Source organism: Papio anubis, chromosome 14 (genome assembly GCF_008728515.1).
Source record: "Papio anubis isolate 15944 chromosome 14, Panubis1.0, whole genome shotgun sequence".
Taxonomy (NCBI): domain Eukaryota; kingdom Metazoa; phylum Chordata; class Mammalia; order Primates; family Cercopithecidae; genus Papio; species Papio anubis.
The window spans coordinates 78,231,806-78,303,894 of record NC_044989.1 but is presented as its reverse complement, the minus strand read 5'-3'; the positions used below and the strand labels follow the sequence as shown (position 1 = coordinate 78,303,894).

Below are 72,089 nucleotides of genomic sequence, written 5' to 3'. Positions count from 1 at the left end.
TCCAGCCTGGGTGACAGAATGAGAGATCCTGTCAAAAGAAAAAAAAAAAAAGACATGATTGAATAAAACGATGGAAAAATTCTGCTGTATCTAATACTGAAGATTGACAGGAGCTTCATTCTCTAAAGCTAGGTTTGATATCTAGAGCCTAGAGTAACTGACAAAGGTGGCAGTATTTTAAAGGAATTAGCTTATATGGATTTCAGTTGTTTTTCACAGGAAACCAGTAAACAAGTTATTGTTTTCTTGAAATAATAGTAATAAGCAATAATAGAAGTCTTCAAGCCAGAACAGGAATAGTAATGATACTTTCACAGTTTATGCTTCAATGGTTTCTATGGCATAAACTGAAAAAAATTCCTATCTCTGGATTTACTATGGTACCTTCAAATGACAACCACAGTTAAAATTATCTATAATAAGAAAATATATAATGCGTATATGAATTCTGTTTCTCTCCCCGCTTTCCCTCTCTCCCTCCCCACTCTATGTATAGAAAACACTCTCATACACCCACACAAATATGTAATTTCATTGTTTCAAAATTGAGAAAATATTTCCTCTGCACCAAGAAATCATTAGAAAGAATTATTGTATCTCAAAATTGTTTTGTTTTCTAAATCATATCTTCAAAAACTCATAAAATTATTTTAAAATGTGTCATATATTATATTGCATATTTCAATCTATGTCAAAAAGGACAATTAATACTATAAATTTATGATATAATATTATGTCCTACAAAGTATAGATACTATGATATGATTTCTTAATACCCAGTAAGAGAAAAAGCCTGCTGTATTAAATTTCCAAATGAAATAAAACAATGATTTGGATTTTTGCAATTCTCATATTTTCCTAATTTGGGTCTATGTCTAAACTACCAATTCTTCAGGAGTGAAGAAATTCTTCCATGAATTTTTCACTTCTTCCATATTACAAATCTAGTCTGGTGTTATCAGTAAAATGAATTTTCATCCTGGGATTAAAAAAAACTTAAAACCAGAACTATCCTGTTTAAGATGTCTACCTGATCATTGTATTCTAGAATGATTATTGCCCATACTGCTTTTCCCATTCCATCATAAATTTGTATATAATAATAAAACAAATACTTAGCTGTTATTGAGTTTCTCTAATTTACATTAATTATTTATAGTTGTTAATATGTAAAAAGAATAGTTTGGACAAATTATTAGAAGTTTATTTTCCCATTCAGTATTACAATTATATGATTTTTTAATTAGCTTGTTATAGACATCAAAATATATAAAATTTCTAAGTAGACATTATGAATATCTAAGCTACAGTCATGTTAGGAAATATATTAATTAGATTCTATGAACTCTGTAAGTGAGAAAAAAATCCCTACGCCCCTAAAGTGACACTAAGGGAAAAATAAAAATTCAGCTGATAAATTTTTATAAAGCAAGAACGGTCTGAGATATTAATCCATGAGTTTCTGTAAATCTTAATCTTCTTAATCTATTATACTGTTAAGTAATATCATCTTATTAATAATGATACCATAAGATATAGGCATATTTAATTGTGTAAAAGTAAGAAAAGAAAGATAAAATAGGATTAATAATTCAACATTATTTTTAATAAGGTTTTTATTGAGATAAAATTTACATAACATAAAAATTACCATTTTAAAGTGAAAAATGCAGTGTAATTTAGTACAATAGTGTTACACATCCACCACCATTATCTAGTTCTCAAATGTTTTTATAGCCCCCAAAAGAAACCCTATACTCATTAAGCAGTTGCTTCCCATCCTCCCTCTTCTGAACCACTGGCAAATACCAATAGGCTATCTTTATTAATCTACCTAATCTGGACATTCTATATAAATGAAGTCATACAATATGTGACCTTTTATATCTGGCTTCTCTCATTTAGTGTAATATTTTTGAGGCTTATCTGCATTGTACCATGTATAAGTACTTCATTTCTTTTTATGGATGAATATGGTCTCTTATATATACCATTTTTTGTTTATTTATCTGTTGATGAACATTTGCATTGTTTCTATCTTTTAGCTGCTGTGAATATTCTATGAGCATCCATGTGTAAGCATTTATTTGAGTATCCGTTTCAATTAATTAAATATATATATCTCTCTCTAAATATGTAATTTCTGGTTCATACGACAGTACTGTTTGAGGTTTTGAGGAATTGTCCAAATGCGTTCCACAGTAGCTGCACTATTTTACATTCCCACAAGCAAAATAAGAGTTTCCAATTTCCCTACACCCTTATCAACATTTGTTACTTTCTGTTTTGCTTTTTAAAGTATTATTATAGCCATCCTAGGAGGTAGGTTTGAAGTGATATTATTTGTATTTGATTTTTATCTCCCTAGTCCTAGTTACTAACACTGTTGAGTATATTTTCATGTGCTTGTTAGACACTGTATATCTTTGAAGAAATGCCCAATCAAGTCGTTTGCCTATTTTTAAATTAGTAGTTTGTAGTTGCAATATGAGTTCTTTATACATTATGCATATTAGATCCTTGTGAGATCTGTAATTTACAAGTATTTCCTTTCATTCTGTAGGCGTTCATTTTCTTGATAATATTTTTAGATGCCCAGAGGTTTTTCATTTTGATGAAATGTAACTTTTTTTTTGTTGTATCATTGCCTATATTTTTGTTTTTATGTCTAAGAATTAACTTCCAAATCCAAATCTATGAAGATTTACACCTATCTCTTTTTCTAAGACTTATATGGATTTAGCTCTTACATTTAGGTCGTTGATCCATTTTGAGTTAACTTTTTAGAAAGGTGTGAATGGGGATCCAATTTCATTTCTTTATATGTAAATATCAATGTGTCCCAGCAATAATTGTTCTAGAGACTTTATTTTTTTATTGATAACCTTGGCATTCTTGTCAAAAATCAATTGACCACCTAGATGTGAGCATTTATTTCTGGACTCTCAAGTCTATTCTATTGGTTTATCATTATGCTAGTACCACACTGTTTTGATTACTATAAATTTGTAGGAAAATTTGAAATCAAGAAGTGTGTCATTCAACAATGTTGTTTTTCGAGATTGACTTGGCGATTTGGGAAAAATTACAAATCTATATAAATTTAATAATTGTTTTTTTCCATTTTGTAAAAAAAAAAAAAAAAGGCCATTCATTTTGACAGGGATTGCAATGAAACTATAGACAGCTTTGAATAATACTGCAGTCTGAATAATAGGTCATATAATCCACGAACACAGGGCGTTGTTCCCATTCTTTAGTCCTTCCTTAATTTCTTTTAGCAATGCTTTATAGTTTTTAGTACACAAATTTTGCACCTCATTTGTTAAATTTATACTTAGCTATTTTATTCTTTTGAATGTTCTTTTAAAATGGAATTTTTTTTTTTTTTTTTTTTTTTTACTTTAAGTTCCAGGATACATGTGCAGAACGTGCAAGTTTTTACATAGGAATATGTGTGCCATGGTGATTTGCTGCAAATATCAATCCATCACCTAGGTTTCAGCCCGGCATGCATTAGCTATTTGTCTTGATGTTCCCCCTCCCCTCATTACCCTCCCTCTTCAACAGGCCCTGCTGTGTGTTGTTCCCCTCCCTGTGTCCATGTGTTCTCATTGTTTAACTCCCACTTATGAATGAAAACATCCAGGGTTTGGTTTTCTGTTCCTGTGTTATTTTGCTGAGGATGATGGCTTCCAGCTTCATCTGTCCCTACAAAGGACATGATCTCATCCCTTTTCTGTGGCTGCATAGTATTCCATAGTGTATATATACCACATTTTCTTTGTCTGGTCTATCACTGATGGACATTTGGGTTGGTTCCATGTCTTTGCTATTGTGAATAGTGCTGCATAAACATACACGTATGTGTATCTTTATAATAGAATGAGGTATATTCCTTTGGATATATACTCAGTAATGGGATTGCTAAGTCTAATGGTATTTTTGGTTCTGGATCCCTGAGGAATCACAACACTGTCTTCCACAGTGGTTGAACTAATTTACATTCCCACCAACTATGTAAAACCATTCCTAGTTCTCCACAGCCTCACCAGCATCTGTTGTTTCTTGACTTTTCAATAATCACCATTCTGACTGGCATGAGATTATTGTGACTTTGATTTGCACTCCTCTAATGATCAGCGATGATGAGGTTTTTTTTTTCATGTTTGTTGCCTGCATAAATGTCTTCTATTGAGAATCATCTGTTCATATCCTTTGCCCACTTTTTGATGGATTTGTTTGTTTGTTTCTTGTACATTTGTTTATGTTCCTTGTAAATTCTGGATATTAGACCTTTGTCAGATGGGTAGATTGGAAAAATGTTCTCCCATTCTGTAGGTTGCCAGTTCACTCTGATGATAGTTTCTTTTGCTGTGCAGAAGCTCTTTAGTTTAATTAGATCCTATTTGTCAGTTTTTGCTTTCGTTGCAATTGCTTTTGGTGATTTTGTCATAAAATCTTTGCCCATGCTCATTTCAGGAATAGTATTGCCTAGGTTTTCTTCTATGGTGTTTATGGTTTTGGGTTTTACATTTAAGTTTTTAATCCATCTTGAGTTAATTTTTGTATAATGTGTAAGGAAGGGGTCTAGTTTCAGTCTGCATATGACTAGCCAGTTTTCCCAGCACCATTTATGAAATAAGGAATTCTTTCCTTATTGCTTGTTTTTGTCAGGTTTGTTGAAGATTAGATGGTTGTAGATGTGTGGTCTTATTTCTGAGATATCTATTGGGTTCCATTGGTCTCTGGGTCTTTTTTGGTACCAGTACCATGCTGCTTTGGTTACTATAGCCATGTAGTATAGTTTGAAATTGGGTAGCATGAAGCCTCTAGCTTTGTTCTTTTTACTTTGGGCTGTCTTAGTTATACAGGCTCTTTTTTGATTTCATATGAATTTTAAAGTAATTTTTCCTAGTTTTGTGAAGAATGTGAAGGTTAGTTTGATGGGAATAGCATTGAATCTATACATTACTTTGGGCAGTATGGTCATAGTATTGGAAGTTCTGGCCAGGGCAATCAAGCAACAGAAAGAAAAAAGCATATTCAAATAGCAAGAGAGGAAGTCAAATTGTCTCTGCTTGCAGATGACATAATCCTATATTTAGAAAACCCCATCGTCTCACCCCAAAACTCCTTGAGCTGATAAGCAACTTCAGCAAAGTCTCAGGATACAAAATCAATGTGTGAAAATCACAAGCATTCCTAATACCAACAATAGACAATCAGAAAGCCAAATCATAAATGAACTCCCATTCACTATTGCTACAAACAGAATAAAATACCTAGGAATACAGCTAACAAAGGGTGTGAAGGACCTCTTCCAAGAGAACTACAAACAACTGCTCAAGGAAATAAGAGAGGACACAAACAAATGGAAAAACATTCCATCCTCTTGAATAGGAAGAATAAATATTATTTTTTTGCATCATGCAATTTTGTATAGAAGCACAGGTAATTTTAGTGTGTTAATCTTATGTCCTACAACTTTGCTGAATTTGATTTTTAGCTGTAATAGTTTGTGTGTGTGTATGTGTGAATTCTTTTGGAATATTTGTATATAAGATCATGTCATCTGTGGATATATATAGTTTTAGTTCTTCTTTTTCATTTTTGATGTGTTTTATTTATTTTTCTTGCCTAATTGTTCTGGCTAAAATGTAAGGTACAATGTAAATATCAGTGGTGATTTCAGGTCTCCTTTTTTACCTAAAGAGTAATTTTTTGTTGTTGTTTTTCACCACTGAGTTTATTATTAGCTGTGACTTTTTTAACCAATGCCTTTCGTCATGCTGAAAAAGTTCTTTTCTATTATATATTTTTTTCTGATTTTTTTTTTTTTTTTTTTTTTTTGACATGGAGTCTTGCTCTGTCGCCCAGGCTGGAGTCCAGTGGCAGGATCTCGACTCACTGGAAGCTCCGCCTCCCGGGTTCATGCCTCCTGCCTCAGCCTCCTGAGTTGCTGGGACTACAGGTGCCTGCTACCACGCCCAGCTAATCTTTTTTTTTTTTTTTTTTTTTTTTTTTTTTTTTTTAGTAGAGGCGGGGTTTCACCATGTTAGCCAGAATGGTCTCCATCTCCCGACCTTGTGATCTGCCCACCTCGGCCTCCCAAAGTGCTGGGATTACAGGCATGAGCCACTACGCCCGGCTTCTGACTGTTTTTTTTTTTTTTTTTTTATCATGAAAGGAGATTGGATTTTTACCAAATGTTTTTACTATGTTGGTTGGGTGATCATGGTTTTGTTTTCGTTTTCATTTGTTCTGTTAATGTGGTGCATTGGATACACTGATTTTCTCATATTATGTTCTTAGAATAAATGCTCCTGGTGTAGAATCCTTTCCATATAATATTGAAGTTAGTTTACTAGAATTTTGTTTAGGATTGTCTAATCTAGATGCGTAAGAAATAGTGGTATATAGTTTATTTTCTTGTGATGCTTTTATATGGTTAGTATAAGGGTTATTTTGGACTGATAGAATAAGATTTAAAAAAATGGTCCCTCTTCATTTTTGGAAGACTTTGAGAAGGATTGGTGTTAATTAATTTTTAAATGTTTAGTGGAATTTACCAGTGAAACCATCTGGCCCTGGGCTTTCCTTTATTGGGAGGTTCATAAATACTAATTAATAATAACTAATATTATGAATTTATATTCACAAATTACTTACATATTATTTCACAAATATTTAATTAATATATAATGTGTTATATAACTGTTTAGATTTCCTGTTATTTATTGGCTCAGTTTTGTTATTTGGGGAGTTTCTAGGGAGTTTTTATATCACTGATGTTATCTAACTTACTGGCATACAGTTGTTCCTTTTATAATCTTTTTTTCAAATTTTTGTAAAGTCGGTGGTAATATTCTAGTCACTTCTCGGACTTTGGTTATTTGCATGTTCTCTCTTTGTTTCTTTGTCAGACTAAAGTTTTATATTATTGATTTTTTAAGTAAACAGCTTTTGTTTCATTGATTCTATTGTTTTTCTATTTTTTATTTCATTTATCTCCACTTTAATCTTCTTTCTTTCCTTTTTTTCCTTCCTTCTGTTATATTTGAATTTAATTTGCTTTTCTTTTTCTAGTTCCTTGATGTGTTAAGTTAGGTTATGAATTTGAGTTTTTTTGGTTTAAGTGGAGATATTTAAAACTGTAATTTTTTTCTCTGAACATTGCCTTTGCTGCATTCTAGAAATTTTCGTATGCTGTCTTTTTGTTTTGTCTCAAAATAATTTCTAATTTTGCTGTGATTGTTTGATTCATTGATTTTTAAAGCTGTATTCTTTAATTTTCATAAATCTGTGTATTTCCTAGCTTACCTTGTGTTACTTATTTCTAGCTTCATTCTGATCAGAGAAAATACTTTGTATACCTTCATTATTTTTAAATAAGGAATGTATTTAGAGTTATTTTGTTGTGTAATACAGTGGTCCCCAACCCCTACTCTGCAGACAGGTATCGGTCCATGGGCTCTTAGAAACTGGGCCGCACAGTCGGAGGTGAGCAGTAGGCAAGAGAGTATTACTGCCTCCACTCCATCTCCTGTCATATCAGCAGCAGCATTAGATTCTTATAGGAGTGTGGCCCCGATTCTGAAGAGCACAGGTGAGGGATGGAGGTTGTGCATTCCTTATGAGACTCTAGCTAATGCCTGATGATCTGAGGCTGAACATTTTCATCCCAAAACCTCCCCACTTGCCAAGTCTGGAAAAAATTGTCTTCCATGAAACTGGTCCCTGCAGAATTTTCTACAAGCATTTGAGAATAATATGTAATAACAATATTGAGAATAATTATTCTGTCATTGGCTTGAATATTCTGTATGTGTGTGTTAGATCTAGTTGGTCATCTAGTTAAGTCTAGATAATCAGTATCATCTCAATAGATACAGAAAAAACATATGTCAAAATTCAAAACCTTTCATGATCAAAAGCACTCAGCAAACTAAGACCTGAATGAAACTACCTAAACACAAGAAGACCATAAAAGAATAAAACACAGCTAGCATCAAACTAAATGGCAAAAGACTGAAAGCTTTTCCTCTTATGATCAGGAACAAGCCAAGGAAGTCTGCTTTTGCCACTTCTTTTCCACATAATATTGGAAGTTTTAGTCACAGCAATAAGCAAGAAAAAGAAATAAACAATAAAACTATCTCTATTCACAGATAATATGATCTTATATGCAGAAAATGCTGAAGATGCCATATGTAAAAAAATTAAAACTAATAAATCGATTCATGAAATTTCAGGGTACAAAATCAACACAAAATAATTCATTGTGTTTCTGTTCACTAATAATTCAAAAAGGAACTTAAGAAAATAATTCAATTTATAATTGCATCAAATTAAATGAAATAGAGATTATATAAACAAGAGATGTCAAAGATTTGTACACTGAAAATGACAAAACATTGCTGAAGAAAATTAAAGACATTAATAAATACAAAGGCATTCTGTGTTCATGGTTGAAAAACTTAATATTGTCTGGATGTCAGTACTGCCCAGAGTGATCTATAGGTTCAGTGCAAGCCCTATCAAAAGCCAGTGATGTTTTTGCAGAAATAGAAAAGCCCATCCTAAAATTCATATGAGATCTCAAGGGGTTTCACATAGCCAAAACAATTTCGACAAAGACGAGCAAAGTCGGAGTTTTCACATTTCCTAATTTCAATATGTACTGCAAAGCTACAGTTATCAAAACAGTGTGATATTTATATAAAAACAGACATATAGACCATGAAATAGAAAAGAGATTCCAGAAATAAATTCTTGCATAGGTGGTCAAATTATTTTCAACAAGGATGCCAAAACCACTCAATGGGGGAAAGATCAGTCTTTTAAAACAATACTGAAAGAAACATCAAATATTTACATGCAAAGGAATAAAGTTGGACCCTTATCTAAAACTGTATACACAAATTAGCTCAACTTCTGCACAGCAAAAGAAACTATCAAAAGAGTGAACAGACAACCTATAGAATGAAAGGAAATATTTACAAACTATGCATTTGACAAAGTCTAATATCCAGAATCTATAAGGAATTTTAACAATTGAACAAGCAATAAACAAACAGTCACATTAAAAAATTATCAAAAGACATGAATAGACACTTCTTAATATAACACATACAAGCAGCCAAAAACACAAAAAAATGCTCAATATCACTAATCATCAATGAAATGCAAATCAAAACGAGATAGAATCTCATACCAGTCAGAATGGTTATTATTAAAAAGTCAAAAAGCAGCAGATGTTGATGAGGCTGTGGAAAAATACTTATACACTGTTGCTGGAAAGTAGGGACTAGTTTGGCTACTGTGGAAAGCAGTTTGGAATTTCTAAAAGAACTTAAAACAGACTGAGCACAGTGGCTCATGCCTATAATCCCAGCACTTTGGGAGGCTGAGGTGGGTGGATCTTGAACCAAGGAGTTCGAGACTAGCCTGGGCAACATGGTGAAACCTCATCTTTACAAAAAATATAAAAATTAACCAGATATGGTGGCATGTACCTGTATCCCCAGTTACTCAGAGCCTGATATGAGAGGATTGATTGAGCCTGGGAGGCTAAGGCTGCAGTGAGTCATGATTACTCCACTGCACTCCAGCCTGGATGACAGAGAGAGAGAGAGAGAGAGACCCTATCTCAAAAAAAAAAAAAAAAAAAAATAGAACTACCATTTGACCCAGCAATTCCATTACTAGGTATATAGCCAAAAGAAAATAAATCCTTTTACCAAAAGACATGCACACATGTGTTGATTGCAGCACCATTCACAATAGAGAAGGCATGGAATCAACAAGGTGCCCATCAATAAAGATAATGTGGTACATATATACTATGGGACACTACATAGCTATATAAAAGAATAAAATTATGTCCTTTGGAAAAACCTGTATGGAGCTGGAGGCCATTATTGTAATTGTTTTGTGTTGCCATGAACAGAGACCATATAAAATGATGAACTGAATTGATAAATGTCTGTGTTCTGACTTCTCCATGGAACAGCTGTATTCCCATTGTGTTAGTCCATTTTCATACTGCTTTATAAAGAACTGCCTGAGACTGGGTAATTTATAAGGGTAAGAGGTTTAATTGACTCACAGTCCAGCATGTCTGGGGACACACCTCAGGAAACTTACAATCATGGCAGAAGGCAAAGGGGAAGCAAGACACTTTCTTCACAAGGCAGCAGGAAGAAGAAATGCTGAGCAAAGAGGGGAAGAGCCCCTTATAAAACCATCAGATTTTATGAGAACTCACTCAGTATCATGAAAACAATATGGAGGAAACACCCCCACTATTCAGTTACCTTCAGCGGGTCTGTCTCTTGACATGTGGAGATTATGGGGATTACAGGTATTGCAATTCAAGAGGAGGTTTGTGATTTGGGTGGGGACACAAAGCTTAACCATATCATCCATCCTTATCTCTTTCCTCAGGATTCCATATTCCCTAAGACACAAGAGTATTGAAATCATGGCAATTAATAACCCTACAGTGACCTCTAAGTGTTCAAATGGAAGAAAGAATCTCATTTATCTGACTAAACCTAAAGTTAGAAATAATTAAGCTTAGTGAGGAAGGCATGGCTAAAGTTGAGATAGGCTGCAAGGGAAGCCTCTTGCACCAAACAGCCAGCTTGTCAATGCACAGTAAGAGTCCTTGAAGAAATTCAAAAGAGCTACTCCAGAGAACACATGAATGATAAGAAAGTCAAACAAACTTATTGCTGATTGGGGGCAAGTTTTAGTGGGACTGCATAGAGCCACAATAGTCTCTCAAGCCAAAGCCTAATCCAGAGCAAGCCCCTAACTCTCTTCAACTCTATAAAGGCGGAGACAGGTAAAGAAGCTACAGAAGAAACAATTGAAGCTGGCAGAGGTTGGTTCATGAGGTTTAAGAAAAGAAGCTGTCTCCATAATATAAAAGTGCAAGGTGAAGCAGCAAGTGCTGATGCAGAAGCTGTAGCAAGTTATCCAGAAGATCTAGCCAAGATAATTGATGAAGATGGCTATACTAAACAACAGATTTTCAATGTAGATGAAATAGCCTTATATTGATATTGGAAGAAGATGCCATCTAAGAATTTCATAGCTTTAGAGAAAATGTCAGTGTTTGGCTTCAATGCTTCAAAAGACAAGCTGACTCTAGTTAGGGACTAATATAGCTGGTGACTTTCAGTGTGAGCAACTGTTCATTTACTATTTCAAAAATGTTAGGGTCCTTAATAATTAGTCTAAATTCCATCTGCCAATGCTTTATCAATAAAACAACAATGTTTCAATGAATGACAATGGATTCAATTTTTCAATGAATTCAACAATGTTTCCTTAAAGATAGCACGTCTGTTTACAACATGGTTTACTGAATATTTCAGGCCCACTATTAGGATCCACTGCTCAAAAAAAAAAAAAAAAAAAAAAAAAAAAAAAATTCTTTCAAAATATTTCTACTAATTGACAATGCAATTGGTCACCCAAGACCTCTGACAGAGATTTACAAGGAGATTAATTTGTTTTCATGCCTGCTAATATAACATCAACTTGGTAGCCCATGGATCAAGAAGTAATTTTGCCTTTCAAGTCTTGTTAGTTAAGAAATATATTTTATAAGGCTATAATTGTTGTCAGTAGTGATTTCTCTGATGATCTGAGCAAAGTAAATTGAAAACATTCTGGAAAGAATTCAGCATTCTAGATGACATTAAGAACATTTGTGTTTCATGGGAGGTCAAAATATCAACATTAACAGGGGTTCGAAGAAGGTGATTCTCATGAAGGACTTTGAGGAATTCAAGACTTCAAGGGAGAAAGTAACTAAAGTTTTGGCAGAAATAGTAAAAAAACAAGAATTAAAAGTGGAGCCTGGAGATGTGACTGAACTGCTGTAATCTCATAATAAAACTTTCAAAAATGAGGACTTGTTTCTAATGGATGAGCAAAGAAAATGATTTTTGAGATGAAATCTAATCCTTGTAAAGAAATGACAACACAGATTGGTCCATAAAGTTGATAAAGCAGTAGTAGACTTTAAAAAGATTGACTCTAATTTTGAGAAAAGTTCTACTGTGGATAAAATGCTGTCAAGTAGCATCACATGCTACAGGCATGTCTTCCATGAAAGAAAGAGTAAATCAATGAAGCAAACTTCATTGTTGTCTTATTTAAGAAATTGGCACAGCTTCCCCAACTTTCAGCAACCACCACCCTGGTCAACCAATAGCCATCAACACTGAAGCAAGAACCTCCAAAAGATTACGACTCGCTGAAGACTTAGTAGATCATTAGCGTTATTTTAGCAATAAAGTATTTTAAAATTAAGATATATACATTGTTTCTTAGACACAATGTTATTGCACAATTAATAAACTACAGTGTATTGTAAACACAACCTTTATATGTATTGGGAAATAATAAAAGTATTGTTTATTTTATTGCAATAGTTTAGAACCAAACCTACAATATACCTGAGGCATTCCTGTAATTATAAAGAGATTAATTTTTTAAGAAGATACATTAATCTTGAAAGTGTAAGCATCTAACAATAGTGAGTCACAACCAATGAGATGAAAAAATGATAAATCTGGGAACACAGAAATTCAGTATCATAGTTGCTGACTTCAATACCCTTTTGTCAGTAATTAATAGTTCAAGTTGGCAGGAAACTAGTAAAGATATAGATTAAACAGCACTATCACTCTAATTAGTGAATTAAATTTATAGAACAATCCTTTCAACAACAGTGAAGACACATTCTTCTTTACCTCCCTTATAGAACTTCCACCAAGATAAACCATATTCTGGGTTGCAAAATACAGCTTAACAAATTTAAAGGGTAGATCATACATACATAGTATGTAATATGGTCTGGCTCTATGTTTTCACCCAAATCTCATTTTGAATTGTAATATGGATTGTAAACCCCATGTGGTGGGGGAGGGACCTTGTAGGAAGTGATTAGATCATGGGGGCAGTTTCCCCGTGTGCTGTCATGATAATTGGTGAGTTCTCATGAGATCTGATGGTTTTATAAGGGGCTTCCCCCTTTGCTCAGCACTCGTTCTCCCTCCCACTACCCTGTGAAGAGGTGCCTTCCACCATGACTGTAAATTTCCTGAGGCCTCCCCAGTCATAAGGATCTGTGAGTTAATTAAACCTCTTTTCTTTATAAATTACCCAGCCTCAGATATTTCTTCATAGCAGCATGAGAACAGACTAATACCGTGTGTTTCCATACCACAATGGAATTAAACTTGAACTCAGTAACAGAATGGTCATTGAAAAAATTCGCAAAATATCTTGAGATTTAACAACATACATCTAAATATCACGAACCAAAAAATCTTAAGAGAAGCTGAAAACATATTTTTAACAATATAAAAATAAAAATATGACTTAAGAAGAATTGAGAAATGCGGCAAAAACAGTGCCTAGTGGAAAATTTATTGCATTAAATATATGTATTGGAAAAGAGTATCTAAAATAAAAAACCTGAGCTTCCAATTTAGAAAAGTAGATGAAGAATGGCAATGTAAACCTAGAGTAAGCAGAAGAAAAAAATAACAAAAATTAGAGCAATAATTGATAAAATTGAAAACAGAAAAAAATAGGGAAAATCAATGAAAAAAACTTATTCTGTTAAAAGATAAATAAAATTGATAAATGCTTAGGCAGATTTCATTTAGCCAGAGATATAAAAAAATAAGACACAAATTACTTATATTTGTAAGTCAATGAAATGAAATAAAAAAGATGTAGAAATGAAGGAGGAGCTATCACTACTAATCCCACAGCTATTAAAATGTTAATGATGTTAATGAAGGAATACTATGAATGACTGTTCTCACCATTTTGATAACCTGAAATGAAATTAATCAAATCCTTATAAAACATAAGCTACCAAATTTCAACAAGAAAATATAAGTAATGTGAATAGGCCTGTGTCTATTAGAAAATAATAAATAAATAAATAATAGCCTTCCAAAAAAGAAAACAAAAACGGCCAAGATGGGTTTACTGGTGAATTCTACCAAACATTTAAGTCAAATCTTACTGGTTATGATCATGCTTTTTTGTTTGTTTGTTTTGAGACAGTCTTGCTCTGTTGCTCAGGCTGGAGTGCAGTGGTCCGATCTCGGCTCACTGCAAGCTCTGCCTCCCAGGTTCGCACCATTCTCCTGCCTCAGCCTCCCGTGTAGCTGGGACTACAGGCGTCTGCCACCACATCTGGCTAATCTTTTGTATTTTTAGTAGAGATGGGGTTTCACCGTGTTAGCCAGGATGGTCTTGATCTCCTGACTTTGGCCTTCCAAGATAATGTTATTATGACTAGTTTATTTATAATAAACTAATAAATGTAACTTAAGTGCTTATTTGAGTTCTGTGAGCTGATAATAAGTAAATCCATGGTCTTTATTTTTGGTTCTTGGCACAAAACTTTTAAAAAGACTGTAATTTTCTGAATGTTAAATTGAAAAGAACATTTATTGTTATGTATAATAAGCCCCTTTATGCCATACCTGAGTTGATGCTAATGACCTGACTCTTGATGGGTCCCTAGATAACTTCTGGATGAAAGCTGGTTGCCAGAGAAACCAATCAGCGATAAAAGAATTGGGACTTTCAGCTTCACCTTCCCTACCTCTGGGGAGGAAAGAAAGGGTAGATACTGAGCTCAATCTCCAATGGCTATTGGTTTAATCAATAACGCTTACGTAATGAAGCCTCCTTAACAACCTTAAATGATGGAGTTCAGAAAACCCCAGGTTCACCAAAATGATGAAGACGTTCATGTGTCTAGAGAGTAGCCCACCCTAACTCAGTGGGACAGAAGCTTCTGTGCTCAGAACCCTTCTGTGTCTTGCCTATGCACCCCTTCTTCTGACTGTCTATTTGTGTCCTTTATAATGAACTAATAAATGTAACTTAAGTGCTTATTTGGGTTCTGGGAGTTGTTCTAGCAAATCATCAAACCTCGAGAGAGGATTGTGGAAATCCAATTTATAGCTGGTTAGTTAAAAATGTGAGTGGCTTAGACTTTCTATTGGTATCAGAAATGAGGGCACTCTTGTGGGACTGAGCCCTTAACCTGTGGGGTCTGATCTAAGTTCAGATAGTTAGTGTCAGAATTGAATTGAATTGTAGGACACCCAGTTGGTGCCTGGAAAGTTGGAGAATAGGTTGGTGTGGGGGAAATGGCCTTAGAATCATTCTGAATATAAATAGATCGTAGTATCTATTCTCTACAATTTTTGAAAAAATAACAAAGGCTTTCAGTGGAGAAATAATAGACTTTTCAACAAATGTTACTAGAAAAATTAAGTTCATGTACAAAAAAAGAATGTAGACGGACTTTACAATTTTACAGAAATTGAAATGCATTGTAGACCTAACGTTAAAATGTTTAAAAATTTAAAAATATTTAGAAGAAAACTTCGGATAAAACTCCATGTGACATTGGGCTTGGTAATGAGTTTCTAGATACAGCATCAAAAGCATGACATAAGAAATTTAAAAAATGATAAATCAGGTTTTGCTGAAATTAAAAAAACTTTTGCTCAGGGAAAGACAGTTTAGAGAATAAAAAGAGAAGCCATAGACTCGAAGAAAGCATTTGCAAAAAAAGCATATCTCATAAGGAACTTATATCCAAAATAAAAAACAGCTTTTATGCTTAACAATAAGGAAACAACCCCCAAACTGGCAAATGATCTGAACAGATGCCTCAGCAAACAAGATATACAGATGGCCAATAAGCATAGGAAAAGATATTCAACATCATTTATCATTAGGGACTTGTACATTGAAACAACAAAATGCATTACAACTAATTAGAATGACTAAAATCCAAAAATAAAGAAAAATAAAACCAAAGCCCAATAAAGAACAGCTATTCCACTTGCTGATGAGGATGAGAAGCAACAGGAATTCTTACTCTTTGATGGTGGGAATGCAAACTGTACAGCTACAAAATGGCGCAGCTCCTTTGGAAGACAGTTTGGCCGTTTCTTACAAAGCTAAACATAAATGTAGCACACGATCCAGCAATCCTGTTTCTAGATATTCACTGACTAATTTCAAAACTTATGTTCACACACCACACACACAAAAAGGGTCCTGCATATGTTTATAGTAGCTTTACTTATAATTTTCAAAAATGGAAACAACCAAAGCCTTCTGTAAAGGATGACTGGATCAACTGTGGTATGTCAATAAAATAAAATAATAAAAAGAAATGCACTATCAAGTCCCCATAAAACATAATTAAATGTAAATGAATACTACTGAGTGTAAAAGCCAGTCTGAAAAGGCTACTTTCTGTATGATTCCCTTTATATAACATTCTGGAAAATGTAAAAGAAGAGAAACGTTTTAAGTAAGTAAAGCCCAGTAGATATTTTTTAATGCAGTGAAACTATTCTATTTGTTGATGTAATGAAGACTACATGGCAATATGCATTTATAAAGCACATAGAAATTTACAGCACAAAGAGTGAATATTAATGCATATAAAAATTTTAAAAAGCATTTAGAGTATCAAGAGATCCCAGAAGGTAATGCAGAATGTGAGAAAACTATATTATAAATGCATGAAACCTCACTGAATGGGGTGGGTGTAAAGAGTGCTGACCTAAGTAATTTTGGAAACAAGTGGGTTCCATAAGACTAAAGGCAAAGAAACTGTATAAGTACTGTGTTCCAACTGATGAAATATTGGCTATGAGGATATGGTTTAAAAATTCTGATTCAACTATATGCATATTCTGGAACTAAAAAATTAAGTAAATGGATGACAGATGGCAGGAGCCCGATTTCTCACTGTTGTAGTGGAAAGTTACAGATGAGCAAAGAGAAGTTGCTAGAAAAGTCCATGTGGTAATAGACTGGAATTGGAGATATCAATGTGAACTCATTTTTACACTATTATAGATGTTGATGACATATAGAAATATTTATATGTATATACATAGACTGATAAACACACATATATGTCCTTCTTTGTCAGCTGAGTAGGCCTAGAAGAAATGATATCCAGAACAACAAGTGTACACCTAGCACTAACATCTCAGTTTCTAATACCATCCTCCAACAAAAAGAAACAAACTTATGAGAAAATGACTGAGTTTGGCCAGGCACAGTGGCTCACACCTGTAATCCCAGCACTTTGGGAGGCCGAGGAGAGGCAGATCACCTGAGGTTGGGAGTTCGAGACCAGCCTGACCAACATGGAGAAACCCTGTCTCTACTAAAAATAGAAAATTAGCCAGGCATGGTGGGACATGCCTGTAATCCCAGCTACTTGGGAGGCTGAGGCAGGAGAATCACTTGAAGCCCGGAGGTGGAGGTTGTAGTGAGCAGAGATCACACCATTGCACTCCAGCCTGGGCAACAAGAGTGAAACTCCATAAAAAAGAAAGAAAGAAAGAGAGAAAGAGAGAAAGAGAGGGGGAGAGAGAGGGAGAGAGGGAGGGAGGGAGGGAGGGAGGAAGGAAGGAAGGAAGGAAGGAAGGAAGGAAGGAAGGAAGGATGGAAGGAAGGAAGGAAAATGAGTTTAAGATCAGAATATAGACAAGATAAGCCTAGTGCATCTTTTAGTGTAAACACATGCACACAAAATGATGAGGTTATATAAAGTGACACAGAAGCCCACAGAAAGAGCTGACAATGGCCAAAGATAGAACAATTTGAACAACAAAATTATAAAGTATTCAATATTTTATTTTACAAAGTTCACAGAAATTTACCCCACAAAGAGTGAACATTAATATATACAAATTTTTTTAAAAAATTTAGAGTATCAGGTGATCCCAGGATGTCATGCAAAATGTGATGGTATAAAATAAACTATGAATCACTATGGATACAGATAAAAGCAATGAAAGTCAAAGAAAGTGTCATAGCCAAATGAAATCTAGGAGCAAGATTTGGACTACATTAAAATGTAGCATTGAAGTACAGGGGCATTTATTAGTGTCATTGTTACATTTTGCTATGTTTATTCAAACACAAGTTTAGATTCTGGGCTGCAATCTTTGAGGGTAGTACCACGTAGATAAAATAATCAATGTAAGCAAAGAGAAGGTCAGGAAAATAAAGCATGCTAGATAAGATGTTGGAAAAAGAATTATGCATTATTCCTGCCTGTGTTATGAACATTTAGAAGGCAGAGTTTTGATACCCACCTATACACCATCATTCTAGATAATAAAAATATATTATGTACTTTTAATTCCAAAGAGAAATATGTTTCCCTTTCCTCACCTTCTTTGAGTTAGTTCAGTAGGCTATACTGTTCCAATTAAATCACAAGTAGATTTATGGTCAAGTTGTCTGGTAAATGATTTTTTTTCATAATATGTTTTCTACAGGGTATCTTTTATCACACTATGATTTATTTGTGAAAAGAACCAAAGAAATTCCCCTCTGCTTTTTACATCAACCTGTCCCTTTGTCTGAGCAGCCAGCAAGTTATTAGCCCAAGAGTAATATATTATTTACTTTTCCCTTCATATGGGTATGTATTATATTTGTGTGTACATGTGTGTGCACTCAACATTATTATTAGGTAATTGTTTATTAGACAACATAGTCTATACCTTAATGCAAAGATGTGGGATTTCATGATGTTGTCCCTCACGGAAATTTAAGGATTTATTAGTAGAAGGACCTCGTTGAATACGTAAGTATTGCTCTTGACCCTACAGAATTGCCTTCTGTGGCATTTTAAGGAAATACTAGTCAGAAATGTCTTAAAAGGCATTACATAGCATTGTTTAAATCCCCCACTTCTCTTCACTTGCAAAAGAAAACTTCTTTTCAGTCATAGTCTTCCATTGCCTAATAAAATTCTTCATCTGATGAAGTCAATGAGGATAGAGTTCAGATAGTTTTGTATCTTTTGTTTCAGGGCAAAGTGTGAGACGTAACACAAAGGTACTTACTTAGAGAGGGGGAGAGACTGCTTTCTCTGCTCTTTCCCAAGAGGCCACTCGCTATTGATAATCAAGATTATTCTTCCATTTTAATTTGGTAAATTTTTAATGCATTTCAAGATTTTTCTGTAGCAGATAATACTGCTGGGTGAATATCTGTTTTGTGAATTGGGCCCAGGTATATACTGAGTAGATCAATACTAAGTTCTTTAAATACTATTACTTTTTTCTTTCTACTCTGGCATAATAAAATCAGTTGTCACAGCATCTTCTAATAGTCATCTAGAAGAAAGTGAAGCTTTTTACCACTGGTTTTACCTTATTTTTGACTATCTGGTCTCCTGAATCTCAGTCAGGATTGGGGATCCCCAATCACGTTGAAAGTTTGAGAGTAATTTAATCATTGCTAATACCAACCTCCAGTAACTGAAGATGTTAATAAACCTAGATACTATTTTTTTAAAAAAAGAAAAAAAATGCTTCTTTTGCTTTGCTTCTTTTGCTTTCTGGTGTTACCAAAGGAAGCAATAGGAATTAACATTATGTTGGTCTTACCTGATCTTTTGGTTGAATTGCTTTTCTTTAATGATGCTTAGCAGAGCTCCTCTCTATTTTCGGTCACAATCTAGAATGTTTGCGTCTTCCATTGGACACAATGCAATGAACTATTAATATTAGCATCCTGGCCTCTGATTATGCCTCAAAATTTTGCCCAGTATTTTCATTACTTCATATCCACTGATGTATGTTTATGTACTCCAGTGTGCAAGATATTTAAAATCTGGAGTAAATGCTGATGGACGTTTATGAATGCATCATTCTTTGTTTTCACACTGTATTCCACATAGTCAGCTTAACCATTAACAGTAGAGGAATAAATGAACTGTGGTGTATTCATGCAACAGGAATTATCCACTAATTAAAATATGCATGTCACCTTAGACCTCACAGAGAGTATAAATCTCACAGATGTAATACTGAGCAAAAACAACAGACATAAAAGAGTATATATAGGTGCAAGCATGTGCATAATGTGCCCAGGCAGAATTTGTCTGCTCTAATTTTTTAAAAAAGTTAATTTCGAAATGAAAATTCCTGGAAGAGGGCAGAGGAGGCTTCTTTAGTACTGTCAATTTCTGTTTTTTGGTTTGAGTGGCAGTTGTATATGTTTTTACTTCGTACAACTTTGTGGAACTGTAAATATATGTCTAATTTTTTATGTATGCCGTGCTTAAAACAGTTTAAGTAAAATAAAATGTAGGAAAATAGAGGACCGTAATTGTTGGAATAATCCCCAGATCAGTGCCAGGGTGTGTGTTACCATGGGCCAGTGTTGTATTTGATTGTGAGATGGGCATGATGTTAGACTAGAGATTTCTGGCCAGGCGCAGTGGCTCACGCCTGTAATCCCAGCACTTTGAGAGGCCAAGAAGGGCAGATCACGAGGTCAGGAGTTTGAGACCATCCTGGCCAACAAGGTGAAACCCCGTCTCTACTAAAAATACAAAAATTAGCTGGGCGTGGTGGCGCATGCCTGTAATCCGAGCTACTCGGGAGGCTGAGGCAGGAGAATCACTTGAACCAGGCTGGTGCCAGAGCGAGACTCTGTCTCAAAAACAAGAATAGAGATTTTCACAACCTCTCTCTACAATAGGTCCCACTGTGAGAAGCTGGAGTTCATTATTTTTTCAAAGTCTTAAGTATGCATGTTTTATTTCAGTCTCATCATCTTTATACTTCCTGAAGATTTTAACCCAGAATTTTCCATTAGATAAATTTTGTTCAAGAATTTAGGTGGTCCATTGACCTTGGTTTTTCTTATTCTCCTCTCCGACCATGCTAATCTTCTTGCTGTTTTTACACCTACTGTTTCTTTTGCCTGGATGCCTATCCAGGGGCAGATGTGAGACTCCATTAAACAACCAGCTCTCTAGGTGCACTAGTGGAGCCAGAACTCACTTGCTACCGTGGAAAGCACACAGAGCCATTCATGAGGGACCCGGCCCCATGACCCAAATGCCTCCTACCAGGCCCCATCCCCAACCTCGGGGATCACACTTCAACATGAGATTTAAAGGGGACAAATATCCAAACCGTGTCAATGACTGGAATATTCTGTTTATCATTCTTCTACATGTTTCACTCACTAGAAATAGGATCCCCAAACCCCTGCGCCCTTTTTTTTTTCATTGCTACTTTCATAACTTCACAAAGTGCCTGGCAAAAAGTATATTCTCAAGAAACATTTGCTGAAATAATGAATAAAATATGTCAAGAATTATTTTTTTTTCAACTACAAAGTCCTTGGTTTCTTTTTCGTGTATAGACAAATGTAAAATTAATGAAGAGACAATTATTGTCTATACTGACATGAGATGCAAATCTGTTTTTATTCCTTGTAGAAATTATAAATTGATAGAAATTATAAATTGATAGATGAAATAAAGTAAGTTCACAACACCTTTGAATATATTTCTCTTGATAAAATTAAAACCATTTATAGCAAATATTATCTCAGAATCTAGTACTTAAATGGATTATTTATGCAAATATAAAACAGAGATAAGAGGAAAATTTCAGGAAAATAATGCACTTTATTATGTCATAGCATCAAAATGAGATTTATATTCCTGACAGAGATTAAAGAAATATTCTATTCACCACCCACATAGGCATATGATCAAATCTTCACAGCCTTTTTTTTGTTGGTGTTTTTTCTTTCTAGTCCTCTGCCACATGATGTATTTTCTTCTTAGGTAGGCATAGTAATGACATTACTGGTGAAGTAAGTAAATGAAATAAGATTGCATTTCTCTAAAGAATTCCCAGTTGTGAAAAGGTTGTGAAAAGAAATGTTGGCTCATATATTCAAAGCAGTAATGAATCTAAAATGAGGAAATAGATAAAATGAGAAATAATAAACATATAATCAGAATAAAAAGAATAATAAATGAGAATGTAAATGGACTATCTACTGACAATTAGTTAACTTCTATTTGTTAAATGTGGAAAGCAGTAAGATTATTATTTTTAGTATACTACCTGGAATTGAAAGCACAGAGCTATTTCCTTTGTACTCTCTCTCACTAACCCATCAGGTGTTTTGTTGTGGTACAGACATGGTTCAAAAATGTTTTACCCCTCTTAACCATTTTATTTTAATAACTTTTATTGCCCCCTCACCTTCAGAAGACTTTAGGGGTTATGGAGGCAGTAGATAGTAAGTGGATACCATCACATACTGTGAATGTGTATATATTTTCTTGAAATGTTACTATTTGAAATGTTACTATTTTGCTATTCTCTAATGTTGCTGTTTCTGTTTCTGTTAATCTGTTTCTGTATGGGAATTTGAAGCTAGTTAGATCAGTAAAAGTATAATGTGACATGTTTTCTCATGTTTATTATATTTTAAAAATACAGGATATCTCAGAAAAAATGGGAAATTAATATTTCAAGGTATTTTCAGCTCTGAACTGGATGCCCCAGCTGTGGTGCTGTCACAGCTCACTGCAACCTCTGCTTCCCAGGCTCAAGCCATCCTGCCACCTCAGCCTCCCCAGTAGCTGAGTCTATAGACACGCACCACCACACCCAGCTAATGTATTTTTATTTTTATCTTTATTGGAAGAATGGGATTTCCCATGTTTCCAGTCTGGTGTCAAACTTATGAACTCAAGCAATCCACTCACCTCGGCCTCCCAAAGTGCTGGGATTGCATGTGTGGGCCACTGTGCCCAAGCATATTTTTTATTTCTACTTATGTTTCTAAAACTACATGCATATCACGAAACTTAAGATATTCAACTATTTTATATCAAGTGTTTTCCTCATGATCAGTCTGGTCCATCAGCATATAGCCTATTGTCAGGTTTGTATAAATAGTCTTTGTACAAATTTATGGCTCTATCTATGCTGTCCCATTATAACAGCTTAGTCCTATCATGACTTACTCCTGACCCTGTGTGTGTGTGTGTTTTTAAGAGCCTGTCATTTGCTTTCAAATGTATATTAATGAGCCTTAATTACTTACCAGACATTAAGTAACTGGTGATAACATTTGAATTTTCTCTAAGCTTCCAAATGTAAAATCAAATATAGTGATAAAGCCATAGTAGCTTGAGATCAAATCTTAATGAGAGTTTTATAAAGTAGATATTTAAACACTTACTTTAAAGTCCTTTTTGCCTATATTAATTCACTAAAGTATTACAGAAAAGCATTCTTAGCAACAGGAACAATCTGCATACTACCAGTGAAGGACAATAAACAACATTTAATATACAAAAAAATTCTATGAAAAAAAGTCATTTTAAAATAAAGACATTAAACATAAGACATTTCATACTGTTTAATAAGTATTTTTTTAATTTTATAATTTAATCTCTCTCAAGCATTGCAACAAAAATCAGCACACTTTTATTATTTTGCCATGACAATTATTTGTGTTCATTGCAACTGTAAAATTCAATGGAAGCTTATCAACACCTACCTCCTTCTTTTAGAAAAATGCACTTCTGTGAGTCTTCAGTGTAATTACTGTGCTTCATAAAAACTGTGTTATTATGTTGGCTTAGTATAATATGCTTTTTACATCAAAATAACTTATAGTTATTCTCTCCTCTGTTGGTAATTATAACCCGAGTCCACTGTGGTAATAAACTTGGGCTGAATACTTGATGGGCCACTTTATTTTATTCTAACTACCCTTTTTCTATTATGACTATTTATTATGTCTTCATAAATGTGATGCACAGCAACAGTAAAGTGCAAAGACACCAACACATCTAACTCGTTTCCTGAGGTATGCTCTTTTTTCCTTAGGCAAAGGCTTCAAGTTTTATTTATTTGCAATATCAGAAAGTATTCAAAAGCCATATTATCCCAGGTGTTTTCATCATGAAAAGGAGCTTTTTGAACATATATTATTGGACAGAACCAACATTCCCCATAAGAAATGGCCTTGTTGCCTATAGTCAGGCAACTTCACACCTAACTTCACTGCAAAAAAGAAAGAAAAAGCATTTGGATTGAACACAAGGAAGTGTTTTAGTAGGTGGAAACATGCTTAGTTGTGTCCATTATTGGGATTACTAAAAGAGGAGAATTAGTCTAACATACAGTCTTTTCAATATTGATCAAAGGAAAGATGAAATCTACCCATTAAGTTTTTATAGTATGTATTTTATACGTCCTCTTCTTTCCATAACAAGAATGATTATTTTGTTGTATGCATTCTTTGTATTCTTTTTATGACTGTAGAAAATTTACAAATTCTTTTGCAGAGATAAAACATTTCCTGAAATTTAATGTACACAAAAGGTATTATGTGACCTGTTATAAAAGGCATGTGATAATCTCACTGCCATGACCTCCAGTCATAATTTTACAAAAAAAAAACAAAAACAAAACAAAAAAAACTAATAAGATGCTATTTAACTGGATTGTGTTGATGTGTACATTTTATGAGCCCATGTAGGACAACACAGTAAAGAAATATTGCACCTAGTGGTATTGTTCTCCAGACATTTTCACCTATTATGATCCAACCTAATTTGTCCTATCCTAAATATTTCCAAATGTTTACATTATTTCGCCTCTTTTGCCAAAATTAAAATCACTTTTCCATCCCACATCTGATTTTTTTTTTTTTTTTTTTTTGCACGTAAATGTTTGCTACTCCTTTCACATAGGTTCTATATTCTCTGAGGCTTTCTAATTCTAGGAGTTACAGCATTACTCAACTTAGAAATACCAAAAAACAGAAAAAAGCCCCCCCCAAAATTTCATTCATGTAAATTCTTCCAGATGGATCCATGATCCATCCTGTGGCATTCGTTTTTAAAAAGAATGTTGGGCTTTACTAATATTCTTAGTGTTAAATCACTTTTTTCCTAAGCTGAGCCTTCTATTCTGAGACACTGAAATTGTAATTAATATTCCTAATGATTCAATTCCTGCATTTCTGAAAACACACTCTTTGGCCCTAGATCTAACTCTAAGTGTTGAGGTTGTGAAAGTCACAAATCTGTGTCAAATGTTTAGGTTTGTAGTATTTATTAAAAATTATCTTATTGCATAAATAATTCACATATATGATCTTTAATTGTTGAGATTTTTATGCCACTAATAAATGCTCATTTAGGAAAACAAAATAAAGTAAGAATTTTTAGAAGCAAATTTATCAAAAATGTAACCTACAGAGATAATCATAATTAATATAAAATATAGTTTTAAGAATGCAAATACGTTCATGGGTATGCATCTTACCCATGATAGATAAACCAATATAAGAAATCTTATATATTATTTACATGTTCGGTCATATTATCCACCTCTTTTTGCTAATAGATCTGTAACTAGATTCATGTCCCAACGGAACCAAAGAGTGCATTACAAAGTGAGGTTCACTATGAGGAGGTGAGGTAAACACCAAAAGAATTGCATAAATTTTCAAATTTATGTCGACATAATTAGCAAAATATGTGTGGAAACGGATATTTAGGATGTGGAATTTAGCAGGAAGGAGTAAGAAAGGAGATCTGTTTAGATTTAGTGATGTAGGTCCATTAAATAGAAATTTTAGATTCAATGTTTTACATGCAGGGATATTTTCATTAGATATTAAATTCTGGGTTGTTGGTATTTTCATCACCGTTGTATCATCTTCTAATTTATAGAATTTCTGATAAAAAATAACTGTCATTCCTAAAGCTTCATTTTTGAAGGAAATGAATATATATTTTTTCTTGTAGCCATTTTAAAATGTTTGTCCTTGACTTTAGTTTTTAATATTTTTATTTAATGTACCCTACGGGCTATGTGTGGTGGGGCAGGGAGGTTATTCTGCTTGGGGTTTGCATGGCTCCTTGAATTTTTGTGGGTAGGATTTGTATTAATTTCATAAAATCTCTTCTACTATCTATTCAAATATTGCTTGTGAAGCTATTCTAAACCTGTTTAGTATTTTGATCACCTGTATATTAGAACTGTACATTTTTTTCATAATCATTTTATGCTATTATCTGTATTTTTTAACTTTTTCTACCTTCCTGTTTCACTCAATGTTTTCTACTGATCTGGAAAATATTCTGGTGTCTTCTTCTGGTTGGGCTCCTATAATTTAGTAATACAGACTGGGTAGCTTAAACAACAGAAGTTTATTTCTCACAGTTCTGAAGACTGGGAAGCCCTAGGGTCTGAGTGCTAGCTATTTAATTACTGATAATAGTCTCCATTGTGACTTGCAGACAGCCATTTTCTTCCTGTGTCCCCGCACAGCAGACAGACAGCCATCCAGCTCTCTTGTATCTTCTTATAAGGGCACTAACCCTATCATGAGGACCCAACTCTCATGATCTTTTCTTAACCTGATTAGTTTCCAAATGCTTAGTACCATTTCAATGGAGATATTACATCTACTCTACTATCATACCCATCTACTGATTTTTAATTTTGGTTATTATATTTTATTATAGAATTTGTATATAATTATATATTTTTAAGATTAGGTTCACTTGTGGGATGCTTCATCTTGTCATCTATTTCTAACCATATTAAGCAGAGCAAACTGAAGGTCCGTGCCTGATAACCCCCAAATCTGAACTACTTCCGGTGTCTTTATGTTGACCTTTTATCTTAGCATTTGGTCACTACCTTCTATTGCACCATTCATTTTATATTTAATTTTAGATGCCATATATATTAAATCACAGAGCCTCTGGATGATACCACATGTCTCCAAATAGAAGATAGTTCTCGAATGGACAGTAGTGCGAGTAGGATGAATAAGCAACTGACCCCATTAGCAAATGCATTTGTTTGAAGTCCTTTGGACCTGGAGTGGTTGTTAAAAGGGAGGAAGTCATGTCTAATTCTAGTTTGCCCTACTCCTAGGTTATATCTTATCAGGGATCTCAATAGAAATACTACCATGCTGACCAAGTACACAGTTTCTTGTTAAGCTTGTGCATTTTATATATATATATATATATATATATATATATATATTTTTTTTTCCTCAGCTCTATGAGCCAGCTTTATAGCTGGTTGCTATCTCTTACCCCTTTAGAATTTGGCAATAAATTGTGATCTAAATTCACATAGAAGGTCAGGCTCATATCTGTAGTTTCCTTTTCTTGGCTTCTAATATCTGGTTCCCTAATCTTGGTTTCAAGACTTTCTACTTTAGTTGATCTGGATTCCAATTTTCATCTTCCCAGACCTTTGATACTTTGGCAAAACCTCTAGGTTGCTGCTTTTGACCAGGCTGCAAATTTTTGCATCAGGAATCAAGAAATGACCTTAGAGGAGAAAAGATTCTGGGAAAGAATATTTCTTCTATCCCCTTCAAGTCCTGAATTTATTGCCCAGTTTCTCATGACTTCAAACAGTTGAGATTTTTATTTTCTCGGTGTGTTATCTAGTTTTGTAGTTGTTCTCAAGAAAAGAGTTTGTATAATACAAGTGGAGCCATGATAGCTAATTATAGAAGTGTTTCATTTAGTTTTATTTCTTTTTCATCAAGTACTATGAAAGTTCGACATAATAACTTTACATCAGAGCTCTTTGACAGTTATATATGACAGGTTCTGATATGTAGTTTATTTTCTAGATTCTGAAATTTTAATTTAATCCATAATTGTTTAAAGGGAGTTTACAATTTTCCAAGTACAAGGTCTGTTGCCTGACATTTTATTATTCATTTATAATTTTTTTGAATTTCCATAAGAGAATGAGTTTATATTTTTATAAATTTATTAAAGTTTTTTTCTGGTTTCATATATGATGACTGTCAAAAGTTCCAGTGATGTCTGAAATATTATATTTTGATATATTTCTATGTCTCTCTTAAAAATTGTGAGCTTTTTGAGGTTACAGGATAAATTTTCTTCCGTGTATGTGTTATGCCTGACAAAAGAAAGCTGCCCAATGAATTGCACTGATTGGAATGCTGAAATAAATGCCATACATAATTAAAATACTGTTCCTGATTTATTAGAGAAATAGCTCTTTTAGAGGAGATAAAGCTTTGCATTGGGACAGATTTAATATCCCTAAATTATCCATCTTTTCCTTCAAGAGAGGCAGCATTTTAATCTTCTTAATCACCATATACTAAAAAGAAAATTAGACATATTCTTTTAAAATGGTTTTGATGCTAATGTTATGAATAATTTTCTCCTTCCTATTTTCTTGATTTTGGACATTTCTAAATCTCGTCTAAATAACAGAAAAAATTGTTTAAAACACAAAGTAAGTAATTAAAAAACAAAGTAGTATTTAAATAGTATTAAATAGTGTTAAATACATAAGACTTTTTAAAATATGATCTTGTTAATTCAGAGAAGTCTGCCTCCTGTTTTTTCTTCCCAAAGTGAAGATTAAAAATTCTACTCACTGAATACCAAAGATCGTGATGGCAAACAATAGGGGAATTAGCAGTGTTGCTAGTAATATTCTCTATCTTTTCACTGGTTTGTCTAGCTACCTACCTATTTATGTAACATAAGGACCTCTGCAAGGAAGTGCACACTCCAGTGTTTTCTCCCGCAGATTTATTTATTCATACTTGCTGAATTTCTCTTCATACATTACATAGGTAACACAATACAAATTTTACACTATTTCTATATTTTGTGAGGCAGAGGGTGGGGGTCTTTTGAAAATGTGTTCCATTTCCCCTCATTCTCTTCAAGAAGATTGCTTCTTAACATTTAATACACAATAGGAAATGTTTCCATTTTCACGTAAAGTTCAGAATTTTAAAATCTTATTATCTTTTAACATGACATCAATAGTGAAACATAACAAGAATTCTTTTCGAGTAGTAGATAATACTATGAAATGTCAACTTTTATTATGTGCATTTGAGTATTCTTAAATGACAACTTTAAAATGAAATTGTACCCTGACCAATAGCTTTTAAATAAGTTTTATAGATTTAACAGGTACTTTCTTATAAATGTGTTACATCAAGAGTAGTGTAAATGTTCTTTCTTTCCCAACAGTAACTTAATGTCAAAACCTAAGGCAATGGTAACAACAAAAGTACCAACAAATATTTTCTTTTAATATTCAAGTTTTGAACATTTATTTATTTAGCAGCATCTAAGCATGTGAGATTAAAAAAAAAAAAACAAGAAATACAACAAAAATCATACATTATATGTTGGATACCATTATAAAATTAACACAACTATTATCATAAGAGTAGTAATTTAACAATCCTCATAAATATTTTAACATACAGCCTACTATTTTTGAAATACTTTAAGCCCCCACTTTCTGAGTTGGGAATCTCACACACACACCTCATCCCACTCCACCTCTGACACGGATACACACACAGAAAAGAGAGAGAGAGAGAAAGAGAGAATATAATATTTTAAGAGCAAACCTTTCACAACTGAACTATGCATTCAATTTGGACGTTGATTAGCGTATTTTGAGCCCTCACAACAGGATAACTGATTTCAAAAAGGTATGAAATGTAGTTATCACAAAAAATTTGCAATGTGGATTCTACTTTTATTATTAAACATATCATTACTTAAAGAGGAAAATATTCAAAAGACCTCAATGTCTCACAACTGGTAAATGGTGAATCCTGAATTTTAATTCTAGTCTAACTACTTTCAATGTGCATGCATTTTACCTTGTATGTCACTACTTTCAGTCTTAGATCTAGCAAGAAGTATGATGTTAAATTGGGTTAGGAGACCAGTGGATCACAGCCTTGAAGGCCAACTAACGGAGATTATAAAATATAAAACAGCATGCCAGGTGGATATTGTGCTCAGAAAAGATGTTCTCATCATCTATTTATGGGATACATGGAATATATAGAAGCAAGTAGAGACAAAATAACCAAGGAGATATACTCATCTATGGCGTAATTCTAATTAGTTAAGAATAAGTCAATGGGGCCACAGACAGTGACTCACACCTATGACCCCCACACTTTAGGAGGCAGAAGTGGGAGATCAGATTGTGTGAGTCTAGAAGTTCAAGACCAACGTGAGCAGTCCAGTAAGACTCCATCTCTATTAAATAGAAAAAAAATTTAAAACAAAACCAAAGAATAAGCCAATGGGCCTTCGAAAAATAATGGTATTGGCCATTATTGAAAAGAGTCAAAAAGGGAGAGAATAAAAAGCTCTAAGCAGAAAGGAATTAAAACAAATTATATAGAAGAATGAAAAGATGGCAAATTTAAAATTATATAAGATTGTGTTATTTGGAAAATTTGAAGCAGTGTGAATATTAACAATAACTAACTTAAAAACACCTCCAGTAAGTGTGGGGAGGGGAATTATGTTTTTTAATTCCTCATATATGAAAATCATTCTTTTTTTAAAAAAAAATGTATATAGATATTAGTATGTGTTCCATGGAACAGATGAATCAAATTTCTTGTCAAGCAACTGATTATTTAAAACCTTTCCTTATTTTTTTACTTTGTGGTCATTAGGAAAAAAGAAAAAAAAATATGAGTTTTATTTACTCACCTGTAAAATAGAAATATATACATGGTAATATGATGAAAGTTATATAAGATGCATATTTTTTATATATAATATTTGGATAATATAATATTTCAATAAAGAATTATTGTGGGTTATTACTGCATCATTATTTAATATACATCCTTTTACATCAAGTATATGTAAACCTTCAGTTTTGTTTTTATAACCTGATTTAAAGGAATTATAAAGCTATAACCCCAGTGTGTATTAAGTGATATTATATATTATTGCCTTTTCTGTGTTTTTCTTCTATAGTCAAGTTTTATATTTGCCAATGGTGAAGCACATTGAAATAAAACTTTTGAAATAAGGAGTTGGGTGCTCATTTGTTTTCCAAAACCAACATATACAGGAATATCTTTGCAAATATCAGCCAACATAGATTGTTAAATGTTCTAAAGGTCACTTTAAAAAAAGAGTATTTCATTGAGAACTCTAATCTGATTGTTCCCCCACTCCTCATAATTATCAAAAACTGCAATGATAAATCCTTAATTTTTTTAAAATTGATTTTGTTGTCCCATAAGTACTTCATATAAAGACTTTCTTTAGTACAAAAAAGGATTATTTGTTCTATCACTCATTATATTTTTTATCATTTTTTCTGCACACAGCATTGCAAATGATCTTTCTATTGATTCTTTAATTTTCTCTTCATATTAGTTATTTTCACTTATTTTTCCATTAAAAAAATTAATATAGGGAAAAAGTTCCTGCGTTTGTCTTCCATGGTGCAACTTTTATTTTTGGCTTCATTGCATCAGCCTTTTACTGTTGCCAGTATGGATTCTGTAAATTTGCTTTAATTTCTTTACACATTTTACTTCATGCATTCTTATTTTCTTGCTCCTGATGCCTGTTTCTTTCTCAGATTTTATATCCTCATGACTTTTTGCTACTAATTTACAGGAGCTAGATATTCTTATATTCTAGAGAAGTGGTCCCCAGCCTTTTTCAGCACCAGGGACTGGTTTCATAGAAGACGGTTTTTCTACAGATGGTGGGTTTGGGATGGTTTCACCATGAAACTGTTCCACCTCAGATCAACAGACATTAGTTAGATTCTCATAAGGAGCATGCAACCTAGGGTTCACTCTCCTATGAGAATCTAATGCTGCCTCTGATCTGACAGGAGGCAGAGCTCAGGTGGTAACTGAGCAATGATGGGAGGCTATAAATACAGTTGAAGCTTCACTCACTCACCCACCACTCATCCCCTGCTGTGTGATCTGGTTCCTAACAAGACACAGACCAGTATTGGTCTACAGACCAGGTGTTGGGGACCCCTGTTCTAGAGAATATCAAATGTTTTCTTCTGAATCTTGTTTCACTTACTTTCAAAGATATACTTCTCTTTCTTTGTGATTTTCAATGTGTTCAATGTGGTCAGATAAATTATTTGCAAGATATAGGGAGACTGAATTCTCATTGGGCCTGTTTGCTATTTATGCCTATGGTAGTAAGATCAAAACCTTTCTCAGACCACTAGAGAAAGTGACACAGGAATTTTCTCTTGGTCCCTTTGCTGGACTCACAGCAGGGATGCTATGTCTACTTGGCCTGCTACACTCAACCCCTTGCAAGAAGAAGCATGTGAGCAAGTGAGTGCAGGATCTGGTTGGGCACTCAGTTGGCCCCTGGCCCTTTTGTGAGTGGTGGCTGCCCTCTGCCAGTGAGGGCAGAAGGCCTTGAGGCAGACTTTCTGGGTATCCACTCTTGGTGGAGCCCAAGTTCTTGTCCAGCACCCAAGAAGAATGAGGATACACTGCCAATCAAAGAATGAGCAAGTTGGGGAGTTGTACTGAATAATGAAACAGCTTTCCACAGGAAGAGGATGCAGGGGTGGTCCCCCTACCAGAAGGCAGAAAAAGTCCTCTCAATGTGACTGAGTCAGATTTTTATGGGCTCAGAATACGGAAGGAGCAAGCTGTAGTACAACAGTATTGGAAAAGGCAACATTTGTTTTGTTAAAAGGGATTATTTAGAAAGAATCAATCAGGAAAGGGTGGGCAAACAGGAACAAAAGTTCTTACTCTGGGTTGTGGGTTTCATGCAGGACCAGCAGTTAGATCTTTCAGCCTTCAGACTGTTTTTTGTCTTTAAGGTGGGGTTTTACCAGGGACCCATCTTTATCTGCCTAGCCATTTGGCTGCCTCCTGTCACTATCAGAAGTACAGGTTAATACATGTAAATTCAACTCAACATTATAGGTTTAAAGATTAGTCCTCAGTAAATACTGCTACTTGGTTTCTTTCAGTGTTTTCCCTTTCCTACTATTTCACTCAAGTAGATCAAATCAAAGATTATAATATCACTTTGCTTGGCAAAATATAAAATTACTGTGAAAATTTAAGGGATTGCCATCTTAGTTTTTCACCTGCACAATATTTTGTTCCCTTTACTATACCTAAAATAGTGATGGATTATCATAGATGAGTTTCCATAAGAAGGAGACTCTGACAAAGATTTGTGTGCATGAGGTGATTGCTGAGGAGAGCTTTGGAGAAAAATGTATGTGAGTAGGTCAGGAAAATACAATTGCTTAGAGGGGAATATTGTACTATAATGCACTTTTCACAGAGTAGGGCATCTGGCTTCAAACTCTCCATTCAATTATCAAAGGTCAGATTTTCTAAGAAAGAGTCTTAAAGGGAGATTTACTTGCAGAAGATTGATTGAGGAGAGTTCTCAGGACAACACCTGTAAGGAAATGGAAGGAACTGACTTTCACAGAGGGAGAGGTTAAACTGAGATATATTTGCCTCCAAAGCTTCAGCAGATTGTATGGCAGCTGCTGCTGAGATTCAGAGTTGTTCTGAAGTCGAAAGATTTAGCCTTTGTACCCTCCATCAACTAGTTATTGAAAATAGGCCTGACTCAAAGAAGGGACATAACTTCAGATGAGACAGCTCCTCTTTGCCAAGGTCAGTCAATGGAGAGGGATGCAATGCCATGGAGAGGGATGCAATGCCATTAAGAGGCAATATTTCCAACACCTAGTAAGAATGAGTACCTTTGTCTTGAGGGTACTGTGATGTCCATGACAAGGATATAAAAACTATTAAAATGTGTGTAGTGGTTAAATATATTTGCAAACGTTTATTCATTTGTTTCAGGATCTTCTATGTCTTTTTGCCTTTTATCTCCATACTGACCTATCAAGGGGTATTTGATGCCAGCTAGAACTAAAATGCAATTATTTACATATATGTCACAAAACTTCTTGTATGAACATAGCAATGATATTGTTTTAAGAGAATCATTACGAGTAAAGAGGTGTTTCTAAATTCTTTGGCCTGCCACTGACATACCAGGGGACAGAACTACAGGGTTTTACCTTGGTGTTTTACAGAATGGAAGTCTTCTCAGGGAGAAGGAGGCAGGGAATAAAGCAGAATATTTCTAGGGCAGAGGACTACAGTAAAGGCAAGAGACAGACATACCCATCTTTGTGCTTTTTTCTCTATTTCTCTCTCTTGCCATTTGAACCTCAAGGAGACATAAATTGTTTAAAAATTCGAATAAATTGGCCAGCCAATGATGAGTAAGGGCATACTTAGACAGAGAAGAATAGCTTGGAAAGACTCCAAACCTTTAAGCCATGCCCAATATGTCCTTGGAGAGAGGGTACACAATTTGCTGGGAAATGTGTCCTAATTGACAGCCTTACGGAACACTCCTGGCTCAACAAGTTCCACAGAGGGCATGCATGCACTCCAAATGTTCCAATAAGTCACAATGAGCGATTATGGAAGGGAGGAGAAGGCAGGACCACAAGCAGTGGACTGGTACAGAACAAAGAGATAGGGAGAGTGGATTGACACCGGTGTAAATTTCTGATCAGACTATGGCAATGGGTGCTATTCAATGCCCAAAGTTCAAACTAAATTGAACAGTTTGCAAATTAGTGGTCATAAATCCAGAGACCAGAGTAGCAAAAGACATCACAGACTAGAGGAATTACCCTTCAGCTAGAATTGTGACACCTTCTCCCCTATCCTAACCACTCAGAAAGCCATCTGGAAGATGAACTGGCAGTATAGGAAACCTGAACAATCACCTGGAAGAAACTGATTCATCAAAAGGAGACTAAACTAGCTCAGAAGAAGACTATGAATCTGAATTCACTGCAAATTTAAGAGACCATTCAAACTGGAGGATATTGTGAGGTCATTAATTAGTAAGTTACTTTTTCCATCTCTCCAGCAAAGAGAGGACAGTGAAAGTGATTATTCACTTACGGGATATAAGGACGTTAGATTTTGAGTAGCATGAGTAGCTTGAGTGAATGAATTAGTTATACTATTCCAAATGTGCAAGTGAATCGACTTAAATTCAGAAAGCTCGTTTAAAACTCTGCTTTTTTTTTCATTTACTTGCTCTATTTAGTGCATAAAGGCCACCAGGGATTTAAAAATAAGCTCATCTGTGGAGAGCCACACTGATCAAAATTCAAAAATGCCCATCAGTTTTAAAATAAGAAACAGAGGGATATTCTGGAACTCAATAAATTTAAGGCAAAATTGAGAAAAGTAAAAATAAGTATAAAAGAGAGTCATGCAACATTACAAATATATTCTAATAATTAATTGTCAGAAAGAAGATAAGCTCTTTGGAATCCTAGATGAGAAGGCTAACATCAGCAACTGATCTTGCTCGTACTTCACTGTCTGGTAAACATGAGAATTTCTGTCACAAGAAAAGAGTAATCTAATTTAGGCCAAAAGATGTTTACTCATTTGTTCAATCAGTGAATACTTGAGTGCATCGAATAATTGAGACTCTACGCTGCACATGAGGTGCTCAAAGATGAAGAAGACATGGTCGCTGTATCTAAACATTCCACGGTTTTCTGGGAATAATAGACAAAAAAGCAAATCATTTCAATAAGGTGTATTAGATACTATAATAGAGGTTTATGGGGGGGGGGATCATGTGGTTTGTAAGGTTCATAAAAGACTTTTGAATAAAGGTAGGAGATAACTCTGAGTCAATGCTTGGTGTTCAAACTGAGGAGAGACAAGGGGACAAACCTAAAAACAACTGAATTTTTAAATGGCCAATAAAGAGAAGCAGAAACTTTATTAGAAAAAGAATAGGGGTGGCTCGATATTCGGTGGAAGACAAAATTGATTCCATTATGAGAAGTTTGCTTTGGAGGCCAAAAGAAGGTATAATTTCAAAATAGATATATTCATTAGTATCATCCTATACCTCAGAGAAGGGAAGTCAGAAAAGACAAGTGCCCAATGAATGCACAGGCAAAATGATTAAAAAGTAAAATAATAATAATAATAATACAGAGTAATCTGCTATTTTTTTGAGAAATTTGGCTACATATAAGGGAAATTACTCCTGAGGTCACATTTAAAATAACAAATTGAGGCCAGGAATGGTGGCCCACGCCTGTAATCTCAACACTTTGGAAGGCTGAGGTGGGTGGATCACCTGAGGTCAGGAGTTCAAGACCAGCCTGGCCAACATGGTGAAACCCCATCTCTACAAAAGTACAAAAATTAGCCGGGCACGATGGTGGGCACCTGTAATCCCAGCTACTCAGAAGGCTGAGGCGGGAGAATAGCTTGAACCCTGGAGGCAGATGTTGCAGTGAGACAAGATAGCACCATAGCACTCTAGCCTGAGTGACAGAGCCAGACTCCATCTCAAATAAATAAATAAAATGCCAGATTGAATTTTATTCTCCTTAAAAAAAAATGAGGCAGAAAGTTTAATTAGCAAGGAAGAAGTTGTAGTATTGAAGATTTTTTAAAAAAGAGTTGTTGAACAAGATTCATTAGCAGATTTTGGTATTACTGGCATGTGTACCAGATCGGGCCCTCTTTTCCAGGGTTAGGGTTTGAACTTAAATGAGGTAGAAGGATGCAGTAGGGAGGGAGATTTGAAGAGGTTTACATTTAATGACCTTTTCTCATCTCAAAAGAGAGTTGTACTCTGTTGAAGGTCTAAGGAGAGGTGTCAGGTGTGGAGATTGAAGACAGAATATTATTTGAAAAGAGGTTACAAAACATGAGAGAACAGCACTGAAATCGTGTTGTTCAGTGGGGAGGACCAACTTGTCTATTTTCCTATCTAATAATAGATAAGAAAAAGTTGGAAATGTCAGGAAATATGAGGTGTCTATCAAGTTGGAAAAGAGGAACAGTGGAGGAAGAAGAGGTGCTTGGGACGGTTCTGGGCATTCTGAGTTTGATGATGTAGTGTTGAAAATGTCAGAAATAGTCTTTCCTGGAATGCTACCATTTTAAACAATTTCATTAGCCTTCGTCAAATGAAGGGAGAATTAGCAAACATTTTGAAAAAAATAGACCAAGGGACTGCCTCATTTCTGGGGCTAAATTCAGTTAGCTTTCCATTTCCGCATTAGGTTTGTTATAGATACAAGTTGTTTTACAATGGACAATCCACAAATATTCTTTGCCTAAGTTTCTTATTCATATAATGTTAAATTGTAGAATTCTTGAAAAATTGTAGTAATTCACATTTTACTGAATATTAGATACGCGTGTGAAAACCTTTAAACCTTACTAGCTCAGAAGATGAGCAGATGTTGCCATTTTAGTTATTAAATATGCAAAAATTAAGTGGAATTAAAAAATATTTTATAGCTTATGGTAACTAAAATGTAGTAAACACCAATAAACAATAATTCCTTTAAATGACCATATTACCAGACCCCTATAGCTTGCAAATATAATTAAAATCTGGTTCCATAAATACTCTAAACGTTAGCGGTTTCATTTACGGGTAACAGAAAAAAATGCCGGCAAGGTTTCAAAACAAATTTGAAAAACAGTTGCCTCCTTTAAGGTATTTGTTAGATAATAGCCTCCCCTTATTCATTTGAAGTTTCATATAATTAGATGTTATTGTGGGAGTGAACTAAACATATAAGAAAAATTCACATGGGTATTTTTGGAGAGGCTTTTGTGTTAGATTAATTGGAGTCTAAGAGGGTAATGGAATTGTAAGTATATTTCATTAAAAAGAAAGAAACATAGAATACGTAGCTTCACATAATATTTTAGTTCCTCATTGCTACCAGCATCCTAATGACACATTCAGTTCTTAATCTTTATATGCCTTTTGTCTAATTTAATGTATGCTGTTTAGGCTACAGGCACTAATCTCAAAGCTTCATAAGTTGCTTTCTTTTTATCAGTGAAACATTTTGGGGATATGCATATTTATTTAAGAATTTTTAAAAAACAATAAAACAATGCCTGAGTTAAAATATTAAATTTGAGTGAGTGGAATTGTGTTACCTTAACAATATTAATATTTTACAAATGTTCTGTCTCAAAGATTTGGATCAAATCAGCTTGAACAGCAAAGTATTTTTGTTCATCTAAATTTTAGATTTAAATTATAACAGTGATTGAAGCTTATCTAAGGGGTCAGAATTTAGTTAATGAACAGTATCTTTACAGTATCTCCTAAAATCTGCCTTTATTTTTGATATACTTAAAAAAATTTTCCATTAAAAAGGTAAGTCCAGAATGGTAAAGATTTGGGAAAAAAAAAAAAAAGCATACAAATCAAACATAGCCTGATTTGCATAATACAAAGTGTAAATGTGTATATTTACATTTGATCGCTAAAGCTTCCTAATTGTTGCAAAGCCATTTATTAAAGGAAGAGTAATATTTTCCATGGATAGTGATGGTGTAACTGGACATCCATAAGCAAAAAACAAACAAAACAAATGAAACCCTCAATTTAACTTAAAACTCACACTTTATAAAAAAATTAACTCAAATGGGTTATAGATTTAAATGTAAAACTATGAAGAATTTTAGAAAAAAAAATGTAAGAAAAAATGTTTGGAGCTTGGGACTTGGGATCTAGGGCAAGATGAAGACTTTTCTTAATCTATAAAAGAAAAAAAAGGAGATAAATTGAACTTTGCCCACCCCCCCCCCAAAAAAAGTTATTATGTAAAAAATGGAAAGGCTGAAGATTGGGAGAAAATATTTGCAAGCCACATATCTGACAAATAATTTACATTTAGAATATAACTCAAAACTCTCAAAACTCAGCAATAGTACCACAGAAAAATCAAAAATGGGCAAAAGACATGAATAGACTTTCCACTAAACATGCAATATGTGTAACAAATAAGCACATAAAAAATATATTGAACACACTAGATAGTAGAGCAATGTAAATTAAATCAAAATGAGATATTACTACACACCTATCAGCATGGTTAAAACGTAAACATAAATAAATAAATAATAATACCAAATGCTGGCAAGAATGCAGAGAAACTCGATTTCTCATACACTGCAAGTAAGAATGTAAAATGACAGAAGCACTAACAAATTATTGGGTAGTTATGTTAAAACCAAGTATATCGGCCGGGCGCGGTGGCTCACGCCTGTAATCCCAGCACTTTGGGAGGCCGAGGCGGGCGGATCACGAGGTCAGGAGATTGAGACCATACTGGCTAACACGGTGAAACCCCGTCTCTACTAAAAAAAATACAAAAAATTAGCCGGGCGCAGTGGCGGGCGCCTGTAGTCCCAGATACTCGGGAGGCTGAGGCAGGAGAATGGCGTGAACCCGGGAGGCGGAGCTTGCAGTGAGCCGAGATCGCGCCACTGCACTCCAGCCTGGGCGACAGAGTGAGACTCCGTCTCAAAACAAGCAAACAAACAAGCAACAAAAAAAAGCCAAGCATATTGTTACCATATATTCCAGCAATTGCAGTCTTAGATATTTATCTCAGAGAAATAACAACCTATATTAACACCAAAATTTATAAACGAATATTCATAGAAGCTTTATATATAGTAGCCAAACACTGGACACAACTCTGTCCTTCAATAGATGAATGACTAAATAAACTGTGATATGCACATTCCATGGAATATTAGCAACAAAAATAAACAAACGATTTATACATGTAACAACTTGAGTCTATCTCAGAGGCCTTGTCCTTAACAAAAAATCCCAATCTCAAAAGGTTATACACTGTATGATTCACTTTAGGTAACATTTTTTAAATGGCAGTGCTATGGAAAACAAGAACAGATTAGTGATTTATAAAGGATAAATCACAATTTATAAAGGATAAATATAAAGGTAGAAGTATAAAATCAAAAGGAAATTTCTTTGTAGTGAGGAAACAGTTCGGTCTTGATTGCGGTGGTCATTACATACATCTCTGCACACACACACACACACACACACACACACACACATATAAAAACTGGTGAAAACAGTCTGAAGTCTAGTTCACAGCATATACCAGTGTCAATTTCCTAGTTTTCATGTACATTGCTGTTATATAAACTGTTACCATTGGAGGAAGTTTAGTAAGGGTGTACAATTCTCAGGACTATTTTGTAAATTACACTAAATAATAATTATTTCAAACTAAACATAAAAATATAAATAATTTAAAAAGAGCAGAAATTAATGAATTTAAAAAATTATGTTTAATTTGAAGAAACAAGTAAAATAGCCAAAAGTCTGACAAATATGATGATCAAATAGATACTATGCGGGAATAAAAGAAGCAACTATAAATAGATTTAACAACATATGAATAAAACATTTAAAAAATATGCCCTATGTATAAAAAATTTTTGAAATAATTATTTGCAAATATAAATTAAAATACTATGAAAAGAAAGTGTGAAAAAAACATGAAAAAATTTGAATCGGTTCTTAAAAGCTGCATGCCAAAAATCATCCCTGCTAAACAACTCAGAGGGAAATTTTACAAACATCAAAGAATGAAAATGCACCTATATTTCACAAATGTTACACATTAATAGATAAGGTCACGAGGCAATGTGTCTAATTCTGTTATCACACTAGAGAATTCTTGAGAAACCCAAGCTGAAGAGGACATACGCAACAGAAATAACTCAGTTATGGATAGAGAGGCACACATCATAAATAAAGTTAGACAAAATCGTGTACATGCAAAATTGAAATTCATGAGAAAGATGGGTTTTCTCGGCACACTAAGAATTATTTATAAATTAGAATATCAATTGATGCAATGTACTACATTAAAGCACTAAAGGAGAAAAACATTTATATCAAGAGATGCAAAAAGCAAATCCATTAGATTTCCTATTAGCAGATATTATGTATGTGAGAAATTTTAAAACATTTTTAGTAATTTCGGTATAGCAAAGAACATCCTTATTTAGAGAGAGTACACAAATATGTAATACATATATTTATCATTGGCAAATATTAGACCATTTAAATCCAAGAAAACAATAAAGAATTTTCTTGTACTGGGAATAACAATTAGTGGAGGAAGAAGAACATATAGATAAATTAAGAAGAAAGCAGCCCTTTCATAGATGATGTAACTATAATAAAAGAAAACCCTATAGGTAGCTGTAAAATAGAAGATTTAATTAAAGAACTTAGCAAATTTTTGGATGTAACATCAACTTTGAGAAATCACTTACATTCTATATACTAGTTATACACAGTAAGTATACATCATATCTCTTTTCAAAGTCCCGTTCATAAAGATAAAAGTATGATGTACCTAGAAATAAATTGAACTAATATGCATAAGACTTTCATGGATAATATTATAATATTTTTGAGAAATCTATTTGAAATGTCCTACAATGAAAGATATTTGAACTTTATGAATGGAAAAATACAAACATTTAAAACATTAAAAGCATATTTATAAATTCAATGTAATTCCCCCAAAAATTTCAAAATTTCACCAATGCTTATAGAGCATGAGACTTTTATTTCATCTAAGAGAGAACAATTACCAGTGCCAGTTATGTATGTTATTCACATGAGAGGAGAAAATTACCAATCTACATTCTATAAATAGTCTGAATTATGAGAAATAATAAACATTAAACGCTTCTAGGAAAAAAATGTAGGAGATTATGTAACATGTTTTTGGTAAAGAAAAATTCTTTAAATAAAACAAGGCTGAGCAACATGTAAAAGAAGAGTTTGAAAAACTTAATTAAAATAATATAAAGTGTTTTTGTCAAAAGCTATAAATAAGAACTGTAGAAAAAACAAGTTATAATCATGAAAATGGCATATACAAGTAATATGAATGGAAAACGATTAATATTCGTTTGGAATATTTCAAAATTTTATCCTTTATTCTGGGGATCCTGAAAAGGGATTTTTTAAAAACTTGTATTATCTTCTATCTCTCTCTAAGAATTTTTTTATCTTTAATCTCTTTCTAAGAGTTAGAGGAGTATAGACTGGCAGGCTTAACTTTATTTGTATAAAAGAGGAGAGGTAGTAATGGCATCTGCTCCAATGCAAAAGTAAACAAAAATCATTTGGCGTGATAATTTGCGTTCTGACATTCTATGTCCTCCCTAAACATACCACTCCACTTCTTGAAAGAATTTATTATGTGCCTTAACCTGTAGGCCAAAGCAAATGCTGTGCAAGCAGGATAGTATATGGGGAGTATTCCTTCCACAGACAATTCTTAACTCATCTCTTCAATCTTTGCCCCACTTAAGATTTCTTCTCTCTACAGTTGTCAAATACAAGGCTGCCTTTTTGTTACCACTAATTGACTTTATCCATTAAAACGATAACTCACATTTTCAGTTCAGAAATAAATCTAAATCTTCGGGCTGTTGAAATCTTCAACTCTATGTCACGCGTGTCCGTGTGAAGAGACCACCAAACAGGCTTTGTGTGAGCAATAAAGATTTTTAATCACCTGGGTGCAGATGGGCTGAGTCCGAAAAGAGAGTCAGCAAAGGGAGTTAGGGGTGGGGCAGTTTTACAGGATTTGGGTAGGTAGTAGGAAATTACAGTCAAAGGGGGTTGTTTGCTGGCGAGCAGGGGTGGGGGTCACAAGGTGCTCAGTCGGGGAGCTTCTGAGCCAGGAGAAGGAATTTCACAAGGTAATGCCATCAATTAAGGCAGGAACCAGTCATTTTCACTTCTTCTGTGATTCTTCACTTGCTTCAGGTCATCTAGATGTATTCCTGCAGGTCACAGGGGATATGATGGCTTAGCTTGGACTCAGAGACCTGGCACTCTAGTTTTCAAGTTTTTTTGTTATTATTAGTTTATTCTACCATATGGAATTTATTCAAAGTGTTTACACTTGAAAGTGAGAGGAATACAAATATATATACCTTGGCTTTCATTTTTAATCAGAACAGTTGTATTTTTTAAATGAAAACATTGGTTATTTATTTTATTTATTTATTTAAATGAATATTTCTTCAGTAGAAAGAGTGCCAGAATGTAAGCAAAGTAACTTAGCCCCAATAATTTTAAATATAACCAATAGTTTTAAGCACTTAATATTTGCCAGACGTGTTGGTTAATACACCTTATGAATATCTTAGTCACCACAACAATCATGTAGGTTGTGAATAATTTTGCTAATTTTTTGAAAGAAAGAACTAAGGAAGTTTACTTATGATCTCACAGTTGGTAAATATAGTAAATGAGCTAAGCTAAGTCTGATGCTAAAGATGGTTTTATTACCTGTACAAAAGTTTCTCATCTCGGGATTTTTAACCTAGCATTTAGAAATTTCTTTTAGGGTGTTTGTAGCAATAATCATATATGTTTTTAAATAGGAAAGCAGGCAACATTTAAAAAAGAAAAAATGAAATAACTGAAAATGGAGAATCTGAATAGGCTGGGTGAGTTAGGGGGTAGAAGGGCAACCAGCATTATGGTGAGTTAAGAAGAATACCATGGATTTCTCTTTTGTAAGACAATTATAGAAAGTTCTGTATTAGTAAAATTGAAGACTACATGTAAAACATAATTACAGTAAAATACAATAAAATCATAGGGATTTACAAGGATTCCTTGATCTCTTGAACCATGTTTAACAGTGCTTATTACCACCTTTGTTAATTTCTTCAAACTGACTAAAAAGGTGACAGCCTTCATAAAACTTGAATAGTCAGTAGATTTCTGTATTCACAGGAGAAATTGTATACCTAGCACTAGTCTGAGCTGCTTTGCATGCACCACTGATGCTCAATGTAATGTTGCGATTAAATCCAGATGCTTTTTTCCACTTGTAAAATCATATTAAAGAAAGGATAATGTATAATATTAATCATGTCATTTTACTTGATAAATCATAAGGGCTTCTCCTAAATAATCAAAGGCGCTAAATAATCTAAAAACATAAATGCCATTAAAAGAAAATAAGTGAAATTCTCCCATAGGTTAACAGTTCAATTAAAATGGATATGCTTCATCAACACCTGCAATCTGCAAGATGAGTAGATTAGGGAACATCATCCATGAAGTAATGGAGAAAAAAAAGTCAAGATACCAGTATCAGCATAAAGAGTTTAGAGATAAATTCTAATAGTTTAAATGTTCAAGCCTAACTTACAGCCAGCCCTCTTCATTAGCAGACTTCAGGGTATAATTTCAGTGATTAAAAAAAAAAAATTAATGTCTAGCAAGTGATGTTTATTGAAAGAAGTGTTATTTAACAAGCCCATATACACAAATACCTCTCCTTGTTCACTAAAAGTAAATACATAAATGCATAAATTACAATACAAAGCTCAAATTATATATAGACATATGAACAAAATTATATTTAAGTACAAAATCTGAGAGCCTAACCTATACTTGAGGAAACCTTAGACCCTTTACAAATAGTTTTCTGGATTGCAAAAAAGCATGGAATTTTGTGAATTGTATTCAGTTGAGTTCAAGTATACAAATATTTCAGAGACCCTGCAAGAGAAAAGGAAGTTTTAGAAATTGTTCTGAGGTACATACACTTTATGAAAGCCAGAGAAATAAACAAATAATTTTAAATAAAATGTGGCATTTTGAGATGTTAATATAAAGATACTCACACATGAGATTATGAGGGGTGACAGGAAAAGAGATGGAGAGCTGGGTATAGGAGAGTTATGGAGCAGTGTGAAAGTCACAGAGGTATGAATGAGTGACTGACATGGTTTGGCTGTGTCCCCCGCCAAATCTCATCGAATTGTCATAATCCTCACATGTCCTGGGAGGGACCCAGTGGAGGTAGTTGTATCATGGGGATGGTTACTCTCATGCTGTTCTTGGGATGGTAAATGAGTTCTCATGAGATGTGACGGTTTTATAAGGGGCTTTACCCCTTTTCTCAGCACTTCTCCTTCCTGCTGTCATGAAGAAGGATATATTTCCTTCCCTTTCTGCCATGATTGTAAGTTTCCTAAGGCCCCCCCAGTCATGTGGAACTGTGAGTCAATTAAACCTCTTTCTTTTATAAATTACCCAGTCTCAGCTATGTCTTTATTAGCAGCATGAAAACAGACTAATATAGTGACTCTTTCCACCCCTATTCCCAAACGGTTAATACGGTGAGTATCTTGGACAAGCCTGGAGTGTGGATAACTCTACACAATTTGGATCTATTCCATGATGATTAGAGACTGTGGATGTTAAGCAGAAAAGTGAAATAGTTGACTGTTTTCCAGGAGTTGATAAAGAATGGCATGGTGCAGTGGAGGCTACTGCAGGAAGTCAAAACTGATAAAGACCTTCATACATTGTCAGAAGCAGGGTCTAAAGAGGAGAGGCAAAATTTTACAGATATTTTTAAATACAATTCATGTAGTCTTGTGGAGAGATAGATTGATGTGATGAGTGGAGAAAGCCAGAGGAAAAAAAGTGAAATATATGTTTGTGTTTATAGCTTGGTCTCCGTGTTATAGCTGAATAGCATAATTCAAAACATGGTATTGACAGGTAGTATGAATAGGAGGCTGGGACTGAGGATTTTACAAGACCTAAAGTGCATACCTTTTGAGTATTTTTTTAATGTTCGAAACGCCTATGAGATGTATAAGTGGAAACATCCTGTAGACAACCATAATTCTTCAAATAAATGACAGGGAGAAAAGTTATAGAATCATCACTATTTAGACATTAGTAGAAGCCGTAGGAATCTTTGCAATCCACCGGGAAGAAATTATGGATCAGAAATAAGAGGTCTTTTTTATTGTTGAAGGCTTATAAATAAACACTCTTAGGAAATCAGTTTCAATTTGTTGGAGAATTTAAATTCTCATGATCAATATGAGTCATGATCAATATCAGTGTTTTTCTTCCTACATTATAAGGTGGAAAACAATTTTTTTCCACTTTAAAATAAGTGTTTTCCCTCAAGACTAAATCCACCAGAAATGAGGAAAAGAAAGCAGCAAAGATATCTGTCATTTATTGTGTTTTGGGGGCCAGAGTTTTTTTAGAAGCTGATTATACAGTTACCATTGTCAGAGAAGTAAAAGATAGAAGCTCACCATTAGTAACTCAGGGTGAAATTAAAGCCCAACACAGAACTGATAGGGAATGAAAGTAGTTTGTACAGAAATTTAAAAGGTTAACTCTCCAGACAACAGTCCCTTTGCTTTGGCTCTCTCCTAGTTTCAGAATAGAAAAGTAAATAGCAAAAGAGAAATCTCCTAGGTGTATATCATGTCATCTCATAGAGATGTGTAAAAGGTAAAAAAGCCAGTAGCTTTCAGAATGACATTTCAACTATTTGCTTCTCTGAGAAATTAACTGTATCCAACTTCTTGTTCATTTTCCACTTCCCCAGTCCCCTTCCCCTCAATTCCCCAGTTGTCTGTGCTTCTAAACAGTGCATGTCTTTTGACCTGTACACATTGATTTAGATCCTGCTTAATTTCATAATCTTTTCAGGCCACTACTGTTCACGTAGACAACATCCCCTTAGCTTGGATTTAACCATGAACCATTGATCATTTACTTGGTTTCTCTTGGAGTTCAATGTAATCATTCTGGTTTAGTTCAAAAGGACATTGCGTTTGGGTAAGAGAACCTATTTGTTTATACCCTTGCTTGTTACTATTCCTTCTACCAGTTCTGCTCTTCCTTTCTCCCTTGCATCAGTGTTGGGCTATGTCATTAAGCCCAACACTTTCCACAGCATCACCCTTCCTCTACCATTGTAAGTACACATGCACAGTTAGCCGTCACTCTCTCCCATGTGCTACAACACTAGGCACATGCTGCTATTGCAGCGCTCTCCATATTTGGGAGCTCCTTTGAGACAATAACCATCTGGGTTAACGTTCATCCATCCTACTTGGTATCTAGCATAGTTCTTAACACTCAATAACACACAGTTGTCAAATAATCTGTTAATTATTGTCATATTGCAAGATGTAAATGCTGTATCTTTAGTCACATCAATTTTGATATTTTATGTCTAGACTCCTGATGTCACAGGAGATGTTCTTATAAATCCTAAAAGTATGAAAAAGAGAGAGAGGGAACCCCAAAGATAGATAACCAGTCTTTTGAGATAGAACAAACAATAAAACAAATATGGAAAATGCAAATTTTTACAGACTTCATAGCAAATGTACAGCTCTAGGGCTGGTAATGTCATGGACAGATAGGTGGACACATATTCACGTGTTATACCCTTTGCTTAGAGACTCTCAGCACTTTTTCAAAGCAATTTCTTTATGTAATAAAATAACTGATAGTGGTATATCTGATCTCAGCATATAAGTCACGAAATCACTATCAGAAAAATAGGTTTCCATTTCCATATTTTACTTTTTAATTATACATCGACAAATTATAGTTGTATATATTTATGGGTTACACAGAGATGTTATGCTTTTTAAATATGTGAAATAATTAAATCTAACATTCAAATATTCATCACAAGTATTTAACATTTTTTTGTAATAGGAATATTTCAGATCTACTCTCTTAGTGATTTTGAAATGTATGGAAATCAATTATTAGCTATACTTACCATGACATACAATAGACATCCAAAAAAAAATTAAATTTTTTTCTCCTGTCTAACCGAAGCTCTATACCCTTTGACTATCATCTCACCATTACCCTCACTCCTCAGCCTTTGGCAACCATCATTCTACTCTCTGCTTCCATGAGTTTAACTGCTTTAGATTTCATATATACAACAAAGGAAATAATTAACAACAAAGGAAATAATTAAGAGTGACCAATCTTAGATTGGGTAAAATATTGCAATGCATATATCAGATAAGGAATTTAATAACAAAAATATATAAAAATCTCAAACAACTTCATAGAAAGTAAAAAAAAAAAAAAAAATTCCAGTTAAGAAATGGGAAAACGACTTGAATAGACATTTCTCAAAAGAACACATATGGTTGGATAACAGATATATGAAGAAATTCTCAAAATCACTAACCATTAGGAAGGTGTGATACACATTAAAAGTTCAATGTGGTATCAGCTCACTTTTCTCAGAGTGACTATAAACAAACAAAAGATAACAAATGTTGGTAAGGGTGTGGAGTAAAGGGAACCTGAGATGGATCAGGGACCTTGTCTTAGGGACCTGTGGGCTTCCACCAAACTGGAAAGTAAAGGAAAATGTTGAGTCCTTTCAAGGGAAATTCCTGTCAACTAACTATCCCTGAAAAGTAAATAAGCAACTTGATAAACAAGAATGTAATAGTAGCCTAAAAAAAATAATGAAGGAAGCTAGAATTGTGAGATGTTTGGTTCCCTATAGAAACAAATGATAACATTTTACCATTCATCTCTGAGTTGTTTTTCAGAAACCTGGACCTCCGCCAAGGAGTCCACCAGCATGTAGACCTCAGGTAAGAGGTAACTGAAGACCAAACTCTGATCACCAGTGTTGTAAATTTCCTCCTCCAGGGCCTGGAGGAAGTCACGGTCATGAGCCAAAACATGTCTGCTTACCTTAAATTTGCAAACAAAGCTTATCTTCCTTAACCAGCTGCCAGTGAGGAAATCTTTGAATCTACCTATGGTCTGTAAGCTCCTGCTTCAAGATATCCCAGGTTTTCAGGACAAAAACAATACCCTCTAGGTATTGATTTATAATTTTGCCTACAACTCTGCTTTCCGGAAATTTACCCCTGCCTTTAAAAACCGTAAAACCTGCTAGCCATTGGAAAGATTGAGACTTAAGTGTGAGCTGCCTAATCCTCCTTGCTTGGTGCCCTGCAAATAAACGCTTTCCTTTCTTCCTCCAGAAACCTCGGTGTGGATATCTGGTCTTAGTGCACCAGGGAGTGGACCCGAGTAGAATTCTATAACAAATCCATGCACACTGATGGTAGAAATGTAAATCAGTAAAACCATCAAGAAAAACAGTATGAAAGTCCTTCAAAAAACTAAAAATAGAATTACTGTATGATCCAGAAACTCTACTTCTGAGTATATACCCAAAAGACTTAAAATCAGCATGGCAGAGAGTTATGGGCACTTCCATGTTCACGACAGCACTAATCAAGCCAAGATACAGAATCAACCAAAATGTCTATCGATGGACGAATGGGTAAAATGTGATACATATACACAGTGAAATACTATTATTTCAAAAAAAAAAAAAAAAAAAGAAAATTCTGTTCTTTTCAAAACCATGGATGGAATTAGAGAACGTTTTACTAGGTGAAATAAGCCAAACATAGGAAGACAAAGAGTCCATTTATACCATCTTTTCTATGGGTCTCATTTTCACCAGTAATTCCTTTGCACTAGTGAAGCAACTTTGATTTGTTAGCTTAGTTTCGTTTATCAGGTTTTTAAATCAATTATGTTTATCTACAAATCTATACAAGTATTTAAGTTTGAAGAGTTAATATTTGGATGCTTTCCATATTGCTTCGTAAATTGACTATATATGCATTTATCAACATTTATCGGTTCCATTTAAAAATAACGAATGGTTTGGTTATCCAAGTCCATTGCCAATGATATATATATATATATATAACATATATATATGACATATATATAGATATATATATATGACATATATATATGACATATATATATGACATATATATATGACATATATATACACACACAGACATATATATACAAATGCTATTAAGACTTTCTAACCCCCTTTACCCCTTCATTATCATGAATTTAATTCTGTCTTCCATGCCCCATCAACATGTCATAAAAATCTGTAGTTCTTTTATTCTCAGATTACTGTTGTTCAAATGATGTATAGGATACTTTTTTATGGATAATGATATCGATATTTGTCTTAGTCAGCTTTAGCTGCCATAGCAAAATACCATAGACTGGGTGGACTAAACAGTAGACATGTGGTTTTTCACAGTTTTCGAGGCTAGCAGTCCAAAATTAGGCTGTAAGTTTGGTTTATAGTGAGGGCCCTCTTCCTGGTTTGTAAATGTCTGCCTTGCTGAGTCTTCTTGAGAAAGAGGGTGATCTCTCTGGTGTCTCTTGTTATAAGGGCACTAATTTTGTCATGGCAGTACCATCCTCATGATCTCATCTAAACTTAATTTCCAAAGGTGTCATTTCCAAATACCATTACACTAGGAGCTAGGACTTCAATATTTATATTTGGGAGAGACAAAACCTTTCAGTCTATAACAATATTTACAATCAGTTTTGTAGTATGTTACTTAAATTTAGGCTTACCGCTATTTTAATTAATTCTAATTCCAGAAATCATTGCTACATTTGCTTATAGTATGGCCTTGCCATTGTGAACAAATAAGATTGACTTATCCTTTGGCTCCTTCTTATTTATCTTCCAATGATTCCTTTCCAAAAGTTCTATAAGTGCTATTTATGAGTCATTCTTTATTTGAGAATATTTCCTGGTTGCCATCCACATGGACAACAATTTAATTTGGTTTGGTGTAAGATTCTTCAAACATACCTCTTCCCTAAATGTGTTCATTTATTCATTGTCTCATGGCTTGTACTGTTGCAAAAAAAAATCTTAATCTAATCTGATTTATGTGTGAAATTTAACCTTCATTTTCAACTGTCTCAGCATACTTAGGACTATAATTTGTTCTTCCAGCACTAACAGTAATGAAAACAACAACAAAACCAAACCATCTTTCTTGGTTAGAACCTACTTTAAGCCATTTGTCTGAAACATCATTAATACTTGCATTTGTAACAGCCTGATGGGTTTATCTTGCACAATGTCCAGAAAAGTCAATACACTGAGAACAGCAGGTATTTCAGCAAAGAAAGAGTTTAACGATCAGAGGCCAAGCCAAGGGGTAGGATGAGACTCGCTTCTCAAATCTGCCTCCTCTAGAGCTAAGAGGGTAGGGTTTTTAAGGATAATTTGGAGGGGAGGGGGCAGGGAATGGGTGCTGCTGGTTGATTGGGGATGAAATTAAAACAGGGTCCAAACTGTCTTTGTGCACTGAGTCAGTCAGTTTCCGGGTGGGAGTCGCAGGACTGGTTGAGCCAGTTTTCTGGTATAAGTCGTGGGTCTGGGTGGCATCAGCTCATCCACCGAAATGCAGAAGTCTGAAAAATGTCTTAAAGATCAGTCTTATGTTTTGACAATAGCGATAAAATCAGTAGGAGAAGTTACAAATCTAAAGGCCTCTGGCTTCATGACACAGGAGCAGCAGATGATTGCAGAAAAGCAAGCTAGGGAAAAATGGCTGGTTATTGTTTAGTGATGTATAAACTTAGCGGAATTCATGCCCCTCCCATAATCCTAACCTCGTGGGGTTTCATTAGTCTTACAAAGGTAATTTCAGTCCCAGAGCAAGGAAGAGGCTAGTTTGGGGAAGAACATGTTATCACCTTTGTTTTAAATTTAACAAGGGCAGCTAGTTTGTGAAGTTGTAAGAAAGATGGAGTCACCTATGTTAGATTTCTCTCACTATTATAATTTTTGCAAAAATAGTTTCATGATGTGAATAGGTATATTTTACCTCATGTCAGAAATTGATTTCTTATGATTACTTCTTAAGTTATTGTTCTTTATTTGTTCTTCTCTTCTTTAGAAACACCTGTCTCTGGTAATAGGAGTGCTGAGTTCTTGCCACTCCACATGTATCAACTTTCTTTTTGTTGTTGTAGTTTCTCTGTTTTTATATTCTGTGGAGAGTCTTGGGTTTGTCCTCTAAATCTAGATTTGATTTTGGAGAGAGCAACTTTTATTTTATTTACTGCCTGCAATATACTTCACAACTTGGCAATTGTGTTTTACTTTCTGGAAAATGCTTGCTTATTTCACGAGTCTCACTTCTTATCTCATTTTGGCCTATTTTTATCTCCTGGCTTCTGTTCATCTTCACCTCTCTTGTTCTCTAATCATGCCGTTCTCTTGATTTATCAAGGTCATTCTACTGGCATTTTATATTCTAGTAAGGGTTTTAAATCTTTTTTCCTAAGTTTATTTTTGTGAATTTATAGTACTTTATTATTATTATTATTGTTAAACATTGCCTCTCGGTCTTGAAAATAAAAGTCTACTTCACTCCACCTGACCTGCCTCAATTGGCTGCAGCAGAAAAAAATATACTTTATGTATTTTATATTTCTCTGTGCCCCCTGGGAATGAGTCCTAACCACCATATCTAGAATCCAAATTCACATGCCTGTTCACTTGTTAGTTTCTAGTGAGCATCACCATAATATACACTTGGTCATCATTTCGGGCTTTGTTTTCTTTCTTCCATTGCATTTGTCTAGTTAAATTTTCTGATCTACCATTTTGAATTACTTTTCATTGTTAAATTGACCCAACACTCTTGTATACCCATTTTGTCTATCTGAAATTCTTCTCTTTCTCTCTTCATTCTGAGAATTCTGTGAGCATTGATTCTTTCTCTGATAACATTTTTTTTCATGCTAACTCTATTTCACAGGAGGTATGTGCCATTTTAGTCTATTTCCTTCACTAGTCTCCATTTGTGTTCTGCGACACAGTGGCTAGGCTTTACTTCCTAACCATGTAACCTTCAGAGGTTACCTTACCAACCACCTAACCCCTTTAAACCTCACATGCAAAATTAAGATTTTAACATTTATTCTCCAAAGGTTTGCTTTTAAAAATAAATACACACCATGCAATGCTGCTTCCATATAACCCCTGACATGTAGCATTGGCTTCTCATGAATTGAGCTATTATCATTCCTGTAAATTGCTGACTTGCAGTGATTATAGAAAGGTGGGCTAAATACTTCAGTAATCTGATTACTGGAACAGAAACAAATAGTTTTATGGGGCAGAACCTCACGATTCTGAGTTCAGACACAGGCAACTGAGTAGGAGAGATACATCTTAATGTGAAACATTTGATCTTGTTTAAATTATTAAAGCTCAAAAATACCAATTTGTGGGTAGGTAGTATGTCCAAATTAACCTATAAATGCTTTGTGGTTAGCAGGACATTTTCCTCAATTAAAATTGGAATTAATACTTTGTGGTGTCAACCTAAATTAATCAAAAGGGTCAGATTCTAGTAGAAAGAATATTTATTGAAGTGTCAAACTTGAGGATGGCTGCCTGGAAACCACAAATTTTAAAGAATGGAAACGAATGTTTTGAAGTATAGACATTTAGGATCACTTATCTAGATAAAGTTTCAAGAAGCTTAACAGAATTTCAACATTATTCTATGTAAAGCTTAATGCATAGTTTTTAAACATCTGATTAGGTAAGTTTTTTTGTATGTTTGTTTGCTTTGTTTTGTTTTGTTTTGTTTTCGGAAAGGTAGAGTTAACATGACACACTGAAGATGTAGCAGTCATGGTGTCTTTTGTGCTATCTGGTCTGAGTTAGGTATAGAGACAATCTGCAACAAAGAACAGTGATTATAAGCAAGAATAGGGGCAGGAGATCTTGTCTCTGATCTCTCCTAGTATCTTACAGGAGAAGAATGATGAGGAAGAGAGTTAATTTATAATCTAACAAGCAGAAGTTACGCACATTCCACATGACTCAGCCTCCAGGGCTTAACTTCCTACTTGGCATCATAAATTTAGATCATTTTTAAGTTTGTTTTTTTCTTTTACCTTATTATTTTTTTTCTTTTTTGCATTTGCTTTTATTTTAAAAATTCAACTAGGAGCTAGGTTGAATGAGAAGTTCTCACTCTGATTTCAGTACTTGGGGCCTGACATTTGTGGTAGCCATCTGTTTTTTTCTTCTATTAAGGCTACTAGAGCTCATTCTTCTCTTTCTGTTTTATTTTTCATTTCTTAGTGCTTGAATTCATCTCAGTTATTTTAAGTCACCCTTCATTGTTGGAAGATAAGAAAAAATCATTTCCTATTTTTAAATGTGTTTTTTTTCTTAAACTAGGTTAATCATTATTATTATTTTATTTTTAGGCTTAATTTTCTAGAAAAACAGCAGGAGTATTAAGGTTTTTCTAATTTATTATAAATTCTGTAGTTCACACTCAAAACGAACAGACTATGTCATAGATATACTAAGATTATACTAAGTGAGTAAATAATATATTAATGTATTGCTGTTAATATTCTTATTTTAAAAAGTTCATTATAGTTATACGTTAAGCTGACTGAGAGCAAGAATCTTCATGTTAACTTCTCTGTTTCTGGTGCTTAGCACAGTGTCTCACACAGAGTAGGCACTCAACTTGTTATTTTTCGATGATTTAAAGAAAAAATGGGCAAATGTGTATTACAATTATCAATAACCTTGGGTAATTTTATTCAGTTGGTTGCATGATTTTCAAAGGTGAATTCGTTTTTTATAATTTCGTCTATGTTTGGATCCTGACATTATTAATCAATGCCTAGTATGGTGCTAATCAGAAGTCATACATTTACTGAGAACAATCCAGTGACCAAATACTGTTCTGCAGACATTTCTGGCAAGTGAAGTACATGAGACTAAATATGCGAACAAAATAGAGAAGCTAAAGGTATTCACACTGTATTTGCCTCAGACCAAATTAATACACCCATATTTTGTAATTATTTATGCTTCCACCATGAGGCCTAGTTATCCACAAGCTTTCCTTGCAAACAATTGCATTGAGACTCGGAATAGAAGATTTCCCTCAGAGATCTCATGGAACTCTACACCGGATGTTTTTTCTTTCTTCTCAAAGCTCTTTCAGTTCTATTTTGCCAGATTTGATTCCATGTATCATTTATGCCTACCACCTTAATATAGAGGGCCAGTCCACAATTTTCTTTCAGTGTGAATTTAATCATGTCACAATATATACGTAAGTCAAAACATCATGTTTCACATCTTAAATACATACATTTTTATTGGTAGACTCTAATTCAATAAAGCTGGGAAAAATAAATTACATTATTTCAAGTACTATTTTGAGTGTCAATTTTTAAAAAAGGCCTAGGATATAATCCACAGCTCTTCATGCCAGAAACTCACCAAGCTTGGCCTCATTCCTATTCTGGGTTGGTTAGCACATCTTTCAGGACCTTGGTAAGCAGTTGTGCTGCCTCATCTTAATAACTAGCATACTTCGCAGACACAATAAGGATGATCTGTGAATTTCTAGTAATTTGTCAAAAATTCTATGTGGCTTTTTTCTCTTTATATGAGTAAGAGCAAGAGGAAATTTCTCCTGAAGCTCACTTGCTAAAAATAGAATGGCTTTCTAGTGAGAATAATTGATCCCTTTTTACAGAGAAAAATCTCTTTTTCCTTCAGTCATGTCTTTGTTTTGTAGGATACAGGACCTACCTTTGATCCAAATAAGCATATCATGAAAGTAAAATAGCACCTATGAGATTTGTGGAAATGAACTGTTAAAATGAACTGTTAAAAGTCTGTGTAAATGTGAAGGAGTTTTCCCCAGAATAATTCTAAGAAGTTTTGAAAGATAACATTATTGTAGCATTCATCTTTAATTCCAGTGTGTTGCAGTAAAAGATTTTGGAATATTGCCCTAATAAACTTTGTCATAAATGAATTAAGAAGTTTGTGACCAAAAGATATGGTTAACTTTTTGGCTATTATTATCTTCTCTATTAAATACCAATAGATAGAAGAAATCCATTTAAAATAGTGCTTACAACATAGAATGTAATAAATTATATGCATACCATTTAGAAAATAATTAGAATGATTAAAAATCCACATTCAGTATATCCAAACAGATTTGTTAGGATAGATAAGTGACTTTTTAAAAGACTAGTAGCAATGACAATGAATCTTGAAAAATACATGCCTCTAAAACAACAACAAAGATGAAGTTAACTAATATCATATTCATGTATTCAATAAGTGATTATCTACAATGTGTAAGATATTCTTCAGGTGCTAGGTACACATCAAATCCAAGATCTCAGAGGGTGTGTAAGGCTACTAAATACCTAAAGAAAAAAATAAAATTGTGTTATATGTGATTAAAACATAGATTCAAGTAATAGTGTTTGGTTTACTTTAGAGAAGAACTTTCTGAACTTTCTGAAGAAGCGACAGTTAATCTGTACTCTGCTTATCAGAGACTATGCTAAGAAAAGAATTATATTTTCTGCATAAAAAGTGAGTATCTGTGGAGCATAAAGTGCATATTAGTCACTCTGGAGTTATAAAATTTCAACACCGTCTCTTCTCTCCAGGAGGCTGAAATATAGTATCTGAGACCTGGTGTTTACACACAGGTCTAATATAAGGGAATTTGCTTAAATAAGGTTACTCTAGTTTCGTTCACTATATTCCAACCCTATTATGAAAGTTCTCCACATTTTAACACTTTTAATCCTCCAAATGCATTATGAGGTAGCCTTTACTATTATATATAAGCAAACTGAGACTAAGGACTAAGTTTCCCTTGTCAAAAATATAATAGTTTGCCAAATTTGGGATTAAATTCAGTCTAGCATGCAGCTTACATTCTTAATTTCTATGATAAGGAATGAATGCTATGACGTAAATGCAATACTATAAAATCATAAAAAGTAGGTTTCTGAGATGATCTGAAAAGGTGGCAAGGTATATTTGTTCAAAGGTAAGCTGTTCATAGTGTATCCAAGGAAATATGAAAGGAGTTATCTTTTAGAGATGTTTCCAAGACAACAATGACAACAATCACGTTGATACTAGATTGGCAACACAAATGTCAATAGTAGCTTAGATCATAAAAGACCCTGTGGAGTCCACCTAGAAATTTCTCTTGGGACATTTGCTCTATATCCACAAAGTGTTAATATTATAATCGTGCCTGTTCTTTAAAAAAATCTCCAAATATATATATAAAACTTCAAATGTATATATATTTGAAGAATGTTTAAAGAAGTGGCCTGGTTATATTATTAACATACTCATATACACTAACACATGTTAGTGTATCTTATAATATTAACATACTCAAGTGTTATGTGTAAACATTAAAAAAGGAGAGCCATGGTTATTAAACAAAAATAAAAGAAAGAATATTAATGATCAAATGTCTCATGGAGATACATTCATTTTGAAAAGCAATCAAGAAAACGGCAATTTAAAATGTAAGTTACATTACAATAACATTGACAAAGAAGAAAGAAAGGAAGGGCAGGAGAAGGAATAGAGGGATGGTCGGGAAAGAAGGAAGAAGGGGAAGAAAGATCTCCAGCATCTCAAAAATGTGGAAAGCAGCAATCTTCATATAGAGGAAATATCTTACAAACATATTTAAAAACCTGTTAACATTTCAAGTCCTTCAGCAAAACAAGTTTGCTTCAATTAGGTAAAAACACATATAAATGTTTAATGTAATGATTTTAAAATGTATGGATGACTATCATAAAAACAATTAAAATGTAAGTACACTTACTCATGTAAAAATACACTAAAAATGAATTGAGTTGAAAAATTATGCATACAGACTTCCTATTTTGCCTGTAAATGGAAATATATTTTTGTCAGAGTCAGGTTTATTTGAAGCTAAGAGTTTATTTTAAAATGTAATAAATGTCTGCTAATCCAACCTTTTCTATTTCAATTTAATATATAACACTATGGCACTTTTATTCTATTAATATAAGAAACATATCAACTTTAAAATTGCTATAAGTTTGAATACATTTATTAAGGTATATCTGTTCTGTCTAGTTTAAAAGAAATCATTTTTCCATGTTTTTAAGTGTATTCTCTACAATTTAGGCATGGTTGATTTTGATTCTTCTAGCATTGATTTTTTTTATTGCTTTTGTTTCTTTTAAAAGTGTTTGCAAGAGAGAGTGATTTGTACAAATATATTATTTAGCCCTGTTGTATTTTTTAATTAATATGTGTACACTGAGTTAATTATAGATTCACAGTCTGTTGTAATAAAATATCGGAGAGATACTATGAATGCTTTACCCATTTTTTCCCCGATAGTAACATCTTACAAAACTGTAATACAATATCACAACCGGGATTTTGACATGGGTACAGCCAAGATATGAGATATTTCCATTCTCCGGAGGATCTTTCGTATTGAGCTTTTATAAGCACACCCGTATCTCTCCCTTGTTCTGTCCCTAACCCTTAGCCTGTCCCTATCCCTTGGCAGTCACTGATCTGTTATCAATTTCTATAAATTTGCAATTTCAAAAATGTTGTAAAAACAGACTATGCAGGGCTGGCATGGTGGCTCACACGTGTAATCCCAGAACTTTGGAAGGCTGAGGAGGGTGGATCACTTGAAGTTAGGAGATCAAACCCAGCCTGACCAACATGGTGAAACCCTGTTTCTACTAAAAACACAAAATTAGCCAGGCCTGGTAGTGGGCGCCCGTAATCCCAGTTACTTGGGAGACTGAGGCATGAGAATAGCTTGAACCTAGGAGGCAGAGGTTGCAGTGAACTGAGATCAAGCCACTTCACTCCAGCCTGGGCCACAGAGTGAAACTCGGTCTCAAAAAAAAAAAAAAAAAAAAAAATACACACACACACACTCACACACACACACACACACACACACACACACACACACATATATATATAGACTATGCAATAGGTAAATTTTGGGGATTGGCTTCTTTCATTCAGCATGATTTAATGATAATTCATCTCAGCTTCACATATATTAGTATTTTCTTTCATTTCATTCCTTAGTAGTATTCTATAGCATGAATGTATCATAGCTTGATTTACTATACACGTGTGAAGGACATCAAATTACTTCTAATTTGGGGCTATAACAAAGTTTTTTCATTTAGAAACTGTTATATAAATGGAATAATGCAGTATGTGACCCCTTGAGATTGGCTTTTGTTTTTTCATTTAACATAATGCCCTTGAGATTTTTCCAGGTTGTTACATACGTTACTAGCTTGTTTTCTTGATCCCTGATTAGTGTTAGATGGTACATAAGAATCACAGTTCTTTTAGCCATTGGCCATTTAAGGACAGGGTTGTTGCTAGATTTGGGATACTATGAATATTAATAAAACTGCTATGAACATTTATTTAGGTTTTGGTGTTACCTTAGGTTGTCATTTCTCTAAGATGAAGGCCTGAAAGTGCAATTCCTGGATCATATGGTAAGAACATTTTAGTTTTATAAGTAATTGCCAAATAATTTTCAGAATGACTACATCATTTTATGTTCTCACCTGCAATGTATAAATGATTCAATTTCTCCACATTCCTGTCAGCATTTGGTATTATCATGATTTTATTTTGAAATATTAGCCATTCTGATAGGTGTGTTAGTATAGCTCATTGTGATTTTAACCTGCTATTTTCTAGTGGTGAATGAAGTTCAATATCTTTCTTGCTTATTTGCCATCTGGATATCCTGTTTGGTTAAATGTATGTTCAATTCATTTTTTCTCATTTTCTGATTGGATTGTTCATTTTTATCTGGTGAGGTTTTTGAGTTCTTTATATATTTTAGATAAAAAATCTTTTGTTGAATAAGAGGTTTGCATTTATTTTTTTCCCAGACAGTAGCTTATCTTTTCAATTCTCTTAACAGGACCTTTCATGGAGCAAGGGATTTTAATTTTGATGAAGTCCAATTTATCACTTTTTTCTTTTTATGCTTTGTGCTTTTGATGTTAAGCCTAAGAAGTCTTTGCCTAACTGCAGTTACAAATATTTTTTCCTACTTTTCACAAAAAGATAGTGTTATATTTTGCACTGAAATACAAGACACATTTATTTATATTAACTTTTGCATAAGGCGTGAGGCTAAGGTCAAGATTTTTTTTTTTTTTGACATATGGATATCTTATTGCAGCAATATCATTTGTTTGAAAAGCTATTCTGGATGGATGTGGTGGTTTATGCCTGTAATCCCAGAACTTTTGGAAGCCAAGGTGGAAGGATTGCTTGAGGCCAAGATTTTAAGACCAACCTTGCCAACACAGTGAGACCTTCGTCTCTACAATAATGTTTTGAAAAAAATAAATTAATCAGGTGTGGTGGCATGCACCTATAATCCCAGCTATTTAGGGAACTGCAATGAGAGGATCTCTTAGTCCAGGAGTTTAAGACTGCAGTGAGCCATGATTGTGCCACTGCACCCCAGCCTGAATGAGCGAGTAAGATCCTATCTTCAAAAACAAACAAACAAACAAACAGAAGGCTATGCTTTCTGCATTGAATAGCTTTTGTGCCTTTGTGGGAGTCTAATGTTAGGTTCTCTGTTCTGTTCTATTGATTTATGACCTATTCTTCCACCAACACTACACTCTCATGATTATATAGCTATATGGTAAGACAATGTTGAATAGACTCATCTCAAATTATTATTATTTTTCAAAATTGTCGTAGATATTCTAGGGCTTGTGGCTTTACATAAATATTTTAGAATAAGCTTGTCAAAGTGTAAAAATATGAAACAAAACAACAACAACAAAACTTGGTGGGATTTTCATAGGAATATCACTGAACCTGTGAATCAATTTGAAGAGAAATTCAGCTTTACTATGTTGGCTCTTCCTGTGAGCATGGTATATATTTACATTTGTTTGGTGCTTCATTTCTTTTATCAGCATTTTGTAATTTTAGTGTACAGATACTGTACATGTTTTGTTAAGTTTGTACCTAAGTATTTTATAATTTTTTTGGAAAAATTATAAATGGTATTATGATTTTAATTTTGATTTTGATATGTTCACTGTTACTATTTAGAAATGTGATTCTTTTGTCTGTGTGTCTATGCATGTGCTGCTTTCATATGCTACAACCTTGCTTAACTCTCATATTAGTTCTAAGAAATGTTTCTACTTTGCAAATTACTTGAAATTTTCTACATAGATAATTGTATCATCAGCAAATAGAGACAGTTTGTCCTTCCTTTCTAATTTGTGCCTGTTATTTCTGTTTTACTTGATTCACTGTAGTTTTATGTTGAATAAGAGTGATGAGAATTGCCTTTTTTTGCCATGTTCTTCACTTTAGAGTGGAAACACTAAATATTTCAACATTAAGTATGATATTACTTTTTCCAATTTGTGCTTTTTTCCTTCCTTTCCAATTTATGCCTTTTATTTCTTTTTTACTTGATTCACTGTGGTTTTATGTTGAATAAGAGTGACGAGAATTGCCTTTTTTTTGCCATGTTCTTCACTTAAAGTGGAAACACTAAATATTTCAACATTAAGTATGATCTTACCTCTAGGTTTGTTTATATATCTTTATCAAGTTGAGATTTTTTTTTCTACTGAAAATTTGCTGAGTTGTTTATTATTATTATTATAAATAGATGCTAGCTTTTCTCAAATGATTTTTCTGCATCAATTGATATAATCGTGTGATTTGCCTTCTTAGTCTGTTGATACGTTGGATTGCAGTTTTTTTTTTAAATATAGAACCAGCTTTGCAAACTTCTAATAAATCCCACTCAATCCAGTGTATCATTTTTTAAAAACATTGTTCAATTCAATTTGCTAATATTTGGTTGAGGATTTTTGTGTCAAAGATTATGAGAAATATTCATCTTTTTTTGGTATTTATTTTTGTTTCTTGCTCTTGGTTTTGGGATCAGGGTAACATTATCCTAATAAAACGAGTTGAGAAATATTATCTCCTCTTCTTTTTCAGAAAAGAGATTGTGTCAAATTGGTGTTAATTCCTCTTTATTTAATGGAATTCTCCAATGAGATCATATGGGCCTGTAGATGGTCATTCTATGAACTTTTAAATTTTGAATTAAATTTCTTTAACAGTTTAATACTGTTCAGATTATTTATTTCATCTTGGTTGAATTTTAATAGCTTGTATTTTTTGAGGAATTGATCCATTTGTTTCCTAAATTGTTACATTTTGGAACATAAAGTTGTTTGTAATATACTGTGATTATCCTTATAATAGTGGCAGGATTTTTCAGTGACAACCCTGCTTATTCCCGAAACTGGTGATTTGTGTCTTTTTGCTTTGCTTTTGATGTTTGTCAGCCTTACTAAAGACTTACCAATTGTATTAACATTTGGAGGAACAGGCTTTGTGTAATTGATTTCTTATTTGTTTATTGTTTTCATTTCCTTGATTTTTAATCTTATCTTTATTATTTCCTTTGCACTGCTTTTGTCAGATGCATTTGGACCAGAGTGACTCCATTTTGAGTGAGGGCTAGGAAAATGAGGCTGAGGCTGATACTTGCTGGGCTACATTCCCAGACACTTAGGCATTCCTAGCCTCTAGAAGTTTATGGTTAAGGGAATGAATTAACAATGTTTACCAAGCAGACCCAGACTTGGGAGTGCCCAGATACCCCAATATCTGGAGAACAAAGGCATTCCTAATTTTGCTTTAAAGATTATAATATCAATTCTTGCACAATAAACTAATTAGTTTATCACTTATCCCAAACCCTTGTAGCAGAACACATCTGTCCATATATATAAGCATTGTACATAGGGTGGGTGCGTTCCTCCTCTTGCTTTCAGGAACCTCCGACTCTGTCTATGGAGTCCTTTCACCATTGTGCTTTCTCAATAAACTTGCTTTTACTTTGCACTGAATTCTTTCTTGCTTGAATTCCAAGAACCCTCTTTTGGGGTCCGGATCAGGACCCCTTTCCTGTAACACTTTTACTTTAAATTACCTATGCTGTAACATTTGAAATCAATTATTTGTAAAACAACATAGAGTTGGTTTGTGATTTTCCCTCCACTCCACCGATGTCTGACTTTAATTGGTATTTCTATATTATTTTCATTTAAGGATAATACTATGGTGTTATAACTTAAAACCATGATATTGTAACTTAAAACTGCTATTTTATGTTTTTGATTTATTTTCACTACGTGTTATTCCTCTGTATCTCTTTTATTACCATTATGAACTCTTTGTCTTAATTTGTTTTTTGTTGCTGTAATGAAAGGTCACAGAGTGGGTAATTTATAAACAACAGAATTTGGTTGGCTTGCAGTTCTGGAGGCTAGGAAGTCCAAGAAAGTAGCACCAGTGTTTGCTGAGGGCTTTCCTGCTGCATTATCCCATGGTGAAGGTGGCAGAGCAGAGAGTGTGAGAGTGAGAGAGGAAGGGGCCAAACTTATCCTTTTCGTCAGGAATCCACATCTGTGATAACTAAATCTCTTCTATAACAGCATTAGTCCATTCATGAGGGCAGGCCTCTCATGATCTAATTACCTGATAAAGTCCCACCTTTAAATACTGTTACCCTGAGTATTAAGTACCTAACATATAAACTTAAAGGAACACCTTCAAACCATAGCATTCTTTCATATTCTTTTAGTTATTAATCATTTGCTTACTGTGTTTTCAGTCTCATTTCTCAATTTTATTTCATATATTCTGTTAATAATATGAAATTGCCTTAAGCTTCTTTATGTCCCCTACACTTATCTGATTTAGCAGATTTTGTTGTCTTTGCTAAAAGTATCCCTCCCCAAATTTTCATTTTAGTAACATTGTACATATTCTTCAGGATTTAGCATCGTACTCTCTATTATAGAAAATATGCTCTGCCTAATTTTCCCCAACCTTGAAACTTTGCCCCAAAACTTGCATTTCCTTTACTAAGAATCACTTATCCAAATATTTATTTTATGTCATGTATTTCTCAATTATGAAACCCATTGCTGCATTTTATAATTATTGGTTTACTTATTTGTCCCCCATACCAGATTCTGAGCCTTTTGAGATCTGGGTTTACATTATAATTTCTTTATATTCCTATTTCTTAGCCCTATATCTGACATATAGAATTCACTTGTAAAATTCCGGTTATATAACAACATTAAAATACTTCACATATAATTTATTTTAGTGAAAATATGCCAATAAAGATATTTTATTATTAATTTTGAACTTCTCCACTTAGAAAATAAAGTGTTAATTAACAAACACTAAAAATTTCTAACTATATGTTCAGTACTGAACTGGGTAGGGTTTGAAAATACATAAGAAGAGCAATCTACTCTCAGGTTATAGTAATCTGTTTCATCAGGCATGCTTCCACCATAAAATAGTGCAAACTATCCAAAAATTAATTGATTTTCAATGAAATGGTGGGTCAATGAGCTTTTGCACTAATCAGGAAGGAAAGATAGGAAATAGTGTGAATCTGAAAGCAATACTTTCCAAGCTATAATTTTCAATTGCTCCTGGATATTCAAATATTTTATTATGGCCAAACCAGTTTATTCATAGTTAAGATCAACAATAAAATAGAGGAGGGTAGCCAGAGAGTAAAAGAAGTTTTATTATGTAAACTTAGAAAAGTTAAACTTTCATGCATTGCTTTTCTCTTTGCTTACAAATATTGGGTTTTAAATAAAATTATATCTATTTGTGAAGGTTATGAATAAAATAAGGAACAAAAATCTGGGTCTTATAAAAGTGGAGGATCTTCAAAAAATAAGCAGAAACATTATCAATCTGCTTATAACACTGAAAGAAATATTTTCTCATGATAGAAAACACTATACTCTAACATTTTTAATCCAAAATACTTTTTATGGACAAACTTGTCTGAACAGTACTCTCCTGAAAGCCCATAAACCCCTCTGAGATACTCTCATATTAATGAGTTTTAATGGTGCCTTTGAGTAACACCTAGATGACTACAGCACTACTTAAAAGAGAAACACATCTCTCACATTAATTAGAGTTCTTGAATGACATTGAAAGAGCGAACTGGTTAAATCATTTTCTGCAGCACCAGGTGTAATTGACATAGATATAATGCCAGTGATAATTTTATGCAATTGCAAGATCAGGAGTTTAATATATCTGGCAGTAAGGCAGGGATTTTCTTTCTCTGACAGTGCTGAATAAACCTCTCTAATCCTTTTCCTTTAGCTTTCCCTTATTTCTAGGCTTAAGTTTAATAAAAGGCTAAAAAAAAATCAAGATTCCTCTAGGCTTCTCAAAGCTCAAGCATAGAGAGAAAAAGATGTTATCTCAGGGAGGTTGTGGCTCAGAATCATTAAAAAGACTAATGGCAGGATCACAGGGCTAAGTTTACAATTCCCTTTGTATATCGCAGAGGCACCCTCTCTTGTAGTAAACACTTTATCTACTTTCATCTTGCTTCCAAATTGCCAAAACGGAGGCAGGAGTCCAAGAGGGATTGGATGATTGTAGTTTATAAGGTGCTCAAAATGTTTCCTTGCATGTTCAATTTGGCTTACCTATGATGCTTGTTTATTCATTTACAAGTTATTCCAAAGCCTTGCTATATAGAACTAGGATATTTTGACAAAGTGAACTTCCACAGCATGTTTTCTGTAACATTTAATGTTTTACAGTTTAGAATTGTCATGTACTATAGGAGGCAGCATCTTATGGGCCATTTGGCAGAAGTGATAAAAAGCATAATATTTATGAAAGCCTCTGAAATAGACCAATTGATTTTCAGTGTAATCATCCAATTTTTTTTACTTTGTTTTAATTATAAATTGAGAAGTGCAGAACTCAGGCATATCTAAAGCCTGAATCTTTCTGCCCCTGGGACATTCCTGCTTTCCGTGTTTGTTTTATGCTTTCTTTTTAACTTTTTGAGCAGAATGCCTCATTTATAATGTTCTTTCTTACTTGACTTTGGATCAGTATTATAAGTGGTCATATACAATGTTTCTCATTTTCATTGTTTTCTAAAGCTTATGTAATTGTGTTTTTTAAATTAACATTTAGACCCTAAAATTATTTAATGGAATATATTTTTTCTTGTGGCTATTTTTCTCCTTTATACCTTTGTAAACCATATTTTAGATTGAATGCATGATGATCATAAAAGGTAGCCTTTGAAATATCTTCTTTTAAAAATTCATTGAGATTTTATTTGTAATCTAAAGTGTAATTTTCCTTTTTTTTTTTTTTTTTTAGAAATAGGCTGTGGAAATTAAAAGGGCAAGTTGTAGAATGGAATTTCATAAATACTTATCAAGTCCTTTGAAATAAAAAACATAATTTGTAATATGTTTAATTTTTAAAAAGTAGAGTATTATTTTACCAATAAAAATGAAATAAAAATTACCTGTAAATTGATAAATAGATCGATGTAATTCCATATAGTAGCATAATATGCAACTATTAGAATTTATGGCATACGAGAATGTTACCAAGTTATATTATTCAGTGAGAAAAGCAGGTTAGTAGAATATACAAATAATGTTCACAAACAATATATCTTGTTTTTTTGTAATCACCAAAGGATAAAAAACAGATGCAATCACATTAAGTCGAATTTTAATTTGAGGACACTACATAGCATCAAAATAAAGAATACAGTGTGATATAATCATGAAATTAGATATAATTCTGTTCTCCTTCTCTCTCTCTTTTTTTTAATGTAGGAAGGGAGAATGATTTGAAAATGGTAATGAGGAAAAAGAACGTCACTGACACCACCTCCAGGTCCCATGGAATGAGATAGTAAATAGTGTTAACTAGGGTCCTTAGAAGAGGTTCAGATTTACATTCAAACATAAAGATGAAAGAAATATTTTGAGCACATGATGAAAGTATGAGATAATTAACTGTTAATGGAGCATACATTTCAAATGGTATACAGAAAAGAGTTTAGAATTTGAGGAAGCATTGAAAAGGAGACAGAATAGTAGATACATAAAGGTACATGATGATTCATGTGAAGAATACAAGACGTTACTAGGAATATGAGCGTTTTCTTGGGACTAAATTAATGAGATAAATCTATTTATAGATATATAGATAAAATATATATATAGATATAGATATATAGAGAGATTAATCCTGGTGAGTTTAAGGCAGTGTTTGCATCAGGATAAAAGAGAGGAATAGATATCTCTTTACTGTAATACTTGGATAGATAGTGAGCAAGGAATGGTCTTACACCCAGGGTGGCAGCTCACTCTGACTTCCTGTTTAAGGAGAAGAGATCTTATTCCAGATACATACACTATCTTGATAGCTTACAGAATTCTGTAGAAGGTATGTATGACAACAATCACAAGAACACTTTTATTATAAGAAAGTTATGCTTGTGAGTGTATATACATTTGTACATATGTGAAAATGTCTACAGACATGTACTTTCTCTTTCTATCTGGTTTTGCTAGGTAGAAGTGATGCATTAAAAGTCTATTTTTTTTTTTGCCTCAGAAATCTCTGAAATATTATTTTCTGTCTTTTCTTCCAGATGCCCTTAAAAAGAAAAGTAACCTACCCATATAAAGAATTTGATCACCATTACTAAAGCTGTAGAATTTAGAGGACATGTACCTCATGAGTGTCTGGAATTAAAATCTCAAAAGAATCATTAACTTTTTTACACTCACTTGAAATTCTGCCTTTATAAGATTTTTTTCTGTTGAAACACTTTTGTGAATTCAGTTCTTAAGGAGAAGAATTTGCCATCTTGTGTTTTTGTCCTCTGTTGATGTAACTGAATCTAATGCTTGCATGTCTTCGTGAATTTTTTATGTGTATGAAGGTTAAATTTTGGCTTAGGCAACACTGGGCTATTACTTTCTTGTGTGGTTTTATGAAATATTTGGATATGATCACAAATCTTTCACTGGTAAAGTTTCTTTAAAAAAAAAAAACAAAAAAATATATCAGGGATTTTTCTGTTTTTGTAGGTAGGATTTTTTTTTTTATGGATTTCATTCTTGCTTCTGGAATACCAGATTGGGAATCATCTAGTTGGCAACCACTTTTTGTTACTTGAAGAAATATAGAAAAATTGTGCTTTGTTTTATGCCAGCCATTATATTTTTTGTTAAGTGGAATGACTTATTCATTGATTCACAAATTACATATTGAGTTTCTACTATGTGCCAGGCAGAGCTTACAGTGTCTGGAAAAAATGGTAAATAAAACAAACCATAATGCTTGCTAATGCCTAGCTTATATTAAAATGACTGGGATGAGGGAATAATATCAATTAAACAATATAAATGTGAAACAACTAAATATAATGGTTAGAATATGGTACTTGTTATGGAAAAAATAGAGTTGGGTGAAGGGAATTAAGAGTATGAGAGTGATAAGTGCGTTGCAATTTTACATAAGGTTGTTGGCTCAGGTCTTACTAATCAGGTGATGTACATGAACATATTGGGAAAGCAATACAGAGAGAGGGAACATCCCAGTGCAAAATGCTTGAAATGGGATGGGACTTGTGTATTTGAGGAAAAATAGAGAGGTCACTATGATAGGAGCTATATAAGCAAGATAGAAGGAAATGAGGCCACAGAGCTAACAGGGGTCAAATAATTTTGACCATTACAGGGTATTTTAAGAACTTTCCATTTAATTCTGAATAAATAAAAAGAGAGAGCATTGAATGACTTGAATAAGAAAGTGGCATGGTCTGACCTCTATGTCATAATGGATAACTCTGACTTCTGTTTTGATAATAGACTGGTAGGGGCAAGGAGATGAACTTAGAGGCTATTAGATCAATCAATAGCAGAAACAAAGATGGCTTGGATCAGAATTGTAGTGTGTAGACAATGGTTGAATTATAATGTATTTTTTAGTAAAGTCAAGAGAAATTCTTGACAGATTCGATTTAATATGATAGAAAAAGAATCAAAAATGACTGAAAGCTTTAGTCTGAACCATTAAAGGAAAGAATTTGTCATCTGCTGAAGTAGAGAAGATTATGCTTTGTGTGTGTGAGTATGTGTGGGGGTGTATCTGTGCGTATTTGGGATATCTCTATTAGGTATCTTAGTGGAAATATAGCAAGTTGAATATATGCCTCTGGACTTAAGGAGAGTGACCAGCCTGAAGATAACGTTTTGAAAGTCTAGGCACACATTTGACTATAAAGACATCTAACTGAATAAAATGATGGTACAGTCAACGTGGTCAGGAAAGAGAAGAAGGTCAAAGACTGATCTCTAGTATCTACAACACTAAAATTTTGGAAACAGAAAAGGAATTCAGCAAATAGCCCTAAAAAGGAGGACTGGTAAAGTAGGAGGAGAAAATAATTATGTGACACCTTAGAAGCTGACTAAAAATGAATAAAAAAGGAGGGGTTTGTAATAACTTAAATGCTCATAATGGTACATTCCATAAAATGTGAGGCTGGTGGTAATAGTAAGGAAATTTAATTAGAATGAGACACAGGCAACTTAGAGTTAGGAAGTCCAGAGTGGAAGGGAATGAAAAGGAAAGCATGAATATCTGTATTCAAGAGAGTCCAGCATGGAGTTTCTTTGGGACTAGCCGACTGTTGCCTAACTTCTCAAGCCAAAATCATCCTCCTTGGAGTAAGTAAGACTTTTGGTTGCCTATTGTCACCATACCTGCTGGTTCTGATGTGTTTGTTTGATTTATTTAGGCTGTACGTGACCCCTCTCACTTCTGGTGGTAGATCTCTCATTCTGTAATACTTTGGAAGAAGAAACATGCTAACTAAAATATTTCTTTGCAGCAAGTTTTAGAATTTGGTTTTCCTGAGGTGAACATCCAAATTTCTCCATACTCATCATATTTCTAGAACAGAACACATGACATAATATGACATAGAAGAAATCTTGACATTCCATCTCTGACATTAATAAAATTTTAAAAAATCCTGCCATTTCACTTTAACAAATGGAAATTAGTCTCTGTGTGGGTCAACCTCTCTTGAATCTCTTTATAAAGTAATATAATTGAGTTACATGAGGTAAAAGCTAGGGACAGCATCTTTCAGCAACTTTCGTAGCCTAAGACATAGCCTAAGACATAGCCTAAGACATAGCAACTTTCGTAGCCTAAGACATAGCCTAAGACATGGTCTTCATAGCCTGAAGACCATCACATCAACAGTCTAAGGAAAAAACCTTACATAATCATGTCATTTGATACAGAAATAGCATCAAAATACAGAAACAGCATTTGACACAGAAACTAATTCTCATTTATGATTAAAAAGAAAAAAATACTCAGAACACTAAAAACAGAGGGTGACATTCATAATTTAATTTTAAAATTAAAAAAAATCCCAAACCAACCAAACAAAAATCACCTAATCTCATTCTTAATGGTGAGAACTTGAATGCTTCCTTTCTAACCTTTGGAACAAGGCACAGATGTCCTCTCCACCGTTTTTACTCAGCATTGTACTGGAAGGTTTAGCCAGTGCAGTATGACAAAAAGAGAAAATAAACGATATAAAAATGGGATGGGAAGAAATAAAACTGCATATATTCACAGATAACATGATTGTTTCTGTAGGAAATCCCCAAATATCAACAGCAACATTAGCAATGACAACTCTTTGAATAATAAGAAATTATTCCAAGATTTCAGGATACAAGATTAACATACAAGTCTATTGCTTTCTTATATATCAGCAATGAATAACTGTAATTTAAAATTAAAAGCACAGCACCGTTCACATTAGATAAGAAAAAAAGAGAAATACTTAGATGTAAATTCTAACCAAACATGTATATGATCTATATCCAAAAAAATTAAAAAGTACTGATTTTAAAAATCAAATGTTTAAATAAATGGATGTTCTGTTGTCATGAATTGAAAGAGCCAACATTAAACTGACAGTTCTTTCAAAATTAATCCATAGATTTAACGCAAACTCAGTTAAAACTGCAGTAAGCTCTTTGGTCGATATCAGCATTGATTCTAAAGTTTACCTAAAATGCAAAAGACCTAGAATAGCTAACATGATACTGAGCAAAAAGAAAAACAATGTTGGATGACTGACATTACACTATTTCAAGACTTATGATAAGGCTACCATAATCACGATCATGTGGTATTGGTGAAGAATTAGAAACACAGATTATGGAACAGAATAGACAGCCCAGAGAAAACCCACCCAAATACAGTCGAAATGTAGTAAATTGATCCAGAGCAAAGGCATGTGAATGAAGAAAGAATAGTCTTTTTAAAAAATCATGGTGAGACACCTGGATGTCCCATAAGTAAAACAATGAACCTTGACACAAAATTAACCTTACAAAAAAATCAATACAAATTAGATTATACATCTAAATACAAAATGCAAAACTTCTTGAAGACCACCTGGGATGCAATCAGTAGGACTTTTGTGTTTGATCAAATGTTTAAATACTGAAATAAAAAGTTGATAAGCAGATTATTGGTTATTCGTTGTGTTTGATAAGGGAGGGTTAAATAGGTAAAGCACAGGGACATTTTAGGGTGGTAATTTTATTTTGTATGATTCTATAATTAAGTGTTTGCCAAAACCCACAGAAATTTACTATGCAAAGAACAAATCTAATGTATATAATTTTTTTTTTTAAATAGTATTGAAAATTGGAGGATGCTAGAACAAAAGGGAAAATGTTACCAAGGAATTTAAATCTATCAGAAATGTATTAAATAACATCAATTAAAAGGCTGGTAGAATCAGATGATGAAATACGTAACTTTGAAAATGCGAAGTCTTTGAGACTAAAGTAAAAATAACTATGCATAAGCGTTATATCTTGTTGGAAAGTTGTGTCCTGTGGGGTTATGGGTTAAAAATTCCAAAACCACACTACATGGATACAGGAATTGAATTAAGCACATAAATAACAGATGGTGGTGTTTCTTATTATTGCAATGAGAGGTTACAGATAAATATGGGGCAGAACCTAGAACAACCCATGTAGTACGGATTAGATTTGGAGACAGATGATTTTGTATAGAATTATCTATACATATTTATGTACATAAGTTAGTGTACACTCGTATGTTTTCTTCCTTTGTCAGCTGTAAGAACCTAGAAACAACGACATTTCAGTGCCAGTGAGAAAACTTTACATCTAGATCTTGGTTTCCAATACCATTCTTCAATAAAAGGAACCAGGGCTGCTTGGATGAATGACTCACTCTAGGACTGGAGCATAAAATATACAAAATGCAGGCCGGGCGTGTTGGCGCACGACTGTAATCCCAGCACTTTGGGTGGCCGAGGCGGGTGGATCATGAGGTCAGGAGATCGAGACCATCCTGGCTAACACGGTGAAACCCCGTCTTTACTTAAAAAAAATACAAAAAATTAGTCGGGCGCGGAAGCGGGCACCTGTAGTCCCAGCTACTCCGGAGGCTGAGGCAGGAGAATGGCGTGAACACGGGAGGCGGAGCTTGCAGTGAGCCGAGATCACGGCACTGCACTCCAGCCTGGGCTACAGAGCGAGACTCCGTCTCAAAAAACATAAAAAAATAAAATATACAAAATGTGCCTGGAGCCTCTTGTGTATTATAGTGTGAAAAAGTATGAAAGTGCTCAATAAACCAAAACACAACACACACACACTGTTAGGGACTATGAAAGGGACATAGGAGCAAAGGAAAGAGTTCCAAATGGCAACATTGGAACAATTTCAGCAATAAAATAAGTAAATCGTGTATGATTATAATCCAAAATATAAAATAAATATTCATAATGTAAATGATCAAACTCATAAACAAATAGAGAATAGATAAATCTCACTTGCAGAAGAATTTCAAATAATTTACGCAGTAAATGAACCCTTA

The 72,089-nt window shown here is 33.8% G+C and overlaps 1 long non-coding RNA gene across 2 annotated transcripts; it reads left to right on the top strand.

Annotated features, from left to right (window-relative positions):
• The first annotated feature begins 30,603 nt into the window (after positions 1-30,603).
• Positions 30,604-66,915, top strand: LOC103881235. Of its 2 annotated transcripts, XR_004178318.1 has the most exons (3): positions 30,604-34,649; positions 58,672-58,723; positions 66,778-66,915. It is a non-coding gene; the product is annotated as an uncharacterized LOC103881235 (long non-coding RNA). The 2 variants fall into 2 exon arrangements; XR_002519809.2 differs by lacking the exons at positions 30,604-34,649; positions 58,672-58,723 and adding an exon at positions 65,489-66,014.
• The last annotated feature ends 5,174 nt before the right edge of the window (positions 66,916-72,089 follow it).